At 40.7% G+C, this 72,089-nt stretch overlaps 1 protein-coding gene across 5 annotated transcripts; it reads left to right on the top strand.

Annotated features, from left to right (window-relative positions):
* Nucleotides 1-5,655: 5,655 nt before the first annotated feature.
* On the top strand, nucleotides 5,656-57,256 carry CHD1L (chromodomain helicase DNA binding protein 1 like). Of its 5 annotated transcripts, none has more exons than XM_065898226.1 (23): nucleotides 5,656-5,795; nucleotides 13,329-13,441; nucleotides 16,274-16,380; nucleotides 16,937-17,051; nucleotides 17,676-17,707; nucleotides 21,614-21,695; nucleotides 25,424-25,586; nucleotides 27,119-27,274; nucleotides 28,051-28,143; nucleotides 30,338-30,434; nucleotides 32,565-32,638; nucleotides 32,910-33,020; nucleotides 35,819-35,933; nucleotides 36,785-36,938; nucleotides 40,402-40,567; nucleotides 44,619-44,767; nucleotides 45,596-45,759; nucleotides 46,310-46,515; nucleotides 47,584-47,682; nucleotides 54,493-54,563; nucleotides 54,668-54,782; nucleotides 55,864-55,972; nucleotides 56,904-57,256. In XM_065898226.1, the coding sequence occupies exons 1-23, from the start codon at nucleotides 5,669-5,671 to the stop codon at nucleotides 56,980-56,982; spliced, it is 2,697 nt and encodes an 898-aa protein (XP_065754298.1). In that variant the 5' UTR covers nucleotides 5,656-5,668; the 3' UTR covers nucleotides 56,983-57,256. The 5 variants fall into 5 exon arrangements, with proteins under 5 accessions (XP_065754298.1, XP_065754297.1, XP_065754300.1 ...); XM_065898225.1 differs by having other exon boundaries at nucleotides 5,669-5,795; nucleotides 21,614-21,696; nucleotides 25,416-25,586; nucleotides 56,904-56,982; XM_065898227.1 differs by lacking the exons at nucleotides 5,656-5,795; nucleotides 16,274-16,380 and having other exon boundaries at nucleotides 13,395-13,441; nucleotides 56,904-56,982.
* The last annotated feature ends 14,833 nt before the right edge of the window (nucleotides 57,257-72,089 follow it).

The following is a 72,089-nucleotide window of genomic DNA, read 5'->3' on the forward strand; positions in this document are numbered from 1 at the left end:
ACTCTATTACGGGACACCATACTATAGACCTATATATATATATATATATATATATATATATATATATGTATTTTTTAAAAATTTATTTTGAATGAGGTGAATTTATTGTACTGACATGGAAAGATTAGCAAAGAGCTTAACCAGCACAGCCCCTGTTTGGTTTCTGTAGCTCTCTTGGCAAAGGGTAGGGACAATCTAAGCAAGCACAGTTAAAGCTTTAGCTCACATTGAGTACATCACATCCACTTGCATTCCACTGACCAAAGCAAATCATATGGACCCGGCCTATTAGGAGGCACTGAAGTCATATTAGTTAAGGGCTGGATGTACAATCATCTTACAGGGGAGAAAGTGAATAGTTGGGAACAGTAATACCATCTACCAAAACTGGCTATCCACAGCCCCATGACCCCACCATTGAGCAGACATCCCACACTCTATGTGTGAGTGTGTGTTTTCTATTTACCTTCAGAATCCGTATCTATGGGTCACACATATGAGAAAAACGCTATGGAACATTTGCCTGTGGATTCCCTGAGCAAATGAGGTTACAATGGGACCTCAACAATGAGAGATAATTCCTGATTTCTTGTGTCTCCACTGGAAAGATGTAGATACTTAGGTGATCACCAGGCTCATTCCCAACTTAACTGTTTTGTTCCTTCACAATACCCTGGACTTTCAAATTTTGTTTAGTTCGTTGTAAAAAATTATTTCATTTAATTTTAACAACACCATTATAGGGTAGCTATTTTATCCTCAGTATAAATTACTGTGTATCATAGGCCTTCCAGAAGCACTCTCTTATTGTTAAAACTCTTTGATTATGGGTATTAATTGTGCATGCCAATTCTGAGCAGTTTGGGGGGATGGAGTTGGGAGAACTCTTAAGATTGTAGCCTCTTTCATCCTAGTGCAGTGATTTTCTATCCTAGGACACTGACATAATCCTAACATGAGCCCAAAAGTCTAAGTCCATGTACTCAAGAAGAAGTCTGTACAAATTTTCACCCATGGTCACAACTTTTACTCAAGCTCCATATCTGACTCACTAGATGCTGCCAGCTAGTGTCCTGCTGTGACCCAACAGAGCAGGGACATAACAGACAGCAAACACAACTTGTCCACTAACCTGTGATCATGCATGTTTTGGTAGGGTTGGCATATGCCAAAGCCCATCACTGACATGGTTTGGATGCTATTAATCTTATCAGGTTGCCGTTGGCAGAGGGTGTACCTTCTCTGTGGTGTAATCAAAGAATTAATATGAACACCATGCTTATATAACCTGAGCAATGAATGAAACAGGACTTGGGGTTATACTTTATTCTGGAAGTTAACAGTGATTCACTGGAAAACATTGGACAAGTTGCCTAAACTCACTGCTCCTTCGTTTACCCATTTGTGAAATATCCTTTCTGTACTTCAAGGTTATCACAATCATAGGTCCTGGATTTTAGAATTGTTCTACAGATACCTCATTCAAACATTCAGCAATATTTATTATGTGCCAGGTAATCTTCTAGGTACAGTTGAATTTTCAACATATCTAAAAGTGAAATTATCTTCTCTTCCTCAACTCAGCTTTTATCTCCTATATTCTCTGTCTCAGTGGTGGCGTCAACATCCATCCAGTTGCCTGAGGCAGAAACCCCTGGGCGTCAGTCTCAGTGTTTCTCTTTCCCTCAGCCCTACATCGGTCCTCTCAAGTGTACCCTCACCATTTAAAAGAATCTATTACTCCCTTGCTAAGCCTGCCTCAGTGTTTTCACCCTTGTGGTCTCTCTGCCTTGAACACGCTCCTTCCTGATTTCACAGAGCTGGCTTCTTATCATTCAGATCTTAGCTCAAATGTCATTTTGTTAGTGACATGTTCTTCAACCCATCCAATACAGAGCTGCTCCCCAGTCCTGCTTTTAATCTATTACCTTTTTTTTTTTTTACCATCTTATTAGCACTAATACTACCTGATAACTCACTTGTACACCGCCTCCCCACCGCCACCACCATTTTGTCTGTCTCCAACACAGGATCTAAACGCTGTAAGAGCAAGGACATTTTCTGACTTGTTCACCTCCATTCCAGACACTGGGAATGTGGCTAGCATAACCACTATTTATTGTATTCATCCGGAAGAATCCAACCTGGTAGAATACAGTTCTCTAACTACTCCTCACTTGCACCCAGCACACACTAATGTGGACTGGTCTCGCAACCATAAACCTCAGTGTCCCTTGCTGCTGTTTGGCACTTTTCTCCAGTCAATTCACTCTCCCACTTCCCCAGACAATTATTTCACACCTTTCCCTCCTGAATCCTCTAACCCCACTCCCCCTCCTCAAGCTCTTACTTCACATAAACAACAAAAACAGAAGAGATCTCCCATGTGCTCTCCCCACCGCTTCTGTACATACACTGTGCCTCTGCGTGTTCCAATGCGTGGACTGTCCATGCTCCTATCTGGACCAACCCCTCCACTCGTGCATTGGGTCTCACCTCCTCTCACTCAAGGACATCACTCCTGCAGCATCAGTTTTTCTCTCGATTGTTTTTCCCTGAGCTTTCAACATGCTCTAATGTCACCCATCTGCAAAACAACCCTCCCCTTGACCCTATTTCCCCTTTCAGTTATTGCTCCCAGTTTTCTGCTCCCTTTTACAGCAAAACTCTTTGAAAGAGGCGTGAGACATTTTGTCTCCACTTTCTTTCCACCTATTCCATTTTTAAAACCCACTTCTGTATACAGAAATCATTCTTGTCACGGTCAACAATGACTACCATATTGCCCAATCCAGTGGTTATTTCTCTATCCTGCCTTTACTCCACCTCTTAGCTGCATTTGACACAATCACTCACTTCTTAAAGCGCCTCATGTGGCTCAGGAACACCGTGTTCTTAGTTCTCATACTATGTCACAGGCTGTTTGTTCTTCTTAGTCTCTTCTGCTGGTTCCGCCTCATCTTCTTGACTTCTAAATATTAGTTGTCCAAGGCTTAGTCTCTTTTATAGTTTCAGTCATCTCTTAGGGGGATCCATCTAGTATCAAGGCTTAAGGTCTATCTTAAAATGAGGACTTCCATATTTATACATTCAGTTCCAATCTCTCCCCTGAATTCCAGACTAATCTGATTATCTATTCAAAATCTATATTTGAATATCTAGTAACCATTTCATGCTACTCCGTCCAAAAATGAATTCTTCATGTTTCTCAAACCTCCTCATTCTCAGTCTTCTCCTCTCCATAAATGGAAACTCCATTCTACCATTTTCTTAGGCCAAATCCCTGAAATCACCCTTTATTCCTCTACTTCTCTCAGATACTTTGTCAGTGTCTTTTTTTTAAACTTAAAAAAATTTATTTATCTTTGGCTGCATTGGGTCTTTGTTGCTGCGTGCAGGCTTTCTCTAGTTGCGGTGAGTGGGGTCTACTCTTCCTTGCGGTGCGCGGGCTTCTCATTGTGGTGGCTTCTCTTGTTGCAGAGCACGGGCTCTAGGCACATGGGCTTCAGTAGTTGTGGCTCGCAGGCTCGGTAGTTGTGGCTCACGGGCTCTAGAGCACAGGCTCAGCAGCTGTGGCACGCAGGCTTAGCAGCTCCTTGGCATGTGGGATCTTCCTGGACCAGGGCTCGAACCTGTGTCCCCTGCACTGGCAGGGCGCCACCAGGGAAGTCCCTACTTTTTTTTTTTTTTTTTTTTTGTGGTATGCAGGCCTCTCACTGTTGTGGCCTTTCCCATTGCGGCGCACAGGCCCCGGATGCACACGCTCAGCGGCCATGGCTCACGGGCCCAGCCACTCCATGGCATGTGGGATCTTCCCGGACTGGGGCACGAACCTGTGTCCCCTGGGCAGGTGGACTCTCAACCACTGCGCCACCAGGGAAGCCCGGCTCTACCTTTTAAAAATATCTAGTATGTTACCACCTCTCACCACTCCACTACCACCACAGTGACCCAACAACTATCATCTCTTGCCCAGACACCTGCAACGGTCTCCTAACTGGTCTCCCTGCTTCCACTCTGCTCTCTTCTATAGAATTTTCATACAGCGTTCAGAGTAGACTTATTGGCATCATCTCAAGCTGACTTGGAGTCTCTCAGTTACCTTTATACAGTTACTTAGCTGTGCTTTAGATGCCAGACTAAATATACCAACAGAACACTTAGCTTATAGCTAGTATCCTACCTCTGGTATTATACAAAAACAAATGTACTTTAAGTTAAAAATAATGAACACCCTTTTGTTTGAACTGCAGGTGGTTGATATTGCTGCTTTAGTGGATAAGTCTACCCACAGAGCCTAGAGGGGAAGAAATAATTCAAACACAGAGACCAGGATGCAAACGCCACTCAGGAGCAGCCACATAGGACAGAGGCCCCTCCAGAGAAGCCAGCAAAGGGCACAAGTCTATGTTAAGGTTTTGAGAAAATACCCAGGTAGGAAATCAGTGTAGCCCCATTAAGTGACTTTCTCTTTCACCTTAAAGTTGATCACTACCTGATTTTATTTGCTTATTACTTGTCTCCTCCTTTTGAAATATAAGCTTAAACTATAAACTTAATATAAGTATAATTTACTTAAGTGTTCTACAGATGAGATCAGTGGCCTCTATCTCCAGTGCCAAAAGAGTGCTTGGCACATAGTAGATGTTCAATCAGCATTTACAGAATGACTCAAGACACAAAGCTAGCTTCACAAACAGTGCTTTGTTTGAGTTTTTATGAATAAACCAACCTGAAGACATCTCCTTTGTAGCTAAGTTCCCCCCTTTATTTAAAGGGGGTGAAGATGTGGGGAGTGCAACTTTAATCTGTGTTTACTGAAGGTGGAAGCACCAAGATTAACCTAAATGGTAATTCAGTATTCTTATGACATTACCCAGAGAATAACATGGTTCCTGTTCCAGCTTTGTCAATTACCATTCCAAGTCACAGTTTCTTCAACTGTGATGTAGGAACAATTATGGTACCTATTTATAGGATTATCGGGAGGATTAAATGAGACAGCAACTCTAACGCATCAATAAATGCAGGTATTTGGTTGTTATAATATTTGTATTAGTGGTACACAACTAATCATAAATCACTACATCTTAAATCCACTTAAAGTTTATGTTGAGTCATGGTGACTCACAATCTAACACATCGCGTCAATTTGCTCCCCATAATTCCCTTAAGAAACCCATTGTGGCAAAGACATCTTTCATGATTTTAATTTTCTACCATTCAGAAGTTCCAGCCTACAGACAACAGGGAGTAAGTAAGAGGATTTCAGGGCCCAAGCCAATTTATTACTCGTGTAAACTGAACTTTACAATCTTGCTGTGAATTGCTGAGGGGCAGAGACAATGTCTTATTGAATGCTATAACCCCAGAGCCCAGCAGAGCACCTGGCACATGACAGTCAATGTTGATTAAATAATAAGTGAGTGACAAGTGTTTCAGGTCATCAGTTGCCTAGAGAGGGCATAAACTGTGAGAATCGAGCGGCCCCACGCACACGCGGCTGCAAGCGCTCCTCAACAGCGGGTAGGATACCTTCCGGCTCTCTCCGCGCCCAGACCTCAGCGCCGGACGCGCCCTCTGGCGGCGGCGGCGCCCGGGGGTTAGGCCGCGAACGTCGGGAAGGAAGCGCGCGGGGCGGCGTAGGGCGGAGCTTCGCAGTGGCTGGATGGAGCGTGAGGGCGCTGCGACCCGCGAGGGCGGCATGCCCGGCTTTCTACAGACTCTTCAGAGCGAGAGCCGAGTCGAGGCGGCGCGGGTGCAGGAGCAGGACTTGCGGCAGTGGGGCCTGACAGGTCAGTGGCCACGGGGGAACTTCCGGCTACGCCGCCCGACTCTTCGGGACTCTCCTCTCCCGGCCCGGGACCCGGCGCCAGGAACGGTCCGGCGGCGCCGCGGGTGGACCGTCTTGTGGGTTTTTAACCTACGGACAACAGGGCCTTCCCTTCTCGCCCCTGCGGTGGGGCTGGGCGGAGAGGAACTCCGCCTGGGGCCAGGCGGGGGCCCGCGGACGCGGGAGGAATGTGTTTCCCGGCAGGGAAGCGAGGTCCGCCCGCGGCCCCCGCCACCCGGCACGCTGGCCCTGGGGAGGGGGAACTTCATGAGGCCCCTGTCCGGAAGGTAGGACTGTCCTCTCCGAAGAAGCGGAGGGCGTCCTGGCGCCCCAAGGGTGTGGGTTTAAAATTTCTGTTCCGGTGGGTTTGGAGGCCTGGCTTGGGAGGTTTAACTAGTTGCTTGTGTAAAACTATCAGAACTCTGATCCAAGCTTCACTTTTCTTCTTCGTTTACCGTGCGCGCGCATTTCTTTGATAATACTGCACTGGTTAATTCTCCCTCAAAGCTCTAATTTGAAGTATGCAGCTAAGCAAAGTTCATAAATTCATTACTGCATGTAGCTATTTTATTTATAGTAGCTTTTCCCTAGAAACTTTGAAGCGCGAAAACTTGAATCCCCCTCAGGTCTGCAGGCAGGGGGGCAGACCGCATCTCTGGATGGAGGTCATAGGATGGAGAGACCCAGGTCCTATTTCCCGGCCTGCTCTTGACTCACCACCTAACCTTTCCCATTTCGTTTTATTTTTAAAATGGGGAACGCAGTGCTGTGCCTTAACTGTTTTACTGTTGGATCAATAATAATGATATAGTCGTTAACTCATTGTTTATTGAGTGCTACTGAGAGCCACATGCTACAAGATGTTAGGTGCAGAGATGAGGATACAAATGTAGGCCCTGCTCTCCTAGAGTTTCTAGACTGGAGTCTGTGAGTGATTTCAAAAATATAAACAAGTATTTATTGAACTCATACTGTGTGCCAAATATGAAGGAAGTGTGAGGTTTTGTTATGAATGAAACAAAAGGGTCAGTTCTATGTCCAACTTAGAAGAGGGATGGGAAGAGATAAATGGATAGGATACAGACGTGGAAGAGAAAGAACTCTCCCTTCTTGAGGCTCTGAGTCTATGAAAATGGTATCTCTGTGTCTGTGAGGAGTATGTATCCAACTTAAATATGAATTTACAGACTGATGCTTTTAAGTTTGGTGTACAATTTATATGTTTATAGAGCCAAAGTTTATACGTGATTATTTGTGTGTTTGCCTATTTCCTTGCATGTGTTTTGGGTATGATACTATGTGTGAGAGAAGGCTAGTTCTAATGTGCACATTGATACTGGACTGTCCGTGATACACTTGGAGAAATATACACATGGACCAGTGCTGTTACTGTAGTGAAATTGAGAAGATAGATAAGAGGTTGCAAGTTTGCCTGGATGAATTAGAGTGAGTGAATGAAGAAGTAAATAGACAAATGTGGAAGCTTGGTGGTGGGCATGGATAAGTGGATAGTGGGGGGAAAGAAAAATTAGAAGATAGGTATACTCAGAGGAATAACCATTTAATCTTTTTTTTTTTTTTTTTGCGGTACGCGGGCCTCTCACTGTTGTGGCCTCTCCCGCTGCGGAGCACAGGCTCCGGACGTGCAGGCTCGGCAGCCATGGCTCATGGGCCCAGCCGCTCCGCGGCATGTGGGATCTTCCCGGACCGGGGCACGAACCCGTGTCCCCTGCACCGGCAGGCAGAACACTCAACCACTGCGCCACCAGGGAAGCCCCCATTTAATCTTATAACTTGAAATTCCTATTTCTATTTGCCAGAATAAATTAATATTCTTAGAAACTATTCTTTGTGAGTTGGTTAAACATGGTTACTGATTTTTTTTTTCCTTCTGATTGACAGAAGTAGTACATTTTCTCTGTAAATCATTTAGGGTAATATTTTATGCATAAAGAAAAAACAGTAATATACATAATCCTATTACTGTTAACATCTTATTATCTATCCTGCCAGTCCTTGGTCTGTGCATGCATATGTGTGTATGTAATTTTTTTTTCTTTCTTTTCCAGGGTGGAGCAGGGACTGAGGGAGAAGTGCAAAGATGGGGTTTCATGTACATACTTTTTGGAAACCATAATTTTTTTCCTTATTATCATTTAGTCTTCTTCAGTATCATATTTATTAGATACAGACTATTTCAGTGTATGGATGTGCTGTAATTTAGCCAGCCATTCTATTTAGGTATTTAGGTTCTTTTTTTGCTCTTTTAAATAATACTAAAAAATATCCTTGGAATCAAATATTTATTATTGCTATGAATTTTTTTTTAATTGGGGTATAGTAGTTTTCCAGTGTTGTGTTAGTTTCTACTGTACAGCGAAGTGGAATTCCCTGTGCTATACAGCAGGTTCTCATTAGTTATCTATTTTATACATATTAGTGTATATATGTTAATCCCAACCTCCCAATTCATCCAACCCCCGCTTTCCCTCCTTGGTGTCCATACGTTTGTTCCCTACATCTGTGTCTCTATTTCTGCCTTGCAAACCGGTTCATCTGTACCATTTTTCTAGATTCCACAAATATGCATTAATGTGCGGTATTTGTTTTTCTTTCTTACTTCACTCTGTATGACAGCGTCTAGGTCCATCCACATCTCTACAAATGAACCAGTTTCATTCCTTTTTATGACTAAATAATATTCCATTGTGTATATGTACCACATCTTCTTTATCCATTCATCTGTCGATGGGCATCTAGGTTGCTTCCATGACTTGTAAATAGTACTGCAATTAACATTGGGGTGCATGTGTCTTTTTGAATTATCGTTTTCTTAGGGTATATGCCCAGTAGTGGGATTGCTGGGTCATATGATAATTCTATTGTTAGTTTTTTAAGGAACCTCCATACTGTTCTCCACAGTGGCTGTATCAATTTACATTCCCACCAACAGTGCAAGAGGGTTCCCTTTTCTCCACACCCTCTCCAGCATTTATTGTTTGCAGATTTTCTGATGATGCCCATTCTAACCGGTGTAAGGTGATGCCTCGTTGTAGTTTTGATTTGCTTTTCTCTTATAATTAGTGATGTTGAGCATGTTTTCATGTACCTCTTGGCCATCTGTATGTCTTCTTTGCAGAAATGTCTATTCAGGTCTTCGGCTCATTCTTTCATTGGGTTATTTGTTTTTTTGATATTGAGCTGCATGAGCTGCTTGTATATATTGGAGATTAATACTTTGTTGATTCATTTGCAAATGTTTTCTCTTATTCTGAGGGTTATCATTTTTTGTTTATGGTTTCCTTTGCTATACAAAAGCTTTTAAATTTCATTAGGTCCCATTTGTTTATTTTTGTTTTTATTTCCATTACTATAGTAGGTGGGTCAAAAAAGATATTGCTGTGATTCATGTCCAAGAGTGTTCTTCCTATGTTTTCCTTTAAGAGTTTTGTAGTGTCCGGTCTTACATTTAGGTCTTTAATCCATTTGGAGTTTATTTTATTTTATTCATTCATTCATTCATTCATTCGTGGCTGTGCTGGGTCTCTGTTGCTGCGCATGGGCTTTCTCTAGTTGCGGCGAGCAGGGGCTACACCTCGTTGCAATGCACAGGCTTCTCGTTGCAGTGGCTTCTCTTGTTGCAGAGCACAGGCTCTAGGCGCACAGGCTTCAGTAGTTGTGGCATGTGGACTCAGTAGTTGTGGCTTGCAGGCTTTAGAGCGCAGGCTCAGTAGTTGTGGCGCACGTGCTTAGCTGCTCTGTGGCATATGGGATTTTCCCGGACCAGGGCTTGAACCTGTGTCCCCTGCATTGGCAGGCAGATTCTTGACCACTGCGCCACCAGGGAAGTCCCTCATCGAGTCTTTGTTGTGGCTTGTGGGCTTCTTCGTTGTGGCAGCCAGGCTCTTTAGTTGCGGCATGCATGTGGGATCTAGTGCCCTGACCAGGGATTGAACCTGGGTCCCCTGCAGTGTGAGCACAGGGGCATATCCACTGTGCCACCAGGGAAATCCCTCAAATTTATTTCTTCCCCAACCCCCAAGCATGCCTTACTGCCTCCTAGAGGTTAGAAAGAAAAAGACTACATTTCTGAGACTTGCCTGGAGTTGTGTTGTGCATGTGACTTGACTCCCACCTAGCAGATGACTGTGGAAGATTTGGAAGAGGAAAGTGAGGGAGAAAGGCTGCAGTTCCTGAGGGATTTTAATTTTCTACATTTCCCTTGGCCGTGACTCTTAACCTCAGTGGGGTTGGGTAGGGTACTGAGCATCCACTTTGCTGTTATGGATTGCAGCTGAGGCAGTAGGGTCCTGGAGCTGACAGTTGGGGTAATGGCCTCCTGGTTTTTCCCCTCTAGGTAACTTATGTCATTTTTCTCTGGCTGCTTTCAAGATATTTTCTTTGTCTTTAGTTTTTAAGAAGTTAATTATTATGTGTCTTGGTGTATATTTCTTTGGATTTATTCTTTTATTATGTTTGAAGTTCATTCACCTTGAATCTGTAGGTCTTTTGCCAAATATGGGAAGTTTTCACCCATTGTTGTGAGTACTCTTTTTTAGCCCTGTCCTGTTTCTCATCTCTTTCTAGGATGCCAATGAATGAATGTAGTTCTTTTGTTAGAGACTTGCAGTTCCCTGAAGCTCTGTTCATTTGTTTTCAGTCTGTTTTCTCTCCATTGTTCAGGTTGAGTAATTTCTATGGTTCTGTCTTACAGTTCACTGATTCTTTCTTCTCTCCATTCTTCTATCAAGAACGTTCTCTGAGCTCTTTACTTTGGTTATTGTATTTTTAAATATCTTCTTTTTCTTTGCTGAGACTTTCTATTTCTTTACTGAGGCTTTCTATTTTTTCAGTTGTTTTAAGCCTGTTCATGGTTGCTTGTTGAAGCATTTTTATCATTGCTGCTTTAAAATAAGTGTAACATCTGTGTCATCTGGATGTTGGCATCTGTGGATTATCTATTTTCATTCAGTTTGAAACCTTCCTGGTTCTTGGTATAATGTATGATCTTTTTTATTGAAACCTGGAAATTTTGTCTTATGTTTTGAGACTCAGGATCTTATTTAAACCTTCTGTTCAATTGTCTGTTTCATGCTGCTCTGACAGGGGAAGGGGGGTTGCTGCTTTGTTACTACCAGGTGGAAATAGAAGTCAGGCTCCCCCACCCCGAGCTTCTCTTGATACGTGGGGATAGGGAGGGGGTTCCTCCTTACTTCTGGGTGAGAATGAGAGTACTGGCTCCCAACTTGGTCCCCACTGACACTGGTAAGAGTGGTCTCATTACCTCTAGGCAGTGATAAAAGTCCTGAGTCTCCACTGGGCCTCCTTTGACACCATTTCTAGGGGTAGTTGGGGAGGGGGCTCATAAGATCTAGTAGGGGTAGAAGTCCAGGCTCACTGCGTGGTCTCCATTGACCTGCATGGGAGGGAGAAATGGAGTGGGGATGACCTCATTATTGGTGAGTGGGGATGAAAATCCTGGCTCCCTACCTAGCCCTCTCTGGTACCTTCCTTCTGGGGATGTTGGGGAACTTCATTACAGCCTCTTGAGGGTGGACGTCTAGGCTCCCACTTGGCCTTTGCTGATGTGGGTGGGCCACGTTTTTTTCCCTATGGTGTTTGGCTTAACTGGTGTGGTTATTGTCTAAAAGTGTACATTTTCTGTCTCTCTAGGCAGTCCCTTTCCTTTGGCTAGTGGGAGTAGGCTTTTGTGGGCTTTTTTTGTTTTTCTTTCTATGTCCATTGGCATTTCTGGGTGGCCAATTTCTTCACCTCTAAGTCTGGATTTATGAGGCCAAAAGAAACCCAGGGAACTCATCACTGTGTTGTTTGCTGGGTTTCGAGGTTACTAACCAGTCTGCCTTCTTCACCCCACCTTTTCAGAGTCATCATATTATGTTCATTTTCTTTGTAATATTCAGGATTTTTAGTTATATTAGCAAGAAGAATGGGGAAAAGAACATCTCCATCTTCCCCAAAGCAGAAGTCTCCAGATTTAACATTTTAATCTTCTTTGATTTTCTGAATTTTCTAACATACAGTATGTGGATAATACCTAGTGCATGGGATCATTATCAGCATTAAGTGGGGTAACTTATGTACAGTGTTTACTACTCACCGTGGTATTTAGTAAGTGCTTAATAAAAATAATTCATCAGTCTTTTTAATGTTCTACAATTATATATTGTTTAGTTTCTTTTTAAATGTCATGAGTTCAAACCAGAGTTGTACTTTTGTTAATAGTTTTTCTATAAAGTATGTTTGGGGTCTTCCGTCTCCCAAAGATATGACTGTTCTCTGAAATTGGATTTTTTTTATCGAGAGAGAGAGAGAGAGAGAGAGAGAGAGAGAGAGAGAGAGAAAGAGAGGCCCCAGAAGCTCTATGTGGATTTCAGACATTTTCTGTTGTCCCTGTGCACTGTTAAAACACCCTCTATGTAACATTGTTTCCATTCTTAACAGCACTGCTTCTTGATTGAAGCATGATTTAATCTAGTCCTGTCTTGATTTTTTTCCTTTAGCACCTGAGGGCAAATTTACATCGTTGCAATTAAGCAGGCAGACACATGTCCAGTCCATGTGTTGCTTGCTGTTACATCACATCAGTAAAACCTCATTTCCTAGAATGGACACAGGCATGAGACTCAGGCAGTCTAGAGGCCCAATCCCAGGCTGACTTTCTCAACTGTCAAGTTGATCCTGTAACACTGACAGGCTGTTTTAGGGCTTTGATTATAGTGGTGATTAAGTCTGCTCAAAAAGTAGTTAGAGGGCTTCCCTGGTGGCGCAGTGGTTGAGAGTCTGCCTACCAATGCAGGGGACACGGGTTCAAGCCCTGGTCTGGGAAGATCCCACGTGCCACGGAGCAGCTGGGCCCGTGAGCTACAAATACTGAGCTCTGCGCGTCTGGAGCCTGTGCTCTGCAGCAAGAGAGGCCGCGACGGTGAGAGGCCCGCGCACCGCGATGAAGAGGGGCCCCCGCTTGCCACAACTAGAGAAAGCCCTTGCACAGAAACGAAGACCCAACACAGCCAAAAATAAATAAATGAATAAATAAATTTATAAAAAAAAAAAAAAAGTAGTTAGGAAGTCAGCAAATATTTGCATATCTGTAACTTCTCAGCAAAGGATATGGCCAGTAAGGTTTGGGGTATGGGAATTTAGGCTGTGTTCTTTTTTTTTTTTTTTTTTTTTTTTTTTTTTTTTTTTTTTGCTGTACGCGGACCTCTCACCGCTGCGGCCTCTCCCATTGCGGAGCACAGGCTCCGGATGCGCAGGCTAAGCGGCCATGGCTCACGGGCCCAGCCGCTCCGCGGCATGTGGGATCCTCCCGGACCGGGGCACGAACCCGTGTCCCCTGCATCGGCAGGCGGACTCTCAACCACTGCACCACCAGGGAAGCCCTAGGCTGTGTTCTTTAGTCGAAGTCTTAAGCATAGCCTGTGTGTACGCTTAAATGTCTGCTCTTCGGACTTGCTGCTTTTTTTATTTCTAGGGATCCATCTACGCCCTTATCAGCTGGAGGGAGTCAACTGGCTAGCCCAACGCTTCCATTGTCAGAATGGCTGCATACTGGGAGATGAGATGGGCTTGGGTAAGACCTGCCAGGTATGTTACTGTGGAGTGAGTACTGTTCACCTCTACTGAAGTACCTCCTCACGACTCATTACTGTCTTTAGCTGCCAGCTGTTGGTATGTATTTTTATACTAAGAGGTAAAATGCCTGAACCTTTGTTAAGAGATCATGACCTTGGACTTGACTTTTCTCGTCATGGGGATGGTTTTGAACTGTGTCACTACCTTTATTTTATCTGTCCCTTGACATACAGAATTACAATTAATGGGCAGGGTTTTTCTTTATATAAAGCAAATATACCTGTCCCAGGAATCAAATTGACGCTGCCCTCCTTAGTAATATTTTATGTAGTTAAGATAACTGGATCATTTCTCATATTAGTCTCCCTTCTTCAGTGGGTGATGGGGCTAATTCCCATTTCTCTGCCATGCTACAGAAGTACAGAGGAAATACTCTGTGTTTTCCAAAATGCCTTGGCCATCTAATCGTAGGATATAGTCTAGATACCTGGAGAATTAGATGTGACTTCCTTGGGCATTGATTAGCAGGTTGCATGTTGACATTGATGCTTCCAGTAGGATGATCACCAATACAGCTCATGTTGACAGATGTCAGTGGTAGGCTTGGATTGATGAAAAGTCCAGACACAGATACTCCTTGGGTTCATCACACAAGGTTTATTCATCTATAAAGTGCCAAAGAAAGTCAGTGCAGTCAGGATACACAGCAGAGGCGACTTGAGCAGAAAGCATGGAACTGTAGGTTTCTTGATTCCAAAAAGGTTTCATCAGTGAACCCACAGAGTGAGTAAAGTTCTCGTTAATCCTTTTAGAAGCTTAACCTGCCCCCTCTAACCTCACATCCGTAAACATTCCAGCTGGAGCAGTTCTGCTCAGAGTCTGGGCTGACCATGTGTTGGAGACACCTTAATCTAATCCAGGTGTACCTCATCAATCTTGGGGTTATTCAGGATACAGTATGACCTCCCAGCATGGTAGCCCCAGGTACCTCATTTATTACCCTCAGGTGTCTCAGGCAATAATTCTGGTTCTAGTATATTCCTGAACTGAGAGCTATGGAACAAAGGTAAGTTTCCCAGTGTTTCTGGGAGGGGGGCTAACGGACTCCTGTACTCAGGTCCAGAGCCCTCTATGCAGTCTCCTGTGCCATGGACATTGGAATCGCCCAGACTTCATTCAGAGCCAGCAAATTCCACTTGTCCTTTGCCTTTCCCAGGGTGTTCATATAGCTCTACTTTAAGTGCCCTAAAAATCACACCTCCAAATTCATCTTATTAAAATTTTGTTTAGAATTTTTGCATCTGTGTAATTTTGCATTGAGTAATGTCTTTGTATGGTTTTGGTATTGGGGTAAATCTGGCTTCATAAAGTGAGTTGAGAAGTATCCCTTCCTTTTCAGATTTATGTAAGAGTTTGTGTAGAGTTGTTACTGTTTCTTCCTTGAATGTTTGGAAGAATCCAGTAGTGAATCCAAATTTGTTTTGTAGATAGCTGGTTTAAGATAATAAAAGATAAATTTTCTCTAAATAGTGTCTTCAGCAAAAACTAAACAGAATGGTTTTAATTCAGTAAATACTTACTGGGTGGTTGTCCGGGCACAATCCGGGCTGGGAAGCCATGGGTAGTTAAAAAAGAAAAATATTTCCATTATGAAATTAATGTATTATCAGTTAAAACCTGTAACCATAGCACTCTAGCCATAATCATGAATAGCAATATGTGTTTTACGTGGTTGAAATTATAGTGCACATATAGTTTGCATTTTATTAATCTAATAGTCATTGTTATTTTCCATTTTATATTCTTTATATTTTATATTCTTCACAGTGATTATTTTCTATTGGCTGCATAATGGTCCATCAAGAGAATTGATCGTAATTTACTTGAATGTTCTGCAGATGAGGAATGGAGAGTTCCCCTCTTTTGTGATATTTAAATTAACCTCTATGTGAACATTTTTGGGCTTGTATAGCTCTCTTAGGATTTTGGATTATATCCTTAGGATAGATTTTTCTAAGAAACAGTTCAGCCATTGGGGATGGTGGGCCCTCAAACTTTTTGTTTTATAAAAGAGTGCTATTTTCTCTATATATCACAGCAACCTTTTAAAGAAAATTTAAAAGTCAAAAGTGTGTATAGCCATATCCTAAAATAGGCTATTGGGCTTTACAAAGATTTTCAGTTTAGACCCTGACCTGAGTTTATGAGGCTATATTATTGTTTGTTTTCCTCACTGGAATGTGTGCCCCAGGAGAACTAGGAGTTTTGTTTGTTTTGTTCACTCTTATATACCAGAGCTCAGAATAGTGCCTAGTAAACAGAAGGTGCACCATCAATGCACATGGAGGGAGGAAGGAAAACATTGTCTCTTAGGAGATCCTGGCCAACAGCAAGAGGCCGCCACATGGTTGGGCCTCTTTGCAGTCAAGTCTTGATACTTCTTACCTTATGTTTTTAGAGCATTCCTGACCTTGTGCGTCATTTGCATTGTTTTCATTGATTTCTATTGTCTTTCCTGATGTTTTCCTTTGTATAAAAGGTTCAGTTACATAAATTTTGAGTACCATTGCTTGTTGACTGTTGATGTAATTGAGTACCATAAATTTCTTTGGCAGTCATATTGAGGCTTACCTGATTTCACTCTAGGAATGTGTGACTCTCCTAATGTGTGGAGGATTGTACATTATTTTTGTTTTTTGCAAAGCAAGTCTTCTACAACAATTTGTGTTTGTGTTTTATTATTTTTGATGCGATTGTAAGTGTTCTCTACAAGGTTGTGGGAACTTTATCGTTGTTTCTCATGTGGAAATGTGGTCAAAACCGTCTTCCTTTTCTGTGTTCCAGACTATTGCTCTCTTCATTTACTTGGCAGGAAGATTAAATGATGAAGGACCATTTCTGATTCTTTGTCCCTTGTCTGTTTTGAGCAACTGGAAAGAAGAGATTGAGAGGTACAAGAGAAGATGTGGCTGAAATTTTATTTTTCACATTTTTGTTTTCTAGGTGCTATGTGAAATATGATAAAACAACATATTGTCCTAAGCAATGAGTTTATTCCAGAAAACTCTGACATGAGGCAGTGTAGATAGAGACTGAGGATCTGATGGGGGAGGGTCCAATGGATGTTATTGTTACCTTTTGTCAATTTGAAGGTCAGTACTCATTTATAGTAAATTTTGCTGAACTAAGGAAGAAACCATCTTTTTCATAGCGATATAGTGACACTTCATAGAAAGTAACGAATGTGGAAAAATAATTTTCTTTTTACAGTTAACACAAGGCCCTTTTAGATGTTTATCTGACACGTCTCCCTCTTCACACGGGGACTTACCCTTAGGTTTACCCATTACTGTAGGTAAGATTTCAGGGTCCCAGGACTCATTCTGACTGCAGGGCATCCTGGGGTCTACACATCTGCAATCCTTCCATGAAAAGTAATTTTCCAGACGTGCACCCCTTTTCCACGGCTCTATCTTTGTGTTCATCTACCTTTTTTCTTGGATTCAGATTTGCTCCAGGTCTTTCCTGTGTAACATATTCAGGTGACAAGGAGGAGAGAGCCCACCTACAGCAAGACCTAAGGAAGGAGTCACATTTTCATGTGCTGCTAACTACCTATGAGGTATCTGTTTGTTTTTCTACAGCCAGAACTCTTAACCTGGGACCTTAGAAGTTGTAGAATCTACTGGAATTATATTTAATTTTTTTTTTGAGGGTTCATATTGTTCTGAGAAGAAGGTCTACTTTTATTAGATTCTCACAGAGAAGCTGTGAGCAAAGGAAGCGAAAGACCATTGTGCTCCAAGTTAGTTAGCTATTTCTCCCTCTCTGCCCTGGTGGATCAAAGGGGAAGGCTTCCCAGGTAGGTACTACTTGAGCTGCCTCTTGGCCGATGAGTAGAAGGAGGCAGGCAGGCAGGGGAAAGGGCTTTTTGGGCTGAGGCATCATCTCTTGTTACTGGAGGGTGGGAAAGGAGGACACTTAGTTCCAGTCCCTGTTTAAGTCCTTGTTCTTCAAGCTAAGACTGTCCAGGTCACTGTAAGCAAGACCTTCCACTCATTCATGCCTCCCTTTGTTTGTCTGTAAGATGGTGCTACTTAGAAGTTATGCTCAGAATTTCTTACGTAGTGAATGGATAAGACTTAGCTAAATCCTGTAGTTTAGGAGAGTTAATAAAAAGCTAGCTTATTAATACCAGAGTTATATCAATATCAGTCTTTGTAATGTGTCTTCCTTAATTTTACAGATTTGCTTGAAAGATGCATTGTTTCTAAAGTCGTGAGTATGTTGCACTACTTCAGAAATTGTCTTAAATGTATCGTGAAAGTCATTTCTTTACTTCACATTTTAGCACTTTGTGTTTTATCCTGATGTGTCATCCGTGAGTCTTATCTGGTGTGTGGCGTGGCAGGAGTCTTACAGTCTAACCCCCTACTCTTTAGGTGTAAATCTGTGGTTTCATTACTTAACCTCTGTGAACCTCAGCTTCTTTATCTGTAAAATGGGGATAATGAAATTTTTACCTTGGATGTTTGTTGTGAGGATTAAATAAGATAAGGTATACGTGGTGGGTGGTTAATAGATACTAATTCTTTACATCACAACTTGCACAGACACCTTTCAGGACTGCAGTGTGGAGATTTTACTGCAACATAGCAGGTGAATTATTTGAGCCTTTTCCTGGAAGTATCCTAAAAGAGCAGTGAGTACTATAAAATTAGCTTTTTAGAAAGGGATTTTTAAGTATACTTCTTTCCAGTGAATTGGCTTTCAGGCCTCTCCTCAGCTTGTGAAGTACAGGAAACGTAGATGTAACTCTTAGTACTACCTGGCAATAGGGATGAGGTGTTGCAGTATGTGGTTAAGACAACAGTCACCATGTAAATCAAACAAGAGCTAGTTTTAGGTGAATAAGAAGTTATGTTAACAGAGTTTCATTCATGTGTAGTTATGACATGGTTAGGTGGGGTTTGCGTCTTTAATATTTAGAAACTTTTCAATGTGCTTTATCAATATTTTGAGTGTTATTTCCTATCCAGGTTCTTCTGAGTTGGATTTTTATTTTCATCTTATTTTGAAACACTAAAGGCTCAGTCATAGATTTCATGACTTCCATCTAGTGTTTTGTTTCACTTAAGTTTCATTTAAGTAAGCATATTACCTTACTTAGGAAAAGGATATGCATTCCCTCTCACTTCTTTTTTATTATTAATATCCAACTTAATATTTATTGAAGATCTGTCCCCTGGAAAGACACTGTTCTGGGAGTTATCAGCAATACCAGGAAAGTAAACCATAGAGTGACGCTAAGAGGACATAAACTCCAGTAGAGGGGTAAGAAGGGTAGAGGTATCCATAATACAAGGCAATATATTGGAAGTCTCAAAAGACAAGAAGATTGGGAGATAGATGTTATTGGGTACTTTACATAAATTATCCTATTTAATCTTCATGAAAACCCTAAGGTGGGTATTATCATCTGTTTTTTTTTTTTTTTTTAAATTTTATTTATTTATGGCTGTGTTGGGTCTTCGTTTCTGTGCGAGGGCTTTCTCTAGTTGTGGCAAGTGTGGGCCACTCTTCATCACAGTGCACGGGCCTCTCACTATCGCGGCCTCTCTTGTTGCGGAGCACAGGCTCCAGACGTGCAGGCTCAGTAATTGTGGCTCACGGGCCTAGTCGCTCTGCGGCATGTGGGATCCTCCCAGACCAGGGCTCGAACCCGTGTCCCCTGCATTGGCAGGCAGATTCTCAACCACTGCGCCACCAGGGAAGCCCTCATCTGTTTTATAGATGAGAAAGGTAAGAGATTAGGTGACCCATCCCAGGGCACATTGCTAGTAAATGGCAAAGCAGACATCCAAACCCACCACTCAGTGCTGGGGAGCTTCTTTATAAGAGAGCTTTACAAAGTATCTAGGTACACTGGAGTTTCACATTTTCAGCAGAAATACAGTCTTTCTATATTAGATCATCTGCCTTCAATCCATTCCAGGTGAATTTAAGAACCTAAATAGTAAAGAGACATCTATAATGTTTACTTAGTATGAACTCTAAGAACACGGATTTGTTCTTTTTTTTTTAATAGATCTTTATGGGAGTGTAGTTGTTTCACAGTACTGTGTTAGGTTCTGTTGCACACCAAAGTGAATCAGCCGTATGCACACACATGTCCCCATATTCCCTCCCTCTTGAGCCTCCCTCCCTATCCCACCCCTCTAGGTCATCGCGAAGCACCAGGCTGATCTCCCTGTGCTATGCTGCTGCTTCCCACTAGCTAACTATTTTACATTCGGTAGTGTATATTATGTCAATGCTACTCTCACTTCGCCCCAGCTTCCCCCTCCCACCCCGTGTCCTCAAGTCCATTCTCTGTGTCTGCCTCTTTATTCCTGCCCTGCAACTAGGTTCATGTATTTGGCAAAGTTATACTTTGTATTACAGTACTGCACACTCTGAGAACAGCCAGGGAGTGTAATGTAATCTTTGCCCTAAAGAGGCTCGTCATAGAGAGCTGAGGCTGTGCGTGTAACAATATGAAAAATCAGAAAATTTTTTGACAGCAGACTTACAAAATCTTTGGATCAAGGGGACTAGAAGTTACTTTGTCCTACTTTCTGTTCAGTGCTGGAATTCCCTCTGCCTCATCCTCTCCAGGGAACATCCCTTGGCATGTCCTTTGATGAGTGACTTGACCTCCTTCTTTCACTGAGCCCAGATCCACCTCCCTGAAGTCTGTTTCATTGAATACACTTTTTATTGGATGCTTGCGGTGTGTAAAAACCTGAATATCTAGTTCTTAGTACCTTAATAATGGCATAATAATCTTAATAGGTTAATACCTAATTTATTTTGAATGCTAATTCAGACAGGAGCCAGGCACTGTACTGCAGCTGCTTTCACACCTTATCTCGTGACCAGTGTCCAACATCAGTTGCACTCTTATTCTTTGTTATCCTTCAGTGCAGCCCCTGGTCTTGCTACCCAGCAGGAATGATCCCAATTCCTGCTGGATTTTTACCCGTTTTTTGGATTTTCTTTGTGGCCTCAGGAAGAAGGCTTCCTCCTCGTAAGGCCAACCTCTGCTCAATATCTTCCTCTAATATTTGAGGGATTTTTATTTCCATACCTACTGTCTTCCCAATATTCTGCTTTACTTGTATATACATTTAGTTTTTTAAGTATAAAAATAATGTAATGGCAGTATAGAATGTTTACAAATGAAATAAAAAGTTAAAAACCTTATAACTTCCACTTTATTATCTTTTGCATGTTTTTCACATTTGTGAAAAAGATATATAATACCTTTTTTAGTTATAGAGGCCTGTATATTGTAACATAATCATATTTATCATTTAAAATGCTGTATTTCGTCACCCATTATTGGACCTATTATTATTATTTTCAATTTTTTTGCTGTTTTAAATAATGGAGCTTGGAACATATTCATACATACATATTTTTCCATATTTTGAATTTTTTTGGTGGGAAAAACAGCTTCCCAGGAGTATATGCAGAGGATGTGCTTTTATGACTACAGCCTCTTGAGAGTTTGTGGTCGTAACTGTTATGCTGCAGAAGTGCTCCGGCACGGCTACCAACGACTGCCACATTAACAGAGACAGTGATGTATCCTACTGTGTAACATTTGATCCTGTTCACCACGTCCCCATCTTAAAATCATACTCTTTTAGCTACTGTGACACCAGTGTCTCTTGGCTTTTCTTCTGGGTCTGAAGCTCAGTTCTGCCTCATACTAGCTTTATGACCTTGACCAAGTCATCTATCTTTCTGAGCTTTAGTCTGTGTTGGTAAAATGGGCGCAATAATGTCTGCTTACTTTATATTTTTGGTTTAAATAACATACCTCAAGCCCCAAGCTGAGTGTCTGGCACATAGTAGGTGGTCATAAGTGTTTTCTTTTGCTTTATGTCTCCAACTCCTTTCTTTCTGCCTTCAATGCACAGATCTTTCCCATAAATTTCCTTAATTTTACTACCTTATCCAGATTGTCTTATGTACATGGTTAGCTCTCAGATAAGAAGGCAATTTGGGTGTGTTTCTAATAGAATGGACTTGCTATTAGTCTTCCTAGCAATAGTCATGGTTTTGTAGTAAGACTTTTGGTTGTGAGGTATATGTTTGAGTTACATAAAACTGAAAGCTTGGATTTTTCCCTCACAGCTTCCCTTGGAGTGTTCTTGTTGTGGATGAAGCTCACAGGTTGAAAAACCAAAGCTCCTTGCTGCATAAGACACTTTCAGAGGTAAACTCCCAGGATACTCTTAGCTTTTATATAACTCCCTTTTAAAAAATATTAGTTTAGTCCTGTATAAAGCCAATTCAGTTGAAATATTTTTTTTCAGTGAGATTTCTGCAGGGCTCAGTGAACATTTATGGTGACAAGTAGTACTTAATATGGCTTAACTTCTTCCTCTTGTCTTTTACACAGGAGGTGATGTTTACTAAAATCTGGTTATCAAATGAGTAAGAGTCTACCCCAGGAAAATACATTGTATTTTTGGAAATGTTTCAACTTGTCTTTTTTTTTTTTTTTTTTTTTTGCGGTACGCGGGCCTCTCCCTGTTGTGGCCTCTCCTGTTGCGGAGCACGGGCTCTGGATGCGCAGGCTCAGCGGCCATGGCTCACGGGCCCAGCTGCTCTGCAGCATGTGGGATCTTCCCAGACCGGGGCATGAACCCATGTCCCCTGCATCGGCAGGCAGACTCTCAACCACTGCGCCACCAGGGAAGCCCTCAACTGTCTTTTTGATCTTCTTCAAAGAGGCAATTTCTTTAAAAATAATCTTACTGTAGTTTTTCTGTCTGCAGTAACAAACATATCTGACATATTGTACCCCTCCCCCATTTACCTGTTTAAAAAATTTGACAGTTTACGGAGTCGTGAAGAGACTGATTTCACACCGTTGAATAGTCCCTCCAATCTCTCCTGTCTTTGTCATACTTTTGAGTATGACACCCTTGATCTTATTTCATTCTCTTAATCTCTGGCACCATTCCGGCAAAATAGATGAGAAATGTCATTGTAGCCCTAGATATGCCCTCTATTCTGAGGAGCCAGTGGAACAGCTTGTGAGTATGAAGTGCCCTTCTCCTTGTTGACCTAGTAAAGGCTTATTCGTTCATGAGACCCCCACGTGTGAATGTCTGAGACTGTCACTGAATTTTGGTCCCTATCCTAAAATAGATCAATTAATAAATTTAGAGGTCTTCTGGAGAAAGTCTTAGGTTTTAATTCTATATTTATTGGCTAAAAGTTGCAGTTTTTCGTGTTAATGCAGATATGGCCACTGTCTATTATTAGCACAGTCTCAAAGATTGCTGTCCATTAGTGGGGGCCCCTCTGCTCTGTAGTGTCCTTTACGTTCTTTTTAGGGACTCATAACAGTATCTCTTTCCCAAGAGGTTGTCATATCCTGGCACCTAACCTTATAAGAGACTGCTTCATAAACTACCGTGCCAGTTTACTGATTTACTATGGGAGAAGAGAAGCAGGTGTAGTAAAAGGACCCTGAGCTTGGAGTGGGGGAAGCTAAAGTCTGTTGCCGGTTCCAGAGCCTCTTCTTCTTACTCATAAGGAAACTAAGGCTCAGAGGGGCTAAGTGAGGAAATTGTTCTGCATCATCTAAGTATTCCTTTTTAGGTGAGGTTTGAATTGCAGACAACTAGTTTGTCAGAAAAAAACACTCATTTTAATAATTTTAATTTTTTTTCTCTTCCGTTATGGTTTATTACAGGATATTGAATAGAGTTCCCTGTTTTATGCAGTAGGAACTTGTTGTTTATCGATTCTATGTGTAATAGTTTGTATCTGCTAATTCCAAACTCCCAATCTATCCCTCCCCCACCCCCCTTCCCCTTGGCAACCACAAGTCTGCTCTCTATATCTGATTACTCACATTTATTGATTGGTGGGGAGAAGGGTAGTGCCTTTTCCTCCTTCCTAATGGTGTTTTGAGCTTGTTTGTAAAAGTTGGAAGCAACCTAAACGTGAATATAAGGAATTGGTTATACAATTTATGCATATAGTACACTTACAAAGTAAGGCTGCCATGAAAAGTTATGCAGAAGAATATTTTAATAATGTAGAAAATATTTGCAAAATATTTTATACAAAAATGTTTACAAAATATTGTACACAAACAAATTGTCTCCGGACTTTTTTTTTTTTTATAAATTTATTTATTTATTTGTATTTGGCTGCGTTGGGTCTTCGTTGCTGTGCGCGGGCTTTCTCTAGTTGCTGCGAAGGGAGGGTTACTCTTTGTTGCATTGCACGGGCTTCTCATTGCAGTGGCTTCTCTTGTTGCGGAGCAAGGGCTCTAGGTGTGTGGGCTTCAGTAGTTGTGGCACGCGGGCTTAGTTGCTCTGAGGCATGTGGGATCTTCCTGGACCAGGGCTTGAACCCATGTCCCCTGCATTGGCAGGCAGATTCTTAACCACTGTGCCACCAGGGAAGCCCCATCTCTGGACTTCTTTTTTTTTTTTTTTCCCGAGTATAAGTTTTGATGCCAAGATGGACACTGCTTTGAATAAAAATGTTAACCCATGTGATAGTGTAAGTTGATTTTAGTGACTGACAACCTTGATTATCTTTGTTGACCTCATTATTTTAGTCACTTTAGTTCTTTGCTTGGTGAGCACATATTTTAAAAATGTGATTTGGTTATTGGAAACCTTTATTGTTGAACTACTATGAAAACACTGTCCTACAAGCAGAGCAGGCATGAATGGACATTGATTAGACAATTTAAAAAGAAACGAAAAAAGGGAGAGTGCCCCCCCAAAAAAGATTTTGAAATCAATTTTAATTGATTGTGTCGTTTCATTTATCACCTTTTCTTATTTCAAAAGCATTGTCTCCTTTTTTTAATTTAATTTAATTTTTAAAATTTTTGGCCGCACTGTGTGGCTTGTGGGATCTTAGTTCCCTGACCAGGGATTAAACCTGCACCCTTGGCAGTGAAAGCACGGAGTCCTAACCACTGGACTGCTGGGGAATTCCCCAAAGCAGTATCTTCTTATGACCCCCTCCCAAATCAAAATACAGAAACACAAGAAGAAAAGTGAATGCTACCAAAAATCCTACTCCACTGCATATGTTAACATTTGGTGTATATGCTGCCACATCCTTTGCAGTGCTGTGTATACCCAAACATAAATATGCATATATATTGTTTAAAAAATAAAAATATATTACTTTAAATATCAAAGTACAGTGTATATGTGTATCTATATAGATACATACACTCATACATAATGTATTTTGATGTTTAACATATATACATAGGATATGGCTTTCTCTTGGTGCTGTATTATTTAACTCAAGTGGTCTAAGTTCTTGTTAATGTTAGTTCAGAGGTTGTCCTTTGCTTTACCTAATATCTGTTGTTATTGTTTTTCCTAACCTTTTACTTCATTAGTCTATTATTCTTGGTGTTCCCATCTTTTGCTCAAAATTTAAAGAGTTTGTTTCCATTTTGGACTCTATATGGTCCAGAAATGTCCAGAAGTCTTGATGCCTTGCATTGGCTGCACCTGTAAAGTTTTACAAAAGGACATTCTTTTAAAAGAGATATTCTTGCTTCTTGCTTATAGTGGTGGGTCCTGCTGCTATTGCTTTGGGCTTCTCAGACTGCTTGGGTATATGCTGTGTGTTTGAATTCACACATAGATTGAATAACAGTACCCATATTCAATACTCATGCAGTACTTCAGCGTTCAAAATATGATTTTACTTACCTTATAATGGTATCTCCTTCACAGGATTATTACCCTTTCTTACAGTCGAAATTGAAGAGGTATTATTTCCTACATCAAACAGTTATATACATTTTGAACCTGAGCCTTCTGATTTCATGTCCCTTTAGTCATTTCATTAAATCATGCCTCTCTTTGTAAAGGCTGTGATGGGTAACTCAGTCTTGCTTTCCAGGGTTATGGATTTTTCACTTTCTTTATTTATATATTTGAGTTTTCAGTCGTCTTCAGTCTCCTGTTGACCGGAACTCCCATCCAGAACAGCCTTCGAGAGCTCTACTCTCTCCTCAGTTTTGTGGAGCCTGATCTCTTTTCCAAGGAGCAGGTGGAAGATTTCATTCAGCGTTACCAGGATATTGAGAAAGAGTCTGAGTCAGGTAAGTTCCCTTCTTACAAATCATGCCCAAGAGGTCTGGCCCAGAGACTTCCCTAGTGCATAAGGGTTATAGACAGAAAAGAAAGAGAATCGATAAACAGAGGACACCTTCTGGGGAGATACAGAGCCGCACAAAGGTAAGGTGATGTCAGAGCCCTCCTGCTGTTCCCAACTCCTGCTATTCATGACTCTCTTACTCGTTTGTTACATGATTCTATAGTCGCACTTATTTGGGTCATTTTCAGAAGAAATAATATCTGCTGATTTGCAGACCTTTTTTTTCCAACATGTAATTTCTATAAGGACATTGTTAACTTCTCACGCTACTCCCTGAGGCAGAAAAGTACATGGGTGCTATAGTCTGAAACTGTCATTCAGCTTTCCACAGCACTGGTGTTTCTTTTAACGCTGCACCAAAACCAAAAGTCTGGGATGGATGGTGGTGGAAGTACAGGGGGAAGCCTTCCTTGTTTGTACAGTCACCATTTGTAGTCTTCCTCTTGCACCTTTGCCCCCCTGCCTCATAGGATTGTCCTGTCTATCTCTGTGATATTATCCCAGGATGATTATTCAAAGCAAGTGGTAGGCATGCCAACTAGTGGGTATGTATCTACTAGGTGAGTGTGAGTTGGAAAGGCTCCTCACAGCAGAGATCCCCACACCACAGGCTGAAATTTACCTGGGGAACCTGCTCTGATTGTTCCCATGTTTAGGGTTGCTAGATAAAATATATGACACCCAGTCAAATATTACACAGAACATACTGATATTAAAAAAATTATTTGTTTATCAAATTCAAATTTAACTGGGCACTTGTATTTTTATTTGCCATATCTGGCAATCCTACATGCAGTGGAATTCCAATTTAGGCTAGTTTTCGAAGTTCACAACAGCTGGGGAAGGAACAAGGGCGTTGAAGTCAAAGAACTAAGTTTGAGTGCTAGCAACATTAGAGCCAGCTATGTGACTTTGGATAAGGGGTTTAATTCCTCTGAGCTTCACTTAACTTAGGTATACAGATAGAGACAATATTACCTATTGCCCTATATTTCTGAGCTGTTATGCTGATCAAATGCAAAAGTATCCTGGAAACAGACTAGCTCTATGCAAATGAAATTATTAGTAAGAATCAGAAGGAGCTGGAAAGAAGAACCCAATAAGGAAGAAACACTATGAAAAATTACCGTGCTGGCCTAGAACCCAGAATTGGCATGAAAATGAGAAACAAAAATAAACTGTTGTGAGCTTCCCTGGTGGCGCAGTGGTTGAGAGTCCACCTGCCGATGCAGGGGACACGGGTTCGTGCCCCGGACCGGGAAGATCCCACATGCCGCAGAGCGGCTGGGCCCGTGAGCCATGGCCGCTGAGCCTGTGCTCCGCAACGGGAGAGGCCACAACAGTGAGAGGTCTGCATACCGAAAAAAAAAAAAAAAAAAAAAAGGAAAACTGTTGTATGTTCTCTAGTAATTCATTGCCTTGGTCTTGCTTTTGTCCCACACTACTTGTGTGTGTGTGTGTGTTTCCCTCATACAGCAAGTGAACTATACAAACTCTTGCAGCCATTTCTGCTGAGGCGAGTGAAAGCTGAGGTAGCCACAGAGCTTCCCAAGAAGACGGAAGTAGTGATATACCATGGCATGTCAGCGCTGCAGAAAAAATACTACAAGGCCATTTTGATGAAAGACCTAGGTAATCAGAGGGCACTTGTCCATTTAGAAACTAAATGAGGATGTGATTTGCATGCAAGGAAATATTTTATAATCACACTCACTTTGTATAGCAAGACTATGGGATGGAATTTTGTATTCTGAATAATATTCGGGTCAGCTGCAGAGTATCTTTAATATAACTCAGACTTTATTGGTTGGTGCATTTGTGAAATTTCCTCCCCATCCCCCTGCTCCTGGTTTTCTTTATTGCCTTTAGTTAAGCAAACTCTTCTAGGTGTCCCAGTCATGCCTTTCATTTTCCTATCCTGACACATATTTAACACATTGCAAAACGTTTCGGTTAAATCATATTGGGTTGGCCAGAAAGTTCATTTGGGTTTTTCTGTAAGACGTTACCCGAAGGAACTTTTTGGCCAGCACAGTACTCTCTGGAAGGAATCGGGACTGGGAAGGGAGAGATAGGGATAGACAGATCTCTTAATTTGCACTGTTTTGTCCCTTGGCTCCAGAATAGCAGATGAAGAAGGAAATTTAGAATTCTGCAAAAGAGTAACAAAGTACCCCCGAGTTTGTTTTATAGTTAGGCTTCTTTCTTGAAACAAGGTGATGGTTAAGAAAACGTTATATCGATGTGCTATTAATTCTTAATGCGATCCAGTGAAATTTGGGAAGTTAATATAGGTTTGAAAGATATATTATTGAAATGAGTAAGGTTATGTATGGAAACTTAGAGGGTTTTTTCTGTTGTTTTCCAGTAGTCCATCTCTCTCTCTCTCTCTCTCTTTAAAATTTCAGACGCGTTTGAAAATGAGATGGCAAAGAAAGTTAAACTTCAGAATGTCTTGTCCCAGCTTCGAAAGTGTGTGGATCACCCATATTTATTTGATGGTGAGGCAGTGCCCTTTTTTCCCACATTACTTTTTGTTGTCATTTCTGTGGCCAACTTCACAGCAGAATTCTTCAAAAGATTTGCCTATACTTACTGTCTATTTTCCCCCATTTTCTCCTGTTAATGTTTCATGTTGATATTATCTTATGTATTGTTCATATTCAGATTTCTTCAGTTGTCTCCTAAACATCCCTTATGACTTTGTTTTCTTTTTTCTTTTCTTTTTTTAAAGTAATTTTATTTTTGTTTTAGATACAATGGGAAAACACAGGAGAATTTTAATCAGAGGAGTGACATTATCTGATTTACATTTTTTTATTGTTTTGAGCTACGGACACTTAAAAAAGAAACAACAGCAAAAATGAAACAAACAATCCAACCCCCAAAACAGCAGGTGCAGAAAGGATAACATATCCATCCCCCATCCCCTCCCACCATGAAGACCTCCTCCCTTTGTTGGGAGGAGAGTGACATCGTTATACTCAAAGGCAGAAATTGGAGAATGCTCTCATTCTCTGTACAAATTCTCTATTCTGTACAAATAGGCCTCGTTAAACACAATTCTCATTCTCCTTAGCCTTTCCCACATAGTGTGGTTCCTTTTTCACAATTGCCTCTCTTTGTTCAGCACAATAGAAAAGTGTTTAAATTTTGCCACTTTTCTGGGTCTTTCTTCATTTCCTTAGGAGAGCTCCCTGTGTCATGTAAAAACTTATGGGAGATAATGTGTATACTTCTCTCCTGTGAATCTGTCTCGTGTCTGTCTTTTTTTTAAATTCAAGATCTAGTCATAGATCAAGCATTGCATTTGTCTTTTTTTTTTTTTTGCGGTACTCGGGCCTCTCGCTGTTGTGGCCTCTCCCGTTGCGGAGCACAGGCTTCGGATGTGCGGGCTCAGCGGCCATGGCTCACGGGCCCAGCTGCTCCGCGGCATGTGGGATCTTCCCAGACTGGGGCACAAACCCATGTCCCCTGCATCGGCAGGCGGACTCTCAACCACTGTGCCACCAGGGAACCCCTTTTTGTCGTTTTTTAAAAATTTAATTCACTTATAGTTTTGAAGAATCAGGGCAGGTTGTTTTATGGGATGTCTCATAATCTGAATTTATCTGATCATTTCTTTTTTTTTAACATCTTTATCGGAGTATAATTGCTTTACAGCGTTGTGTTAGTTTCTGCTCTATAACAAAGTGAATCATTATCTGATCATTTCTTTATGATTGGATGCCCCTTGGTCTTGAACCCACTTGTTGAGCCTTTTATCACTACCATTCCTAGTTCACCAGTGGTCTCTGAGTGGCTCAACCAATAGTTGTCAGTTCACATTTTAATCAATCTCTCAAAACCTTGACGTAATTGATTGCGTCTTGAAACACCTTTATCCTTTGGCTTCTGGGACAATACTTTGTCTCGCTTTTCCACCTGCCTTACATCTGCTCCTTCTCAGCCTCCTTTGCTGCTTCCCTTTCATCTTATGGATGTCTGTAAATTTCCCTCTTAAGTGCTACTTTAGTTGCATTCTATACATTTTGATATGTAGTGTTTTCATGTTCATTCAAAAAAAATTTTTTTTTTAAATTCACTCTGATTGGTAGCCTTTGGGACCATTCCAGACTTTTTGTGGCTCTGAGGGCTCTGTTATTGATAGGATCAGTGTGGAGGGTTTGCCAAGTCATCTTAAGGAAGTCTTTGCCAAGTAGCAGTATGAATTGTTTTAAAATGTCACAGAATCTTAATTAGGTGCATATCAGAGCTTTTTTTTTTAAGAGATGGTGCATTGGGAACATGTAGATTTTGAAGGAAGCCCTCCAGGTTATTCTACTATCCCCACCTTGAGAATGACTCATTTATACATCTAAGCCTATTTCTTGATTTGTTTTCTAGAGTGAGAGCCTGAAGATTTCAATTTTGGGTCTCTTTGGTCTTTAGCATCAGCTTCCTAAAGAGTGGGTTTCTTCCTTGGGTAAACATTTCTTAGGCATATTGGGTGTGCCAGGCTCTGTGATTGATGTTAGGCAGTGCTGAGATCATCACGTAAAAAATAATTATGAAATGCCTCAAAGAGATATGAGACTTGGGCCCTTTATCAGTTAGAAGGAGCTTGGCCTCTCTGTAGCCTCGGCTATTGGCTTTTCTGTTCAGTCTGCCCTGACTGGGGATACATTTACGGGGAGTGCGTTCTTTCTTTTCCAGGTGTGGAACCAGAGCCTTTTGAAATTGGAGGTCACCTGATAGAGGCCAGTGGGAAACTTCACCTTCTGGATAAGCTGCTGGCATTCCTGTATTCCAAGTAGGTGGTAGTTTCATATTTTCTGCTCTGAGCTGGTGACTGTTAAAACCAGAATAAGGAACAACTCACTGGTTTCTTGAGACTAATCCCAATTCTCCTTTTTTCAAGACCCTGATTCAGGTTCCATCTTCTCTGCAACTACAACCGCCGCCCCCGCCATTCCATTCCATCCCATCCCACACCATCCCCTCCATAATCATCCTTTCCTTTCCTGATTTCATACAGCACTTAGGATCCTAATCCAGTGCTTGGCAATGTGCTGCCTTAATCTGCTGTCTGGTTAATTGCTGTATATTAACCATCTCACTCCAGCTATATTTAGTTCCACAGGGACAGAGATAACATCAAGCATTTCTTGTTTCATTTCCTGCTGGTACCTTGCATTGAATTGGCACATAATCAGTGCTTAGTAAATATTTACTTCTGTTAACTGTGGGGCTTGGTTTGAACCCAGGGAGAACTTGGGGACTCTTTCCCTGAGACATGGGTCGGGCATCGGATGACCAAGTCACTTCTGGAGCCTTTACAGGTTCTGCTAAGTGTTCAGTGGTCTGGTGTCCAGCCTGTATCTGATCTTTCTGATCCCCAGAGGGACAGAGGAGTCTAGAAAAATCCTAGTTTCCCAAGGATTTCAAAGTTATCCCTTAGGGACAACTGACCCAAGAAGGCCTGAACCAACCTAAAACCTCAGATTTGGCAAAACTGTCCAGCATTAGGAATGTGCAAGTCAAATAACTGCACATCTTACTATATTTTATTGGCTATGATGTATCTACTCTAAGTGTCTTAGTGTTGGAGAAGGACCTGTAAATATCTTCTCTCCAACCTTTTCCTTTCACAGGTGATGAAACAGGCCCAGAGAAGTTGTGTGGCTTGTCTGAGGCCACCACAGCTAGCAAATGACAGAGATGGGATTAGAACTGAGGTCCTCAATTTTAAGTTCAGTGCGATTTCTACCAATCCGGGGCTAGAGTCTTGAAGGAGTTGTTCATAATTGTTCATCTACACCCATTGCAAAATCAGATTAAATTAGCTTTCCTAATGAGAATGTTGTTTTGACAGTGCTGTGCTTCTTTGTTTACACAAACTTTTTTTCTTTTTCATTAGTTATCTACTTTATACATAGTATCAATAGTGTATATATGTCAATCCCAATCTTCCAATTCATCCCACCCCTCCCTTTCCCCCCTTGGTGTCCATATGTTTGTTCTCTACGTCTGTGTCTCTATTTCTGCTTTGCCAATGAGATCATCTATACCATTTTTCTAGATTCCACATATATTTGTTAATATGCGATACTTGTTTTTCTCGTCTTGACTCACTTCACTCTCTGTGATGGTCAGATAATGGCTGATAGCATGGGGCTCTAAGCTTGACTTTGTTTTTTTGTTTTGGTTGTACTGCGCAGCTTGTGGGATCTTAGCTCCTCAACCAGCAGTGAAAGCACAGAGTCCTAACCATTGGACCGCCAGGGAATTCCCTTGAATTTGTTCTTGACTTAATCCATTTTACCTCCTCCTTTCCTCTCTCCTCTCCCTACATAAATTTTCTCATGTATCACATGGGATATGAGATGCCACCTGCCCCTTGCTTCTCTAAAGTGATGTTTCTCAGAATTTTTAACCAATAATGCTATACATTGAAAGGATAGTAACTTTCACCCCCAAGTAGAGAAGAGCTATATAGATTGCCAACCACAAGCTCTTTAGGGTTATCAATTTTTGTTTTGTTTTTTGTACATTTGAATTTTGCATTTTTCTCTTCACAAATCTTTTTTATTTTGCTGTTAAAAGTGTATATTTCTTTCCATTTAGTATTTGACATCCTAGAAAGAGGTGTCTTGGTTATCCAGTCTTCCTACACCCTCTGGTGCATTGACACATGCTCCTGGGAATATCCCCACTCTAGTTTGAGAACTGCTCTAAGGATACAGCTACATGTGCAGTTAATATCCTTACATAAAGCATTTTGCATTACTGAAGAAGTCTCTGTAAATGATTATGACATTTATATTTCTGCTTCAGTATTTCATTTCTTTATAAACTTGCATTCTTTGGTAAGTGTCACCTGAGCGAAACCCACCTTAAATACTATCAGAATTGGCAGTTTTCCTTTTCTTTTTCTTGCCAGGGGCCATCGAGTTTTACTTTTCTCTCAAATGACCCAGATGTTGGATATTCTCCAAGACTACATGGATTATAGAGGTGACATCCCTTGACCACTACATTGCTCAAGACTTTTAGACTTTTAACAGTCCAGATAGGCCCCTGAAGAGTTACCTGGGGTGTGGGGCTGTTACAGAGGAAAGCAGTGTAAGAACAGTATTCAGAACCAAAGGAAGATTGCTTACAGTAGGGGCATGCCTGTATATGAGAAGGGACAAATTAGCATTTGGTTTTGAGCTGACAGTGTTTAATTCCACAGAGAATACTTGGAAATGGTTAATGTTTCTCTGTTTTCTCCCTCTGTGTGAAGGCTACAGCTATGAGCGTGTGGATGGCTCCGTGAGAGGAGAAGAGAGACACCTGGCCATCAAGAACTTTGGACAGCAGCCCATCTTTATTTTTCTCCTGAGTACCAGGGCAGGTAGGCCGCATAGACACTGACCAAAGCAGACAAATAAGGGGTGACACGGTACCTTTACGTCCTAACCATTAGTATGTTCTTCCTTAATTCTCTGAAAGGTGAGGTTATTACTGAGGAGTGTAAAAAAGGGGGAACTGAGGCAGATGACATCAGTTTATCCAGGTGCTGGACTTTTAGTGTGGTGTTCTTTTCTATCCAACTGATCTAAGCTTTCATCTCATCAAGGAAGTAAGGCTAAAACCTGGGGTCATTGGAAGGTAATTCTAATCTGCTTTGACTATTGACCTGGGATTATCCTGAAAGATTCCTATGATTTTCTGCAAAATTTTAGTCACATTTGATAGAGACAGCTTACCTTCCCAGCCATGAAATGAGATAGCAACCTGTCTACTAGTTGTCCTTCCTACAAGTAGCTCTTGAATAGTGTTGTAAAAGCTTAATAAAAATCTAGTGTTAAAAAATGTGATAATGGAATTGCCAGCTTGTTAGAATTATTTATAACATTGCCTGTATAAACTTGTTAAAAATATTATACATGACATTTATAGTGTTTTACCAGTTACAGAATGTTTTCATTTCTTTAAATAATACGTCAGCTCTTGGAGATGAAATTATTCTCATGTCATGGAACAAGCAGACCTTAAGTTAGTTTTAAACTCATAGAATCTTAAGTTTCATTATTTTATTTTTTGTGGACCTAAATCTTGATGGAATAGATGCAGGAGCTCTGAAGGGATATGTGTCCTCTATAAATAAAGGGAGATCAATATCTTTATGAGAAGAGAGTTCAGGCTTACTTAGTAAGCATTTATTAAGCACCTAGTACTATAGGGTATAAAAAAGAAGTGTTAGATATACTCCTTGACCACAAGGAGATTGTTCTGCCTGTGTACGTCTCACCTCTGTATTGTGAAGATCTGGTCAGATTCATTTGACCCCACTTGCTTCCAAGATCATCGACTGCACCCTGGATCTCAGCCATTTGTTCCTGTCATTAGTTGTCTCAGGAGTAGACTTAGGAGAGACCGAAAGGATCAGGGCAAACATCATCACTGTTGGGAAAACAGCCCTAGTTATGCTTTACTGATTTCATCATCTTCATATTCAGAGAGCAGCATTGTTTGAAACATCTAAAATTAGGAAGAAAGAGATCTCTGCTTTTCAGCTAATCTCCTTGGAGTACTCAGAATTAGTTGAGACACAGTGATCTTTTAGAAGCGAAAGCAGTTCTGGACATGAGTCTTTTCCAAACACTGTCCTGTTTGCTCTTGCTTTTTAGCTGTAGATTTGCATCATTATCATTTATTCAGCAGTTTCCCTCCAACTTTCAAATATTTCTGATTGATTCATATCGCCACCAGGTGGCAGTGATAGCTCATGAATATGTCCCAAAGAAGTCTGGCTACAACTTATTTATAAAATATCACCCCTTCATGAAGAAGAGTTGAACTTAGGCAACATTAACCCAAGAAGAAGAAGAAAATTTTTAGGGAGCACACTTTAATGAAACAAGTGCCTGGGAGGTATTATGGAATAGTGGGTAAAAAGCATAGGCTCTGGAGCCAGACCATGTGGCACCGAATCTGGTACTTTCTCTTTCCAGCTGTGCAACTTCCAGTAAATCCCTTAACCTCTCTGTGCTTCCATTTCAACATCTATAAAATGAGCATAATAACAGTAACTGCTCATAGGATTGTTGCGAGGATTAAAGGAGTTAATATATGTAAAGTGCTTATTGAAACAGTGCCTGGCAAGGAGTAAAGCACAGCACCCGGGTAGCCATCATTATTACTAAGTATAATTTAGCATCTCGCAGTAATCAGTCTTTATTATCTCTTTATTCCAACTTTAATTTTATATGAAGGGTTTAATTAGAATATTCCTGCCTGGCTTGTCTTGAGATCCAGCATAGAGACAGTAGCCTGTCTCAAAAGTTAGTCCTTAATTTTGGCTCTTGGAACAAGCCGTTTCAGGCTTGCTTGTTTCAGCAACGAGCTGTAACGACCCTGCAAAGAGGGAGTCAGTTTTGTACTTGTTTCCACATTAATCAAAGAGAAGGCTGTAATTTGCCTTCATGGTTCTCTTAATTAATTCCTGTAGTCCAAGGAGCCTCCGCAGCCCTTTTCTTACAGCGCTGAAGAAAGACCGGAAAGTTGTCCCAGGGAGTGTTCTTGTCCTTTGGTTGGTTTTGTTACCTTGTCTTTGATTAATGTGGAAACACATACAGAAGAGACTTAACTGAAGTTTTCTCCAGTCAGAGGGAGGTAGCTTCCCCTCTCCTCTTGGGAGTGTAATAAATGGCGTATCCCCTCTTCTCATTAACTTGTATCGGGGGTCTTACTGCTTAGTTGTACCTTGCAGTGGACGTTAAGAGCTCTTCTCTTAATGTTGCCCACAGCAGACCTCACTCATACTTAAAACTGGTTCTGAAAGAGCTTGTGGCCTTTTCTATAGACGATTCTAAACAAATTGCAATGAAGATTTTTAAACAGAAGAGATTTAAGATGGCTTCAGGGCATGAACTTAAGTACCCACTTTTGCTCCTTGCCCCTGCTGCCCTCATTCTGTTCCTTTCAGTCGTTAAACTTTCCCAAGTCAGGTGATAGGAGCCCAGGTAGGACTTTTAACCACTCCAAGGCTCTGTCTGGAGTTGGGGATGGGGGTGTCAGTTTGAAGGATGAAGCCAATTGTTTTGGCTGCTCTCGGTTTATCAATCTGGCCACTGTAGCCCTGCGTCTTTATTGTCTGGTCCCTAGCCCATGTGCTGCTGATAACATTCTTTTCTGCATTGTTTTCAGGTGGAGTTGGCATGAACTTAACGGCAGCAGATACCGTGATTTTTGTTGATAGTGATTTCAATCCGCAGAATGACTTGCAAGCAGCTGCCAGGGCTCACCGAATTGGCCAGAACAAGTGAGAGATTTAAGCATAGCACGGTCCCACTTCCTTGGCTCCTGAGCAGTTCTGGGTTGGGGAGGAAGGTGAAGAGTTTGGGCTGGTGACAGTCCTAGACTGGAGGGCGAGAGACTGCTAGGTTTTAGCCCAGCTCTGTTGCTCACTCACGAGTAGTACTGGGATGGGCATGTTATTATTCCATACTTGCTTTGTTAAAAAGAGCAAAGTCGGGCTTCCCTGGCGGCGCAGTGGTTGAGAGTCCGCCTGCCGATGCAGGGGACATGGGTTCGGGCTCCGGTCCGGGAGGATCCCACATGCCGCGGAGCGGCTGGGTCCGTGAGCCATGGCCGCTGAGCCTGCGCGTCCGGAGCCTGTGCTCCGCAACGGGAGAGGCCACAACAGTGAGAGGCCCGCGTACCACAAAAAAAAAAAAAAAAAAAAGTCAAATTGTGAAAGGACTAGAAGGAAGCTTTAGAAGTTATTTATCTCATCCTTCCTGAGTTAAGGTCTAATTCAGTTAAAAAATGAAGTTATGGCTTTATGGAGCTAAGCTAAAAAGATAAGTCTTACCCTTTGGCCTGAGGATGATTTAGATCTCCCAAAAGTTTTCCTCCACCACAGATAAGGAGCCCCAGTTATGGCCATCTCATCATCCCTCCCTTGACTTTTTTGGAAAGGTTCAGTGAGAATTAGAGGCCGGATCTGTCTAACAAATGCCCAGGTTCACATACAACCACTTCCCTTTAGTTGTACCCTGAACATGGCATTTTGGGTTTGTTTTCTTTTAGGTGTATTGACCTTGCATGCTTGTGCCCTTCTTTGCAGACCCTTCTATGTTAGCGCGTTCCTTTCCTTTGACTTCTGTCCAGGTCCGTTAAAGTCATTCGGCTGATTGGCCGAGACACTGTGGAAGAAATAGTCTGTAGGAAAGCAGCCTCCAAGCTGCAGCTCACCAACACCATCATAGAAGGGGGCCATTTTACTCTGGGAGCCCAGAAACCTGCTGCGCATGCTGACCTCCAGGTAAAACGTATTCTTCACTTTAGAATATGTCCTGGTGTTAGTCAGTGCTCCTGTGGATGAGAAAGTAAATGAATTAACCACCCACTCTCCCCAACCACACATTTGTTCTCTGGCCAAATTCCTACCGGCCATCGTATCTACTGTGTGCAAGCTGCTGTGGGAGCGAAAATGAATCTGATATATAAAGGCAGAAAAATACAGAATGAGGATGGGCTTTGGATCCCTCTGCTTGGATTCAAATCCAAGCCTTGCCACTTATTGGCTGAGTGGCTTTGAGCAGATCTCTTAACCTTTGTTTTTCTAAAAGTGAGGATACCACAAGTTACCTCAGGGGGCCTTCAGAGAATTAGATAAACAGCTCAGCATAATAAATAATGATTAATCTCATACCTCCATCTTAACCCCAAACCCTTTGATCAGCGCTCTACATCACCTTCTTCATACTCAGAGGAAGGTGGACAAGATCAGGAATTCAAAATTATGCCATAGGAAAAATAGACGAAAGAACTAGAGTTAATTGCTTGAAGAAGGGGACGCAGGATAGGAAGCAAGTGCTGGCCTGGAAGACTTTAGAAAAAGCTGTCTTCTGGAAGACGGCTTAGAGATATTCTGTAGCAGCCCTTGGGTTAAAATTAGAACCCATATTATGATATATCCCAGGTTCTCCCATTTTGACCCAGGGATAAGGGGCTGGAAGTGGAGAGACCAACTCCTAGGATACTGGAAAGATCCAGGTGTGAAGTGAGTAATAGACCTCTGATGGGGCAGTAGCAGTGGGAGGGTCTGGAGTGAGCAACATTACAAAAGAAGAAATGACAGGAGTCGGCTGCTTAGAGGTGGGAAGCTAGGGAGATGGAAAATTCAAAGATGTCTGTAAGGTCTTAACCCTGGATGATGAGGATAGAAATTAGGAAGAAAGAAGGTAGGCAGAGTTTTAGGAAGGGAAGATAATTTATGCTTTAGTCAACAGTTTGCAGTAAAAAATAAAATATAAACAAAACTATTATTAGAGGAAAACCCAGAGACAAAAATTTCATTTGCAAAAGTTTGTAAGAGAGTAGGTTTTAAAGGGACTAGTTTATCAAACAGAAAATATCAATACAACAAGTATTTAAAGGAAAAAAAAGTTAAACACTATTATAAGCAGAATTACCCAGTTTACAGTTAGTCTGGTTAAAAAAACATTTTCTCACATGGCTATCATATCCACAAAGACCAGTGCATATCTTTACACATCAGCTTTGCAAAAGACAGGGCTCACATTGGTTTTGTTAGTGAGTAGGTAACTTACAGGAAAGGCTCAAGGTTTCTTTTATTTTAGGTCTAGAACTAGAAAGTATCCCTGGGTTTTATGCATTTACTTGTTTGATTTTTGTTTATCTCAAGGTGCAAAGTGTGTTTTTTTTCTTTCTCTGTTCTTCCTTTGGTTCCCAATTGATGTGTGCACGCTTATCCATGCTGGTGGCAGGGCCGGCTGTACGTATTTTTTTCACATTATCCAAAAGGCAATTACAAATGTAAGATGAAAGCTTGAGCGAGAGGTAGGGACAGACTGCAGAGACTCTTAAATATAGTTCTTCATGCACGAGTTCTCCCATAGAACCTTGAGAGTGACAAGTTCAGCGTTGGGTCTGGTGGTGGGAATAGATGGCAGAGCCTTGGAGTGCCCACATTCTGGGTGTGGGAGGAGGAGGGGTTGTCAGTGAGAAGTTGGAACTCTCTCCCAGTGCAGGAGGGGCTCAGGGGATTCAGTCGGGGTGTCCTTGTGATGCGGGCTGCTGGGCATGTCCATGTGATTGAGTAGACATGCCTCTGTGCTGTGGGCCAAATACTAGTGGGAACATAGACCCCTGGCTATTTGAGAGGGGCTCTGTTGGAATCTTGCCCAGCTTGGAAGGTGGTTATCAGAAGGTTACGTTCTGGCTCTAATGTCTGATTTCTCTCTTCCCTGCCAAGACTCTGCAAGTTATCTCTTTGGTTGCCAAAAGCAAAGGTAACAACCCAATGCCCTTGTCTCAGAAGAAAGCAGGGTTTGTTTGTAGAATAAAAAGAATCCAATAGTAAAAGATGTAACTGTTTAGTAAATTTAAGAAGTATAGGATCCTGAAGTCCTCAAGGAAGGAAGGTTTGTTATCCTGCAGGAGGAACGTAATAGAAACAGAGAGAGGCAGATGCAGATGTAGTGAACATTTATTGAACACCTACTGTGTGCCAAGTATCATATGAAGTGCTTCTCTCCGATTGTTTCCGTAAATATGAATAACAAGAGAATGCGGTAGGCACTCTCTTTATTCCCATTTTAAATAATTTGCCCTGGGGCACTCATTTATTAGGACGCCAGTCCAAGTACTCTCTAACTTCCAAGCACATGCCGTTAATTACTGTAATATATTGCTTCTCTAAAAACACATGTAGTCCCTTGGTGACTGAGACACCTCACAAGTGAAAGCATAAATATAAGGTAGACTGAAGGGAGTGTCCCAGGACGGACCAGTCCTTTTCATAAATAGTTGGCTTTCTTCTATTTTTGGTGCCAGTCGCCTTGTTATATATATATATCCAGGTTAAAGATCAGTGTATCCAGGTTTGTTTGATGCTTAGGTGAGCTGCCTAAATTTTTTTCAAGCTGATACAGAATACATTAAGATTTCCAAGTTACTCACAAAATACACCATCTGGAGATAACTGACCCAGTCTAAAGAGACAAGATGCAAATGAGCCAAGATGTGAATGCGGCTTGGTTCAGGGTCTCAGAGTTATCACTTAGGGAAGTACAGAGTTGGAAGTAGGAAGCTAAAGCCAGGAAAGATGATCTGAACTTTTTAGGTGGTTCCTGCAGCCCTAGGGATAGGCTGAGGGTACATTAGAGAGAAGGAAAGAGAAGCAGGGTAGTGCAATGCTAGAGGAATGTCCAGCAACATTAGAATTGAGAAAGGGCTTTCAGGTCTAGTGGTTGGGAGTTGTTACTGGTCTTTGTGAAGGCGTTTTCCATAGAGCACTGTGGCAGGAACAAAATTGCCAAAGGAAAGAAGTCACTTAAGAAGTACCCCATGTAGCCCTCTCGTTCCAAGAAGTTTGGCAGTGGAAGGGATGGGAGAGTAGCTAACAGGGTCTGTGACTTCTCACGTGGCTGCTGGGATTGCCTGTGAAAAAGACTCCATGAGAAGTGCTAAGATAATGCAGGAAATGGCTGTTATTCAAAAAAAGAAAACTTGGAGGCTCAGATTTTTTGTTTATTGAGAATCGTTAAAGTCAGCATCTCTGACTATCATTTATCACTCTCTGCTTACCCATCATCCAACTACAAAACAGCCCCATTGGTGTCATCCGTCATGGGGAGAGAAAGAAGGCTGACCATCGGAGGAGGAGTGTGCCTGGTGTCGTTAAGCCACTTTGCAAATCACTGATATCCAATGTTTGTTTTCATGAGGGCCAACTGGACTTTTTGTTTTCTTCATTCAAGTTGAGTGAGATACTCAAATTCGGTTTGGATAAACTGCTGTCCTCTGAAGGGAGCACCATGGATGAAATAGACCTGGAGTCTATCCTGGGAGAAACAAAAGATGGCCAGTGGATCTCTGGTGCCCTGCCGACAGCAGAAGAAAGAAGCAGAGAACAAGAGGAAGGAAGTAAGTGGGGGGTGAGAGCAGAGCCAATGGCACGGCCACCCCAGGCTAGAACATGAGTGAGATGGGTCCCCAGGGAAAGTCCTGGATACTGCTCCTGGGACATCCTTTTCCTGTCCAGCCCTATTCTCATCCTGGGCACACTGTTTAAGACTTAACGTGGTTCAAGAACTCTTCCTAGGTTGATTGGAAATTGTCTGGCTGTTCCCTTGTATCTGAACTTTGAACCAAATTGATGATGCTAATGCTTATGGTAGTATCAATCTCAAGGGTTTTAATTTGTGTTTTTTCCTCCCTTGATGGCAAGCATCTTCTCCTTTGTTTATTAGTAAATCCTTCAGTCCTTAGTATGATGCTGCACGTAGTGATCCCTTTTCTGAATAGCAGAATGAGTTATTTTTTAAATTATAGTTAACACCAGTTGAGCATTAAGTGTGAACTTATGTGCCTTATACCATTTCACCGCTCTGTGAAGTGAGGTACCATTAATTTTAATTTTTTTAGTGAAGCAATATATATGATCATGAGATGATCTTGTCTTTTTCTTTCTGATTTGGGTCAACATTTGTCTTTTGTCCATTTCTATATCTATAGTATTTTAATTTCTTATTTGAAATGTTTTTTTTCACATAGTAGCTTTGTAAGGATGTTCCCTGTTGTCTTAGGGTTATTTTGAAATGACTTTATTTTCCCATACCAGTGGCAACAGAGATTCAGTGCAGACTGGGGTGAGAGGTCTGATAGTCTTACTAGGCTTCTTAATTCAAGAGTACCTTATTCCATTCATACAGAGAAGGGCAGTTTCTTTACCCGACGCTGCTTCCTTTTATTGGGTGGAGAGTGGGCTGGCATGACTTCCGGTTTTGTGATTCTCATTTGTTTCTGTAGGACCCTGAATTTCCATCACTTGCTTCCTTCTTTCCCTTTGCCACCAAACTGTCAAAGCACGTCTTCCCCTTCTAGGTTGTCTCTTTCCCCCAGAAGCAGTGCCTTCCCAAATTGTAAGCTGCAACTACTTTCTAGTTCCTTCCTTCCAATTCCTTAGTAGCCGCTGCTCTGATCTGCCAGGTCTCAGACCTTTCTTCATTATTTTCACATTTGGGGTGTGTCCTTCTCGAGTGGGATAAATTTGATCTGTGTCTGACGTTGGTAGAACCCCGCTGCCTCTTTGCGGTGTCTGCCTGACTCTACTCCAGCGTGGGCTTGGGAGCCAACTCAGCTGGTTTGAGATGTTCATTTCTCTACCTACCTGCAAATTGAAGTTTGTAGTACTCTCTGCCTCCTAGTTTTGTAGTTGGCGTGGGTTCAGGGTGGTTTTGGTATCATTGTTGTTCTGTATGGTTTTTATAGGATGTTTGGGGAGATTGGAACGTCAGCAGCTGGCGTGATTCTACAAGACAGTGCTCTTTGACTTTCCTCGTAGTTTAGCTTTTAAATTTTTTAATATTAGCATCCCATTTTTATTCTTCAAGAACTCTTTCTTATTCTCTGCTTGTTGTTTTAAATGTATCTTGTTCTCATTCTAGGGATATAACATCCTCTCTGAAGACATTTATTATAGCTTTTAAAAAGTATTCCAGGGAGAATATTTATTGTATCTTTTAACAAAGTATTCCTCTACTCGCTGTGTTGTCTCTCTTTTCTCCGATTGCTTCTCCTTCTTTTTAAAAAATTTGTCTTGTCCTTGTCGGTAGTTTTCCTGAAATACCTGGTGTGCTCTGGCTGTCTGTTCACGTGTGCTGGTGAAATGCCAAAGCTGATGGGCAGCTCCGGCCTGAGCAGGTATCTGGGCTCCCGGGGCTTATTCCAGCATCACTGGTTGGTGAGCTGTCTTTCACACTGAAGGGGACCTTCCCAGATGTCTGTGTTCGAAGTCTTTTCTCTGGGCAACTCCGTTTCTCCAGAGACAAATCCTTTAATATCTTTCTTGGAAGAGGTGGGTAAGGGTCGGAATAACCTGTTTGCTCAGATTGAGGAGACAACGTGAGTAAAGGGGTTCAGGGCACTCCTGTATTTGGTGTGCAGATTTTCTCTCAGTTCCCCCACCCCTCAGTTCCTCATCCATGGTAAGTTCTAAGCTTTTGGGGGATTGAAAGGGTCTGTGTTCTTATAATCACCCCCTGACTAGGCACCTGTGTTTTGCTTCCATTGTTCTTTTCACTCTGTTATCATCCCTCCAGCCACTTCTATTTTCTAAAGAGTTATTGACCTTTTCATCCACTGTCGTCTCATATATCTTTTTAAAATCCCTTTACTGCCATGTAGTTATTTTAGGTGGGAAAAGAAATAGATGTATGTGGTCCTATTTTTAAGTTGCATTTTGATTACATTAAGTACTGAAGCTTGCACCCATTTCTGCACTCATCTAGATTAATTTCAGCCTATTTTCCTAACGTTTAATAGAATAAAATAAAATTTCACTGTTTTCCAGAAAGATAATTACAATTTTTTGGCAGTTGGACTGAGAAATATATTTTTTTTTCAGGCAGTCCAGCTGCCAGAAAAGATTTCCCAGTTGTATTAAAATTTTGAATTTTGTCTTTGATCAGTGAGTATAGAGTTCACTCTGTGGTAGGTGATTCCATTGACAGGCTATAGATAAGTGTCTAAGCCTGTGGTCTCTATACTTCTCTGGGCTGCAGACTGAAGACAGCTAGCATGGTTAAAAGAATACAAATAAATATGGAAGACTAGTAATTACAGCATCCCCTATCAAAATTAAATAGAAAACAGGGTGGCTTTATCTTGAATGCCGGGCTTTTTTTTTTTTTTTAAATCACGTTCGTAAGTTGAGAATTGCATGAAGATACATATGTTGATATTTTACACTTCTCGACTCTTTATTTTTTTTTTCCACTTGTTGGTAGAGCACCTCATTGAAAGCCCCCCTGCTGATTTAATTAGCAAATGCCAATTAGAATTACAGCTGGTTGGATTTGGGTACAAGTGTGAAGCAGTTGATCTCTTGAGAATGAAAATGTTTTGCTTTCGAACTCTCTGGGAAAAGCATACCTACAGCTGATTTTATAATGCTGTGAAAATACATTTTTGGTAACATGTGCTATTAAATATGTTTCACTTTAGAATCATTGTCTCACCTCTCTCTGGTTGCTAGTCTTGGCTTGTTATGACTTCTCTTTATCATGTGATTCATGATCTTGGCACATCACCCAACCTCTTTGAGCCTTTGGGTCCTCCTCTGTAAAACGGTGCTATTAGTACCTGCTTTACTCTTTTACACAGTTGCAAAACACATAGCATAAAATGCTGTTCAAGTTTACACTGTCACCATTATTGTTGTTACTGTAATTGTTATCTGCTGGCCTGTTACCTTTCCATCCTTCTATAGAGAACAGTAATGTACTGAAAAGAGCACATTGGCCTTAGAGTCAGGAAATCCTGCCTTCTTCACTTATTAGCAATGAGAACTGGGGAGTCTCCTGATCACTGTCTGAGCCTCAGTTTTCCCTTTCTTAAGTGGGGTTAGTTATATCAGAACTGTGGTGAGGCTCATGAAGATGCTTCATGAGATCTACAAAGAATATTGTAAATCTAAGGGATTGTTTATGTGCTTCTTTATTCCCTCCTAGATTTTCTACTTGTTCCTTTTAATTTTACAGCAAAGGAGGGGAAAAGTTGAGTGTTAAAGGTGTGTTTAGAATTTAAAAAATATGCTCTTGGTTACCTTTATTAGATAATCTTAATGTCAGTGAGATTTATGCTGGGGAGTTGTGTGGAATGAACGAGTGATGAGTGTTCCGGAACTCAGCAGGGTGGAGGCATCCAGCAGAGACTCACAGACCATCTAGAGATGGACCAAAAGGGCTTTACCATGCTCTCTCCTTTGAAAAGTAAATACACGAGATCCCCATGTGGATCCCAACCCATCAGCATTAGTGAGACCAGAAATCCAGTACCTTCATCACAAGCTAGTCTTAGCCCATTTAGAACACGGGCTGCTCTTTTGTTCGCCCTGGTTATGCTTTGACTAGAATCAATGTGTTTTTCTTTAGTATCTAACTAACATTTTTCTCTTTGTGTTTTATGTTTTTAGAAAACCACATGTACTTATTTGAAGGTAAAGATTATTCTAAGGAGCCTAGTAAAGAAGACAGAAAATCATTTGAGCAACTGGTGAATCTTCACAAAACCCTTTTGGAGAAGACTAGTCAAGAGGGCCGGTTACTCCGACATAAAGGCAGTGTAAGAACTATTAATTTGTGTAAGGATAAATTCTTTCAGATGTTCATCCTAAGAGAACAAAAAATGATGCTGGGAGTGATTGGTTAAGAAATAAGTGTGTAAGTGTTTGTTGAAATACAAGTATCATTGATTGTACCCTAGTATAAAAACTATGTAAGAAGTTGGCATAAAAATAATAACAAGGAGTGTATATTTTACCGTTTAATGCAGGTGATAGCAGCCTTGTCTATCTAAGCCACCCCTGAAGGGATCACTGTATTAACACCAAAATACCATACCCTGCTGCTGACAATCATGACCCTATGTCATTAAGAGAGGATGGCAATCATAAGTGTTGTGTGTAATGTCCACCGTATTTGGCACTTAATCTGTGCTCATTAAATGCTAGTTGTCATTAAGATAATCATGATGTTGAAATATTCTGTTTAAGGCAGAATGATATAATACATTGAGGAAGATTTCCATTAAACATGGTTAAACCTAAAATAGCATCCTGCAGGGTATGCCTTCAATTTTTTAAAAAAGAAGTTATTTTCTGAAGTACCTTATTCCTAATGAAATTAATCAAAATGATGTATTGCTGTACTAACCATGGCAGTGCTTTGGCTGAGTTTAGAGCACAGTATCCTGGTTACCATGCCTATAAAATGTCTTAACTGAAGTGTCTTGCTACCACTTCCCACCACCCAAGGTGACGTGGAGATGCAATGTCTTGTGAAATATTAAGCACGTTGCTTCTGTTCAAAGTGTGTTTTAGGGATGAATGAAACTCGTGAAGGAACAGGTAGCCCCCAGCTTTCCTGGTTATGGAGCTTGTTCTTCCTACAGGTTCTCATCCCAGGCCTTGTGGAGGGGTCTACCAAAAGGAAGCGGATTCTGAGCCCAGAAGAGCTGGAGGACAGGAGGAAGAAAAGACAAGAAGCAGCAGCCAAGAGAAAGAAACTATTAGAGGAGAAGAAGAGGAGCAAGGAAGAAGCAGAACATAAGAAAAAGTATGTATGTGTTACTCGATTGTATTATTAATAAAGCTGAGGTTCCCAGTTGGTAAAGGAATCACTGTTGCATAGTGAGTCCACAGTTGAACATCACTTTACAATTGCAGAAAATGTCTGTAAAGCTGGTAGTTCCTGCTGGTACTAGAATACATTTTTAAAGGTTAAACGTTAACCTTAACAGTTAGTCTACTTAAGAGAACAGTCCTGAGTGCCTAAGGCAGAGAAGATGCATTCAGTTGAAGCTAGAAAATTTTAGCATTTTATTTCAGCTGCCTAAGGAGAGTAGTTTACTTGAACATTCCCTTTTACTCACATGTTCTTAAAAACAGTGACATCCGGTGGCTGCTCATTTTTGAAGTGTAGTCAGGAGGCAGTTAGGCTAATCAGTAAAGGCTTCTTGTTTATTTACAAATAGGCAGAAAACAGGGTGAGTTTCTATTTGCATCTCCACTTGGCACTTACTGTTTGTGAATAGCAGTACAAGCTGTGCTCCAAGGGAAACTGTGATAAGCCCAGTTAATTTCCTTTCCTCTCTGGCCTGTTGAAGGATGGCCTGGTGGGAGTCCAACGATTACCAGTCCTTCTGCCTGCCTTCCGACGAGAGCGAACCAGAGGACCTGGAGGACTGGGAAGATGAACGCTCTGCCCAACTGGATTGTGAGGACCCGGACTCGACCTCCATCAAGTATGTAAGCGGTGATGTCACCCACCCACAGGCTGGGGCAGAGGATGCTGTCATCGTGCACTGCGTAGGTAGGAGAAATGGGGCCTGAGTCTTTATGGTACCAAGGTCTGGGGAAGATGAGGCAGAACCCTGATTTAGGGGTGACTAATGGGCCCAGTGTAGTCTTGTGTGGTCAAAAAGAGTGAATTTTAGAACCAGGAGACTGGGATTTGACTCTTGTCCCTCTTGTTTATCCGGTTGAGCAGCCCAGCCTCTCTGGGCCCCAACTTCCTTATCTGTATAATGGTATAAGATCTGCCCTGTTCTCTGCACAAGGTTTTTAAGAGAGTACAAGGAGGTAACATGTATAAGACAAACGAATCCTTTCCAAACTCCAAGCATGTTCTTCCCTCATGACCTTTGTACTTTTTACTTCCTTTGTCTGGAGCCCTCTTTCCCCACTTCGCCACATCAAGCATTGTTCAACTGTTTGCATCTCAGAGAGGTCTCTATTGATTGCCCAGACCCCGTCCTCACCCCTCTATTCTTCTCTAGCCACTTTCTTACCTTATTTTACTTGATGGTACATCACCACCTGATGTATTGCCTGTGTATTTGCTTATTTGTTTCATTGAACTAGAAAATAGCTTCATGGGAGTAGGGATTTCTTTTTGTCCACTGCTGTAACCCTAGTGCCTAAAACAGTTCTTGATATGTAATACTAACAAATATTTATAGTATGATTGAATGAATGAATGACTGTAAATACCAGGTACTAACTAGCTGTGTTAGTACCAGCTTGAATAAGTCATTTAACCTTTCCATTTTCTTACGTGTAAAATGGGAGTTGTGTGCTGTTGTATTACATCTGCTCTGCATCTTTCCTCAGCCATCTCCCAGGAATTACAGAAGTACTGCAGGGATTCTGCTTTCAGAACACTAATTTTTTTGATGCTTTTCTGTTATGATGGCCAAGTATATTCCAGAAAACCTAAACATATTTGAGAAGTCCAGTGTATAATATGTGCAGGAGATTAGTTTCTTCTGCTCTTTGAAAAATCATTCTTCTACAGGTCTCTTCGGTGTACCTTTGTTTTTTTAAATTGTGGACTGGATTTTGCCTCCTATAGAAGAAAATTTTCTGTTTCTTCTATCAGATGACTCCGGCCGCTGGGGCAGAGGTGGTTTATTCACAGCTCTGGAAAAAAGATCTGCTGAGCCAAGAAAAATATATGAGCTGGCTGGGAAAATGAAAGGTAAGAAGCAAAGCAGAGAGAAGGGCTAGGGATGGGAGAAGAGGGGAGAGGATGCTTAGGACAAGTATTAGGTGCGTTAAAAAGCACTAGTGAGGAGCGGGACGAGCCAGTTGGGGCCGCATTCTGTCATCAGTCAGCTGGTTGATATGTGACTTTGAGGCAATCCCTTCCCCTCCCTATGTCTGTTTTCTTATTTGTAATTTGTGAATAATACTTATTCCACCCACCACATGGGACTATAATGAGGATAATGAATGAATGTGCAAGTACTTTGATAAATGTCAATCCCCGCAAGCATGTTAAAGTGTTGGCTTGAAGATCATTTCATTGTTTACCCAATTGACTCCATCTTCTTGAGGGAATATCTCCTGAAAGTGTCAGACTGCTGTGGGAGAGAACTGAGACATACCACTGAAGTGCTAACAAGACCTGGGTGCTGAAGGGAAGGAGGTTGTATTATGAAGTAACACTCCCTGGAGGCAGAAGTAGAGCTGTGCGGGGCAGGGGAGCTTGGAAGCTGAACACTCTTCCGCCTTGGCATAGGGAGGGGCCAGGGCACCTCCTGTTATGTGTGGAGATCACAAAGTGGCAAGAGGAGTAAAGTGATTATTGTGATTAGCCTCTCAAGTTCCGTAGGAAATAAAGGATCTCGTCCAGTGGAGGAGGGCTCTTCACATTTCTTAGAGATTGTTTTTTTCCTAATTCTTCTGCTCACTTCTCCAGGGTAGAAGGGGATGTAAGGACGTAGCATGAATCCTCTTCCTACTAAAACAGATTACATATTACAGGGCTTAATATGTGTGAAATAATTAACCCAGATCTAGATATTGATTGGGCAGCTGGAAAAGGAGAGAATTCAGGAGGAGGTCAGAGTTAGAGATGCCGGCTGAGAAGTTCCCATTTGAGTGAGGAATGGGAGGGCAGAGAATAGAGCATGGAAAACACCTCCACTTAGGAGCAGAGGCAAGAAGGGGAGAAAGAAGGAATTGTCAGAAAAATAAGAGAACCTTGAGAATGGAGTGTTTTGAGGTACAAGGGAAGAGAGATGTCAAGAAGTGGTCTGTAGTGTCAGACACTGAAGTGAGGATGAGCATTGGGAAAAGGCCATTGGATTTGCCCCAAGGGCAGTCACATGACCTTGGAGCACTTGGAGAGAGTGTGAAAAGTAAAACCTGGTTGCACAGAGTTAAGGCGTAAGTGGTCAGTAAGGAAACAGAGATGGGGGTGTGCACTGTTTTCTGAAGAAGGACTGAAATAAGGTAGAGCAGGGTAGATGAAAAGTGGGCTTGAGTTATCAGGGAGGCCTTCATGGAAAGTGGTGAAAGTTCTCTTAGGCCTAGAAGGGTAGGTTGGGTTGAATTTAAATAGGTGGAGAGAAAGGGCAGGAGAGTCCATAACCATGTCTCATTCTTTTTGGTATCCCTGTAACTCCACCGTTCCCAGTATGGGGTATTGAATGATCCCTGCAGCTACACAGTGAATGTTTTTGGGGAATGTTGTATAGGTCAGACGGGCTGGAATAGAGGGTTTAGGCTGAGGAATAGAGGAGAGTTAGATTTCAAAGAAGAGAGATTTGGGCCACATTATAGAAGACCGTACATGACTTGTCCAGGGAGAGGCCATTCTAGGCAGTACCTTATCCAATGGCTAGTGGCTAGATATGGGAGATTTGAGTAGAAGAATGGCATAGCAGAGCAAATATTTTAGAATGACCTGAACAATTGGGGTATGCAGGATGGATTGAGAGGACAAAAGGTTCAAACTGGAGTAGGCAAAAAAAAAAAAAAAAATTGGAGTATGCAAAGCCATAGAATTAAATTAGCTCATTTCTCTAGAGAATTTGGTTTGATTTGGGTGAGGTAGGAAAATATACAAATACAAATATGTAAGTATGGTAGAATACAATATTTGAATAGTTTAAGACAAACGTAAGACTCTTCTGAAGGAATTTTACGTTCATAGTGCCCCACCCCCTCCCAGCCTGGATGCCTCTGGGTTTTGCATTCACTCTCCAGTGCCTGCAGGAGTACTTTGTAGGCAGCGTTTGAGAGGCACTGAATTAGATCATAAAAATTCAGGCGTGAAGGGGGTGACATGGTTGCATAAGACATTCCTTCTTTAATCTCCCTTTTTAACCGACAGTTTAGACATCTAAACATGAACAAAGGTGCTTTGGTGGGTCTTTTGGGAGACCCAAGAGAAGACTCACCCACCACTGCAACTGGTAAGAGACAGACCCACCTCTGTATAGGCAAGGAACCAGTGGAGCCAGCAAAACTGCCTAGACCCCTCTCACTGCTGTAGGGCAAAAATCAGGTGAGTGCTGCCTTGGGCAGTTACTCACACACAGAACTTGCAGAAGTCCAGCCTTCCTGAAGGGAGACTCTGGCACACTGTTGGAGAAAAAGAAAAATACGAGTTTGCTTGCAGCTGAGGTGGTAAGAGATTTTTCTGGCAGAGGCACCCAGCTACCCTCACCAGGTGGAACACAGCTGGAAAAACCTGTTTCTCTCCGCCAGCATCTGGAGTACTAAGGTGGGAGCTCCACGACTGTGGGAAGGAAGGATATTGGGAAAGAGTCAGATAAGAATTTCAAATGGTGTCAAAGACGTGCTCAGTAGGAAGTTCACTCAAGGACCCCTGGGGGGTACCGTGCTGGGGATCTCCCTACCAGGTGTGTGGGCACTCCCAATGCACCAAGTGTTAAACCCACACCTCCCCCCAACTCTGCTGCTGGCTCCCTGTGCTTGCTCCGCAGTGTGTCCATGAGAGCGAGCTCTGCTAGACCAGGAGCCCACTCAAAACAGGTCCTGTTGATGGGCAGGGAAGAAACCGCAAACTTGGTTTCCACCTTCTGGGGAAAAAAGGTGTGCAGCCAACCTGGTGAATTGTAAGAATCAGAGAAGACACAAAAGCTTAAAAATTTGGCCACAAGACAGAGCAAGAAGAGTGGAGCACAAACACATAGGAAAAACCGAGCTAATATCAAAACCATAGAACATAATACCCCATCTGCTGACGGTAATGAGCACAGAGTTTAGGACGTATCCACTACTTCAGATTCAAAAGCACCAGCATGTACCAGGAATATGGAAAATCAAGGAAATATGGCATCACAAAAAGAAAATGACAGTTCTCTAGCAACTGTGCTCAGAGGCACAGAATATTATGATCTGACTGACAAAGAATTCTGAATAGCAGTTATAAAGAAACTCAATGAATTTTACAAGAAGACTCGGGCAACTCAGTAAAATCAGGAATAAAATATGTTCACATAATGACGTCTTTTCAAAGAGATTGAAATTTTAAAAAACAAAACAAATCGTAGAGCTGAAGAAGTCAGTGGATGAGATGAAGAATGCAACAGAGAGCAGCTATAGCAGGGGAGACCATATGGAAGAAAGAATAAGTGACTTCGGGAGATAGGAATTTTGAAATAACACAGAAGAGATGAAAGAACAGAAATTTTAAAAGAGCAAAGCAAGCTTATGTGAGTTATGAGATTGAAACAAGAAAACACAAATATCAGAATAATTGGGCTTCTAGAAGGAGAAGGGGACAAAGAGTTTAAGAAATAATAGCTGAGAACTTTCCAAACCCAGGGAAAGTCTTGGACATACATGTCCATGAAGCTAATAGATCACCCTATAATCTCAAGGCAAAAAGACGTTCTCCAAGACACATTATAATGAAACTGTCAAAAATCAATGATAAAGGATCTTAAAAGCAGCCAGGGAAAACAAGAATGCAACCTACAAAGGAACCCCTATTAGGCTATCAGCAGATTTCCTAGCAGAAACTCTACAGGTCGTGAGAGTGGAATGACATATTCAAAGTGTTGAAAGATCAAAATTTCCAGCCGAGAATACTTTACCAGCAAAGTTATCTATTGGGTATGAAGGAGAAATAAAGGCTTTCCTAGGCAAACAAAAGCTGAGGGAATTCACCACCACTAGACCTGCCTTGCAAGAAATGCTGAAAGGAGTTCTTCAAGACAAAATGAAAAGACACTAATCAGTGACATGAACACATATGAAAGTACACAACACACTGGTAAAGGTAAAATATATAGAGTCAGATTTAGAAAACTAACTCACTGTTAGGATGGTGTGTTAACCACTCAACTGTAATGTAAAGGTTAAAGGAAAAGAGTAGTAAAAATAACTATAGCTACTATAAATTGCTAATGAATAATATAAAAAGAGGTAAATTGTTACATGTATAATATAAAAGGGAGGAGTAAAAGGGTGGAGCTTTTATAGGCAATTGAACACTGTTCTGTCTATAAGATGTTTCATGTAAGTGCCATAGTAACCACAAAGCAAAAACCCAGAGCAGATCCACAAAAGACAGAGAAAGGGGAACCAGAGTATACCACAAAAATAACCAATTTACAAAGGTAGGCAGAAAACAGAGGGAAAGAGAAACAATGGAAATACAAAACCACTGGAAAGCACAAGATGACATTAGTAAGTCCTTACATACAATTACTTTAAATGTAAATGGATTGGGGACTTCCCTGGTGGCACAGTGGTTAAGAATCCACCTGCCAATTCAGGGGACACGGGTTTGAGCCCTGGTCTGGGAAGATCCCACATGCTGCAGAGCAACTAAGCCCCTGTGCCACAACTACTGAGCCTGCGTACCTAGAGCCTGTGCTTCACAATAAGAGAAGCCACCGCAATGAGAAGCCCATGCACCACAGTGAAGAGTAGCCCCCACTAGCCACAACTAGAGAAAGCCCACGTGCAGCAATGAAGACCCAGCACAGCCAAAAATAAATAAATAAAATGTAAATGGATTGAATTCATCAATCAAAAGGCACAGAGTGGCTAGATGGATAAAAATAACAAGACCCAACTATATACTGCCTATAAGAGACCCACTTGGGCCTTAAAGACACATGTAGACTCAAAGCGAAGAGATGGAAAAATATATTCCATGCAAGTGGAAACTAAAAGAAAGTGGAAGTAGCTATATTTATATCATACGAAATAGACTCTAAGCCAAAAATGGTAATAAGAAACAAAAGGGTCATTATATAATGATACAGGGATCAATTCATCAAGAAGATATAACAGTTGTAAACATATATGCACATAACATCTGTGTACCTAAATACATTAAGCAAATATTAATAGATACGAAGGGAGAAATAGACTACAATACAATAGTAATAGGGGACTTCAATACTCCACTGTCAGTGATACGTAAATCATCCAGACAAAATCAACAAGGAAATGATGGGCTTGAACCAAACATTTGACCCAGTGGACCTAACAGGCATCTATAGAACATTCCATCCAACAGCAGCAGAATACACGTTCTTAAGTGCACGTGGAACATTTTCAAGGAGACATCGTATGATAGAGCAAAAAACAAGTCTTAGCAAAATAAGACAATTGAAATCATACCAAGTATCTTTTGTGTTCACAGTGGTATGAAACTAGAAATAAAATGAGGAAAGCTGGAAAATCTGCAAGTGTGTGCAAACTAAACAACGCACTCCTGAACAACCAATGGGTCAAAGAAAAAACCAACAGGAAAATCAAAGAGTATTTCAAAAAAGTGAAAATAGAAATGCAACATGCCAAAACCTATGGGGCGCTGCAAAAACAGTTCTGAGAGGGAAGCTTATAGTAATAAATGCAAATGTTAAGAAATTAGAAAGATCACAAATAGTCAACCTAACTTTACCCTTCAAGGAATTAGAAAAGAGGAGTAAATTAAGCCCAAAGTTAGCAGAATAAAGGACATAAAATTCAGAGCAGAAATAAATGAAATAGAGACCAGAAAAACAAAAGGTCAATGAAACTAAGAGCTAGTTTTTCAAAAAGATAAACAAAATTGATCAACCTTTAGCAAGACTAAGAAAAAGAGGAAAGACTCAAATAAAACCAGAAAAGAAATTATAACTGACCCTACAGAAATACATAGAATCATAAGAGACTACCATGAATAATTGTACACCAACAAATTAGATAACCTAGAAGAAATGGATAAGTTCATAGAATCTACAACCTACCAAGACTGAGCCAGTAAGAACTAGAAAGTCTGAGCAAATCAATGATGAGTAAAGAGATTGACTCAGTAATTAAAAACCTCCCAACACAGGAAACTCCAGGACCAGATGGCTTCACTGGCAAATTCTACCAAACATTCAAAGGAGAATTAACATCAGTCCTTCTCAAACTCTTCCAGAAAATTGAAGAGGAGGGAACACTTCCAAACTCATTCTGTGAGGCCAGTATTACCAATATCAAAGCCAGATAAGGACACTGAAAACAACACTATAGACCAATATCTCTGGTAAACATTGATGCAAAAATTCTCAGGGAAATATTAGCAAACCTAATTCAGGAACTCATTAAAAGGATTACATTCCATGACCTAGTAGGAATTTTCCCTGGGATGTAGGGATGGTTCACATACACAAATCAATAAATGTTATACACCATGTTAACAGAATGAAAGATAAAAGTGATCATCTCAATAGATGCAGAGAAATCATTTGAGAAAATACAACATCCTTTCGATAACATACCCTCTGCAGATTGGGTATAGAAGGAACATACTTCAGTATAATATAAAAGGCCGTATACAGCAAACCCACAGCTAACATTACATTCCACAAGAATTGAAAGCTTTTCCTCTAATATCAGGAACAAGACGGGGTGCCACTCTTACCCATACCTGAGTGGATTTGGAAAAGGCAAGACATAAGGAGGATTCAGAGTGGTCCTTCCTCAGGGATCTCATTCTGTAGTGAACTTTGTGTTCTTTCTGTTGCTCCCTTTTGTTTTACCTCAGATTTGAGTTTGGGAGGTGTCCTTTTATTTCCTATTGATGATAAAGAGTCAAGAAGCAAAGGGCAAGATTTGGTAAGTAAACAACCACATCAGTTTATCAGAGCTGAACTTTGACTCCCATCACCTCCCCTTGAAAGTACTCCTGCTCCCACCCAGCTAATGATCATTCCTCCTAGTTGGCCTTGATTGTGGCCCAGCACCGTGATCGTGCCAATGTCCTGTCTGGCATTAAGATGGCAGCCCTAGACGAGGGCCTGAAGAAGATATTTTTAGCAGCAAAGAAAAAGAAAGGTAAGCTCTTCCACTTGTGCTCAGGGATAGATGAATTTCTGCTCCCAAGCATATGATGTGATTTTTAAAGGGAGGTAAGAAATGTCAAGACCCCATTCAGCATACATGGTAAAGGTAAGCCCCAGTATGAGAGATCACAGAAGTAACAACCTCCGCATCTTGTATTTGCAAAGCACTTTTCCTTTCTACATCACTTTTGTATCCATTATCTCTGTGGACCGCCTGCATCCACTTGGGTATTTGTATTATTTTACAGATGAGGAAGTAAAGGACCAGAGATGAAGTAAACTGGTCATAATGCAGTTGTGAAACGCCTCTTGGAGAGTCCCAGTCCGCATTAGCAGACAGTTCTCTGCCAAAAACCCGAGTTCAGTTTTGTTTCTAAGCCCAGTGTGCTGTCTCACAGTTTCTTGAACTGATTGACTTTTTAAAAATAAATTTATTTTATTATTTTTGGCTGCATTGGGTTTTCATTGCTGTGCACGGGCTTTCTCTAGTTGCAGCGAGTGGGGGCTACGCCGTCGTTGCGGTGCACGGGCGTCTCATTGCAGCGGCTTCTCGTTGCGGAGCACAGGCTCTAGGCGCGGGGGCTCAGTAGTTGTGGCTCGAGGGCTCTAGAACGCAGCCTCAGTAGTTGTGGCACACAGGCTTAGTTGCTCCGCACCATGTGGGATCTTCCCAAACCAGGTATCAAACCCACGTCCCCTGCACTGGCAGGCGGATTCTTAACCACTGCGCCACCAGGGAAGTCCCCTTGACTTGTTAAAGAATCTTTCCTTATTTTAATTACATCTTGATCATTGATCGTATTTTATTTCCATAGTACCTACTTATTTCCAGAGCCTGTAGGTCCTTGTGTTCAATAGAATTAATTTAATTTTCCCCTATTACAACCCCTCCCCAGAATATTTTTGACATTATAATCATATGCTTTGAGTGGGACACACCAAGATTATATACATTTTGTTCATTGGAAACCACAAAGTGACTCAGAATATGTTATTATCTCCTATGTATATTTTATACACATTAATCAATTTGATGAATGAAGACATCATGATTCTTTTTTTTTTTTTAACAGCAAGTGTCCATCTTCCACGCATTGGACATGCCACGGAAGGTTTTAACTGGTATGGTACTGAGCGACTTATTCGGAAACACTTGGCCTCAAGAGGCATCCCAACTTACATGTATCCTTTTGTTATCCTGATGGTGTGCACTTCCAGCTCAGAAGGGGAAAATGTCTTGCATTTTTCTGGTGTCATTATTTAATCCAAGGCCAAGTCTTCTTCTGCCATGTTTTTCAGTCTTCCCCTCTTCAATGAGAAAAAACTAAGGAGCATTTTCTAACTTGTATATATCCAAGGAGGTAAATATACCCAAGCGTTTCTGGGTGCCAACAGCTAAATTAAAAGATATACGAAGAGGGGAATTAATTGAAGAATTGCCATTTGCTAACATACTGAATCTTTTTCACATCAGTTCTCTGTAGATCCTTCAGGCCCATAGACCAAGGCCTGATTCTAAGAACTTCACTCTGTTCACTAAAATAAACAAACAAGCAAACAAACAAGTGAACTGTTTTATTTCTGAACCCATTCAATGTATTCTTAAGGAGCAGGGTGAAATTCATTTTGACCATGAGGATATAATGTAGATTTGCTGGACTAGTATTTTCTTCTAATGACCTGCTTGCTGTATAAGTTAGCATTGTTTGAACTGTACTGAGTCCAGAATTACTAGAAGAAGCTGAATTGGCCCCCAAGTGCTATAATTATACAGAAATTTCATCTTTTTACTTAGATACTTACTGAAATGAATTCACTCAGTGGTGGTTTATTTAAACCAATGTAAAAACTTAGAGAAGTTATGTTTTATACACTTGCACAATTCAAGCAGTATCAAAAGAGTTTTAGTATATCAGATAATAATTCTACAGTAATAAGTACGAACAATATTGGAAAGATTTATGATACGGTAAAAAGAAACTAAGGCATGCTACTTCTGGGGTGGTTATTTCAATAATTACTAAAGAACTAGTAGTTTTAGTAAAGTTGATTTTAAAAAGTTTTAAAGTTTTTTAAAGTGATGAAATATATATTCCTTGACTATCCTTATCAGCTACTACTTTCCTAGAAGCAAGGCTGCCATCCTTCATCCACAGGCCTCATCTTCCTCCTTAGGACAGCCGGTGCCTTAACAATTGGCTCAGCATCAGATCCAGCCTTCAGCAACCAGCTAAGATGTTTGCTCAAAGCTACTGTAATAGAATATTTCAAAAAGGAATCAGGATCTGGTGGGCCTCTGAGGTACTCTGTTTTCTGAATTCGAATTTTGTTCTCTTGGATGTGGTACTGATGTGGTGCGTGTAATACAGGGATGCACGAGATATTTGGGAAAATCCTTTGGCAGCTTGCCAGGGCCCCAGTTTGCACAGCTATTTGCATAATAATAAATACATTTTCTATCTCTAATGGTTTCTTTGCTTTCTTTCCCCTCAGTCTAGTTTTCGTCCCCTCCATCAGACTGATTTCTTTATAGTGAGAAAGGTGAGTGGATTAAGGAGAAAGGAAAGGTAATAGGAGAACAGGGTGGCTCTAGGGGAAGGAAGCACCTTCAGCCAGTTCGTGCTTTGGAAAGATAGGTCTCCGAGGGGAAAGGCTGAGAAATGAGATTCCTGATCCAGACGTGTGGAGCCCCTCCTGCCCTTCTCTCCATCCTGCTCAGCATTCAGAGCTAGAAGAACACATGTTGGCCCAGAGGCCTGTCAAATGTGACTTCAGAGAAACCAGAAGATCACTCCCCCTCCCACCGAATCAGTTCAGCTGCAAGAAATAAGGGAATTGTGGAAATGGCACAAAGCTGACAGGGAATGTCAGACTGGGGAGGGCAGGGGGCAGAGAACCACAGGAGAAGGAGTCTTAGGAGGAGACACCCGTGTAAGCTATGGCTTTTCACACTTGGTACATGAAGTCTCAGTCTTGGCTGACTATCCTCAGCCAGCCTGATTTCTGCTGCTTTGAGGCTGTAAGTCTCAGAGCTGGGACCATGACCTTCTAAGGAGAGTAGTGCTGTTGGCACCTGGCTTGTACTGTTCTATTTGACTCCCTCTGGGCGCCTTCACCCTTCAACAATTTAGCATCTGTTTTGAAGACCTATTAGACCCTAAATTCACGATTCCTTAATTTGTTTTTCCTAAAATTTCCTTTTTACTTTCATTTTTATTGCCTCCTATCTATTACTCTTAACCACCAGCGCTTGACACATGGGTGATTATAATAACTTTAACCTCTTGTCTGGCATCTTAAGTCTTAGAAGCAGAATTGGAACTCCGAAAAGGGAGAATGTAGAGAAATCTAAGCCAATGCATAAGTAAGCTGCCGGCCCTTCAAAAGCAGCCAGAGTCCAAACAGGCGAGGTATAAGCAGATGCAAGGAAAACTTGATTGCCCACAAGCTGTCTACCCTTCTGAAAAGCTGTACTTCTTTGGATATCAGAGTGCATAGGGCTAGCTGTAGATGTTTCTGAACATCTGAGAGGGGCATCAGAAGGGGTAACTCACCCCCAGAGGGAGCATAACTGACATTTTTAGGGGCACAGGTATTTTTTTGAAAAGAAGGGGGCTCCTTTTCACCCTATTCTGTCCCACTTGCTCCAACCATATGGGCCTTTTCTCTGGATGAAGGCCCTAGGCCATGACTGTCTGCCCCCTGGTAAACTGGGCAAAACAACACAGAAAGAGATCAGAAAACTCATGTAGCACTTTCTCCCTTAAACATGAGGTCACCTGTTAGTGGCAGCCCCCTGCTTTCCTTTCTGACCTCTCCTAGCTCATCAGTCAAAAATGCTGCCCTGCTTTATCTCCGTATGTCTTTCCTGTCTCATAACCCCTTCACTCTTCCCATCAAAGGGTGTCACTGTCTGAGAAGGAAGAATGAGAGAAGCTACCTACTTTGTTTATCCCAAGGGTTCTGTCCCCTTTCTTCCACAGCATCTTTGATGCCATCTGGCCCTCCCCTCTGAGGAGACCAAGATAGGGCCAAGAGGACAATATAAGATTTTGTTCACGGATGAGCTTTTGTGAAGTTTGTACCATAAACATCAATTTTAAAAAGCCCTGCTTATTGAGACAGTGAGGAACTTAACTTAAACTTGAAATTTTCATTATGTACAATCTTACATATTTTCTTGACTTTTAATAAACTTTCCTTCACTTTGTAACATGCCTGTTGTTTAATTTTTTGTCCCATCAATCTAAACTACATTCTAAGTTAATTAATCCTCTTCAAGTATAGCTTGAATCACCCATTTTAGAGCCCTGAACCATCTCTAGGCCAATGTGTTTTCTTTTGCTGTCTGCTAAGTGAAGAATAAACTCACTCGAGCATTACTTGTCTTCCACCATAATTTAACCTAATTTCCCCAAGACATCCTACAGTTTCTTGCTTGAGGCTTTGCTCATTCTGGTCCCTCCCTGGACACCCTGCACCCTCTAAATCCCCTCTCGTATCTCCAACCCACTATTGTCCCCTATCAAATCTGATTCTTTAAGAATCCAGAAAAATCTAACCTCTCTGTGGTTGAACTACAAATGATAATTGGGTTTATGGCACTTAATTTGTTGACATATTATACTCATTGGTATATTTATTTAATTACTGCCTAAATACTAAGGCCTTTGAGAAAGGTGATTTCTCATTTATTTTCCCTATCACACAAATCAATTAATAGGTACTCAAATACTGAATTTAAAATGGTATGTGGATAACTGGCTAGCAAGTTGGGAAAAGTATTAGACTTCCTGAATATATCATAAATGCCAGATGGCATAAGTACTTAAATGTAAAACTTGAGAATATACAAACTTGTCATTTTTATGGTGTCTTGACTAGCAACTGGCCTTTGAAGCTTCTCCCAACTTCTCACTCAAATACCAGTGGCATTAAGGTGAAGACTCACAACCACACTGAAAATAAGACAACCAACCAACTAAATGCCAGAACATGAGAGGAAATGACACTAGTTATAAGGCAAAGTTGAACTGAGATTTCATTTTAGGAAGCAAAGATTGCTTAAAAACCTAGGACCTTCACCAGCCAGAAAATGAACAACAATCCTTCTATCCTTTTCTTCTCTTATGTTAACAAAAAGGTCAACTGCCCCCTTCCCCCATGTCTGCTGTGAACTCTGTCCCCTCTAGCCTTCTCAAGAATGTTATTCTACCAATTACTTTCTCTTATATATTCAGTTTGTTCTTTAAATTAGAATCTTTCCATTGACTTATAAACAAGGTCAAGTCACTCTCATTAAAAAGAACTCCCTAGGGACTTCCCTAGTGGTCCAGTGGTTAAGAATCCGTTTTGCAATGCAGGGAACGCTGGTTCAATCCCTGGTGGGGGAACTAAGACCCCACATGCCACAGGGCAACTAAGCTCACAGGCCACAACAACTGATCCCACGCGCTCTGGAGCCCGCGCACCACAGCTAGAGAGAAGTCTGCACGCCACAGCTAGAGAGAAGCCCGCACACCGCAACAAAAGATCCCATGTGCCACAACTCAGACCTGACGCAGCCAAAAATTTTTTTACATAATAAAAAAAAATTTTTTTTAAAGAACTCCCTAAATCCTCATTCCCTCCCCCGTCACAGCCCAACCTCCAAAGAGTTGTCCCATCTACACTGCTTTTGTTTCTTCACCTCCCACTGACTCTAACCCACACCATTCTGACTTTCTGCACTTTCACTCCACCAAGAGAGTCTGTGTTAAGAATACCAATGACCTCCAAGTCGCTAAATCCAAAGAACATTTTTCAGTTCTCATCTTGACCTCTGAGTAGAGTTCAACACTGTCCACTGCTTCCCTCTTTTTGAAACACTACTGCCTTGGCTTCTGCGACAAGATACTCTTCTGTGACACAATAATCCAGGAACTTATCTTTTATCATCTTTGCACAGTTTTCTCCCATGGTCTCCTTTTTACCTAGTGTATTAGTTTGTTAAGGCTGCCATTACAAAATACCACAGACTGGGTGACAACAATAAATGTATTTTCTCACAGTTCAGGAAGCTTGAAGTCCAAAATCAAGATGTCAGAAGGGTTGGCTTTTTCTGAGACCCCTCCCCTTGGCTTGCAGATGGCCACCCTCTTGTTGTATCCTCACAAGTTGTTTCCTCTGTGCGTGCATACCCTGGTATCTGTATTTCCAAATTTCCTCTTACAAGGACACCAGTCAGATTGAATTAGGCCCCATCCTAATGGCCTGACTTTAACTTAATGCCTCTCAAAAGGCACTATCTACAAATATAGTCACATTCAGAGGTACTGGGGATTAAGGCTTCAACACATGAATTTTGGAAGACACAATTCAGCCCCAAACACCCAGCCATTAAATGTTAGAGTTCCTCACCATAAACGACACTGAATTGTGAAAACAATCCTGAAGAAAAAGAACAAAGCAGGAGGCATAACCCTCCAAGACTTCAAACTATACTACAAACTGACAGTAATCAAAACAGTATGGTTTGGGCACAGAAACAGACATATGGATGAATGGAACAGCATAGAGAGCCCAGAAATAAACCCACACACCTATGGACAATTAATCTTTGACAAAGGAGGCAAGAATATACAATGGCAAAAAGACAGTCTCTTCAGCAAGTAGTGTTGGGAAAGTTGGACAGCCACATGTAAATCAATGAAGTTAGAACACTCCCTCTCACCATACACGAAAATAAACTCAAAATGACTTAAAGACATAACTGTAAGACATGACATCATAAAACTCCTAGAAGAACATAGGCAAAACATTCTCTGACGTAAATTGTATCAATATTTTCTTAGCTCAGTCTCCCAAGGCAATAGAAATAAAAACAAAAATAAACAAATGGGGGCTTCCCTGGTGGCGCAGTGGTTGGGAGTCCGCCTGCCGATGCAGGGGACATGGGTTCGTGCCCCGGTCTGGGAAGATCCCACATGCCGCGGAGCAGCTAGGCCCGTGAGCCATGGCCGCTGAGCCTGCGCATCCGGAGCCTGTGCTCCGCAACAGAAGAGGCCACAACAGTGAGAGGCCCGTGTACCGCAAAATAAATAAATAAATAAAAATAAGCAAATGGGACCTAATCAAACTTATAAGCCTTTGCACATCAAAGGAAACCACAATCAAAACAAAAGGCAAACTACAGAATGGGAGAAAATATTCGCAAATGATGCAACCAACAAGGGCTTAATCTCCAAAATATACAGTTTATACAACTCAACAACAATAAAAACAAAAAACCCAATCGAAAAATGGGCAGAAGACCTAAAAAGACATTTCTCCAAAGAAGAAATACAGATGGCCAATAGGCACATGAAAAGATGCTCAACATCACTAATTAGCAGAGAAATACAAATCAAAACTAAAATGAGGTACCACCTCACACTGGTCAGAATGACCATTATTAAAAAGTCTACAAATAACAAATGCTGGAGAAGGTGTGGAGAAAAGGGAACCCTCCTACACTTTTGGTGGGAATGAAAACTGGTGCAGCCACTATGGAAAACAGTATGGAGGTTCCTCAGAAAACTAAAAATAGAAATTACCATATGATCCAGCAATCCAACTCCTAGGCATATACCCAGACAAAACTATAATTTAAAAAGACACATGCACCACTATGTTCATAGGAGCACTATTCACAATAACCAAGACATGGAAACAACCTAAATGTCCATCAACAGATGAATGGATAAAGAAGATGTGGCACATATATACAATGGAATATTACTCAGCCATAAAAAGAAACGAAATTGAGCTATTTGTAATGAGGTGGATAGACCTAGAGTCTGTCATGCAGAGTGAAGTAAGTCAGAAAGAGAAAAATACCGTATGCTAACACATATATTTGGAATTTAAGAAAACAAAAATGTCATGAAGAACCTGGGGGTAAGATAGGAATAAAGACACAGACCTACTGGAGAACGGACTTGAGGATATGGGGAGGGGGAAGGGTGAGCTGTGACAAAGCGAGAGAGAGGCATGGACATATATACACTACCAAACGTAAGGTAGATAGCTAGTGGGAAGCAGCCGCATAGCACAGGGAGATCAGCTCGGTGCTTTGTGACCGCCTGGAGGGGTGGGATAGGGAGGGTGGGAGGGAGGGAGACGCAAGAGGGAAGAGATATGGGAACATATGTATATGTACAACTGATTCACTTTGTTATAAAGCAGAAACTAACACACCATTGTAAAGCAATTATACCCCAATAAAGATGTTTTAAAAAATAGTAGATTAATATCTTCAAATTGCTGAAACTTCGTTTCAGCGAAGTAAATAATAACCTAGAATTATTTACTTGGTTAAAATATCATTTAAGAATTAAAGCAAAATAGATATTTTCAGGCAAATGAATATTGCAACACCAGGCCCAAAATACTTTACAGAAAAGTTCTACTAAATAACCCAGAAGGTCATTCCCTTTTTGTATATACTTCCTTTTGTATAGAAGATAGATAAAGAGGTGGTATCCCTGATTCATTTCATGTGGCCAGTATAATCTTAATAAAACAAAGCCAATAAAAGCAAGGAAAATGATAGGCTATTCTTACTTATGAACATAAGTACAAAAATTCTAAATAACATAAAAACAAATCCAATCTAGCAACGTGTATGAACTAATTTGGTTAAACTGACTTTGTATTTAACAGATTAGTATTAAAAATCTATTCTCATAACTTAGCAAGTAAAAGAACTTAAGACTTACCTGCCAACTGAGTGCATTGTCCTACATATTTTAAAATGATTTTTTCCTCAACCTTTTACAATTATCTTGTCCAAATGTAATTTGACATCAATTTTTTGGTGACTCATCTTTAGTAAATCTTTCCAAAGACACCAAATTTTTCTACACATTTTATCAGTTTATCTGACATTTCTGGCATATAACAGGTGGGAGCAAAGGTGCTGATTCTCAGCTAATATTCAAGGTACAAGAGCACTACTGGTTAACACTGAAAAACTTCCACGCCAGTTAGTAAAGAGAAACTCTCTACTTATTTAGATTATAAGTTGGAAAGGGACATCAGCATGTGGCAGCATAAGATATTCCTCCTTTTTAATCCCCCTCATTAATCAACAAATTGTACATCCATAATGAACAAGGTCGCCTCTATGAGGGTTTCCAGATCTTGTACCTTTCCCCAAGGGATCCAAGGAGAATCCTGCCCACCAGTTCAGCCAGTAGCAGACAGACATACCTCCATACAAACTGTGGAACCAGCAGAGCCAGTGAGACTTCCTGGATGCCTCTTGCTACTGTTGAGCAAGAATTAGGTGAGTGCTGAAGTGGCCATGAGAGAGAACTTGCAGAGTCCAGCCCTCCTGAAAGGAAAATATAATACACCACTGGAGGAAAAGGAATAAAATACAATTGGCCTTTGAACAACGTGGGGGTTAGGGGCACCCACCCTCTGTGCAGTCGAAAACCCATGTAGAACTTATAGTTAGCCCTCCATACACTTGTGGTTCCTCTGTATCTGCAGTTCCACATCCATGGATTCCACAGATCTCAGATCATGTAGTACTGTTGTATTTACTATTTGAAAAATCCACATATAAGTAAGTGCACCCACATAGTTGAAACTTGTGTTTGAGTCAGCTGTGTATGAGTGTGGTTACACAGGAAGCAGGAAGAGAAACTTTCCCAGTGCTACCCACCCACCCCCCGCAGAAGGCCCTGACTGGGGCTGATTTATCAGGCAAAGGGGACACCTCTCGATTACCTGGGTCTTGTGGCAGTGGGTCTTAAATTCAGGGGTCCCACAGAACTGTAACAAATGGAGAAAGAGTTCTTAACCAGCTGCCAGTAAGATGAACCCACAGCCTTCCTGTGAAAGGAGCCAATTAGCTTATCTTCACAGCTGTGGCCTTAGGGGTAATCTTCTAATTAAACACATTAGTGGAAAGAAGGAACTAAAGACTAGAGTGGAAATAGATAAAATAGAGACTAAAAAGAAAATTAAAAAGATGAATGAAACTAAGAGCTTAAAAAAAAAAAAACCACAAAAACCCAAAACCAAAGAAACAAACCTTTAGTTAGATACACCAAGAAAGAGAACTCAAGTGAAATTACAAAGAAAGAAGATATATTACAACTGATAATCACATAAATACAAAGGATAAGAGAATACTATGAAAAATATGTCAAAAAATTGGACAACTTAGAAAAAATGGTAAATTCCTAGAAGTGTATAACCTACCAAGACTGAATCATGAGGAAACAGAAAATCTGAACAGACCAATTGTTAGTATGAAGATTAAACAGTAATTAAAAACCTCCTAACAAAGAAAAGTCCAGGACCTGATAGCTTCACTGGCAAATTCTACCAAACATATAAAGAAGAATTAACATCAATCATTCTCAAACTCTTCCAAAAATAGAAGATGAGGGAACACTTTCAAACTCATTTTATGAGGCCAGTACTATCTTGATACAAAAACCAGACAAGGACACCACAAGGAAAGAAAATTACAGGTCAATATCCCTGATTAACATAGATGCAAAAATCCTCAATAAAATATTAGCAAAACAAATTCAAAAATACATTAAAAGAATCTTACACAATGATGAAGTGAGATTTATTCCAGGGAATGCAAGAACAATTGAATGGTAGATGTTGAATCAATGCGATACACCATATTAACAAAATGAAGGGTAAAAACTGTATGATCATCTCAACAAATGCAGAAAAAAACATTTGCCAACATTCAAATCTATTCATGATAAAAACTCTCAGGGACTTCCCTGATGGTCCAATGGTTAAGACTTCATCTTCCAGTGCAGAGGGTGCAGGTTCGATCCCTGGTTGGGGAGCTAAGATCCCACATGCCTCAGGGCCAAAAAACCAAAACATAAAACAGAAGCAATACTGTAACAAATTCAATAAAGACTTAAAAAAAAAAACTCTCAACAAAGTGGGTATGGGGGAACATACCTCAGCATAAAAAGTCACATATCTCGTAGTTTTGATTTGCATTTCTCCAATAATTATTTAATAATTATTTCTCTATTAGAGAAATGCAAATCAAAACTACAGTGAGATATCACCTCACACCAGTCAAAATGGCTATCATCAAAAAATCCACAAACAGTAAATGCTGAGAACCCTCCTACACTGGTAAGAATGTAAATTGGTACAGCCACTATAGAGAACAGTATTGAGGTTCCTTAAAAAACTAAAAACAGAACTATGATATGATCCTGCAATCCTGCTCCTGGGCATATATCTGGAGAAGAACATGGTCTGAAAGGATACATGCACACCAATGTTCATTGCAGCACTATTTATAATAGCCAAGAGATGGAAGTAACCTAAATGTCCATCGACAGAGGAATGGATAAAGAAGATGTGGTACATATATACAATGGAATATTACTCAGCCATTGAATAGAATGAAAGAATGCCATTTGCAGCAACATGGATGGACCGAGAGACTGTCATACTGAGTGAGGTAAGCCAGGCAGAGAAAGAAATATCGTATGATATCGCTTATATGTGGAATCTAAAAAGAAATGATACAAATGAACTTATTTACAAAACAGAAACAGACTCACAGACTTAGAGAAGGAACTTATGGTTACCGGGGGGAAGGGTGGGGGAAAGGGATAGTTAGAGAGTTTGGGATTGATATGTACACACTGCTATATTTTAAATGGACCTACTGTATAGCATAAGGAGCTCTGCTCAATATTATGTAACAACCTAAATGGGAAAAGAGTTTGAAAAAGAATATATACATGTATATGTATAACTGAATCACTTTGCTGTACACCTGAAACTAACACAACATTGTTAATCAACTATACGTCAATATAAAATAAAAAGTTAAAAATAGCCACACATGATAAGCCCACAGCTAACATCAATCTCAATGTTTAAAAGCTGAAAGCTTTTCCATTAAGATAAGGAGCTGGACAAGGATGCCCAATTTGCCACTTTTATTCAACATAGTATTGGAAGCCTTTGCCAGAGTGTGTAAGCAAGAAAAAGAAATAAAAGCCATCCAAATTGGAAAATAAAAAGTAAAACTGTCTCTATTTGCAGATGACATGATCTTATATGCACAAAACCCTAAAAACTCCACCAAAACACAGAACTAATAAACAAATTCAGTAAAGTTGCAGGATACAAAATCAATATACAAAAATCTATTGCATTCCTATACACTGATAAACCCTCAGAAAGAGAAATAAAGAAAACACATCCATTTACAATTGCATCAAAAAGAGTAAAATACCTGGGAATAAATTTAACCAAGGAGGTGAAAGACCTTTACACTGAAAACTATAAGACATTGATGAAAGAAATTGAAGAAGACACAAATAAATGGGAAGATATTCTGTTCTCATGGGTTGGAAAGGTTAACATTATTACAATGATTATATAGCCCAAAGCAATTTACAGTTTTGATGCAATCTGTGTGAAAATTCCAATGACATTTTTTCACAGAAATAGAAAAATAATCCTTAAATTTGCATGGAACCACAAATAACTAAATAAGTGAATAACTAAAGCAATCTTAAGAAGAACAAAGCTGGAAGCATCACACTTCGTGATTTCAAACTATATTACAAATCTATAGTAATCAAAAGAGTATGATATTGACATGAAAACAGATGCATGGACGATGGAACAGAATAGAGACTGTTGGCACCAAAAACAAAGGCAACAAAAGCAAAAGTAAATAAATGGGACTACATCAAACTAAAAAGCTTCTGTACAGGAAATCATCAATAAAATGATAAAGGAGCCCAGAGAGTAGCGGAAAGTTTTTGCAAATCATATATCCGATGAGGGGTTAATATCCAAAAAATATTTTTAAAATTCATACAACTCAATACAAAAATGCACAAACAATAAAATTAAAAAGTAGGCAGTGAAACTGAATAGACAGTTTTCCAAAGAATACATACAAATGGCTAAGTGGTTGATGCAAAAGTGATCAACATCACTAACCATCAGGGAAACACAAATCAAAACCACAGTGAGATATCACCTACATCTGTTAGAATGGCTACCATCAAGAAGACAAGAAATAACAAGTGTTGGAGAGTGTGGAGAACAGGGAATCCTTGTGCACTGTTGGTGGGAATGTAAACTGGTACAGCTACTGTGGAAAACAATATGGAGGTTCCTCAAAAAATTAAAAATAAAATTACCATATGGCCTAGTGATCCATTTCTGATTATATTTTTAAGTACAAAATATCAAAGAGGAAAATAGGGAATCTTGACATTTGCAACAACATGGATGGACTGTGAGGGCATTATGGTAAGTGAAATAAGCCTGACAGAGAAAAACTAATACTGCGTGTATTACTTATATGTGGAATGTTAAAAGAAAAAAACCCTCAAATTCAGAGAGTAGAAAAATGGATTCCAGGGATGGAGGCTGGGAGAAATAGGGAGAGGTTGGTAAATGGGTACAAACTTTCAGCTACAAGATGAATAAGGTCTAAAGATCTAATGTAAACATGGTGACTGTGGTTGATAACACTATTATATAATCAAAATTTGCTAAGAGAGTAGAACTTAAATGTCTCACCAAAAGGAAAAAAAAAGATAAATATGTGAGGTATTGGTTGTGTTAATTAACTAGTTGGAGGAAATCCTTTCATAATGTATGCATATATCAAATCACCACAATATACACTTAAAATATCTTACAGTATTATGTATCAATTATACCTCAATAAAGCCAAAATTTAAAAGAATAAAAAAAGGATAAACGTTATTCACCTGGAATAAGATTAAATATATTAGCTGTCTCAATAGATGGGTGATGGGGAGTTAAATAGAATATACAATTTATTTTTATAGTCCTATATAGAGATACGTAAATGTAACAAAGTAAAAAAAATCCCTGACAAAAAAAAATAGAAACAAAAGTAGATGGTAAATGTAGTAGGTTAAATTACTGGTGTCAATATTTACCCTTCACAGTATCCACATCCTCACCCTTGGACTTTGGGTTGGCTATATTACCTGCTTCGATAAATGGAATGTGGGTAGAGGTGACAGTCTGCCATTCTGAGCCTCAGTCTTGAGACCTCAGTTCTTTCTAGTTGCCTTCTTTCCCTGTACTATCACCATGTGATCTTCCAATGAGTAGCTGTAATCCTGTTAGCCTATACCTTAGTGGAACACATGTGAAGCAAAGCTATACCTGGCTGACCTGCAGAACTTAGTGAGAAGCAGGGCTCCCTCAGCTAAAGCAGAGGACTTGCAGATCCATGAATGAAACAAATGCTTATTGCTGTAGACCACTTAGAGTTTGTGGTTATTTGTTATACATCAAAAATTAACTAATACAGGACTTCCCTGGTGGCACAGTGGTTAAAAATCCACCTGCCACTGGACACGGGTTTGATCCCTGGTCTGGGAAGATCCCACATGCTGTGGAGCAACTAAGCCTGTGTGGCACAACTACTGAGCCTGCACTCTAGAGCCCCGCAAGCCACAACTACTGAGCCCGTGCACCACAACTACTGAAGCCCACGTGCCTAGAGCCCGTGCTCCACAACAAGAGAAGCCACTACAATGAGAAGCCTGTGCACCACAGTGAAGAGTAGACCCCGCTCCCTGCAACTAGAGAAAGCCTGCACGCAACAACGAAGACCCAACACAACGAAAATAAATTAATTAATTAAATTAATTTAAAAAAATTAACTAATACAAACAATGAGAAAACAGCCATTTCATTTTAACAATTGAGATAGTAGGTATGATGAAAATGAAACATCTAGCTAGCTCATAAATTTGATCCCAGAATCATAATATGGTTTGTACATACTTGGAAATAAGTCAATTAACATTTGGGTTGTCACCCAGCAAGAATTGCACAGGTGCTGAACAACACTGTATTAAATGGCAAACTACTTCCCTTATTATAATAAAATAATAATATATGGAAAATACATGCCAAAGAAATACTAACAGCAAGAATTAGGATTAGAAAATGTTAATTTTAAACAAAATAGAATTCAAGAGAAAGCATCAAAGAAAATTACCTCACAGTGATAAAAGGTATAAGACAAATATAACTGTCATTAACTGTTTTGTACTTACACTACAGTTTTAAATTGTTTCTCTTGCTATACCTATCTAAATATATATCATAGTTTTATATGTCAATTATGCTTCATTTAAGCCAAACTTAAAAAAAAAGAGAAACTTAAGTCACATGAAATAAGATTCACTATACCAAATTACATATATATGGCATAAATTGAGGTAATCTTCTCTGTATTAACATATCAAAAGGGGAAAAAAGCATAAGATTATCACCATAGATTCCACAAATGTCTTTAAAAACTTCACTAATCATTTTTATTTTTTAAAATTAAAAAAAAATATTTATTTATTATTATTTTTGGCTTCATTGGGTCTCAGCTGTGGCTCACAGGCTTCTCTCTAGCTGTGGTGTGCAGGTTTTTTCTCTCTCTAGTTGTGACGCACGGGCTCAGTTGCCTCGCAGCATGTGGGATCTTAGTTCCCCAACCAGGGATCGAGCCTGCGTCCCCTGCACTGGAAGGCAGACTCTCCACCACTGGACCACCAGGGAAGTCCTCATTTTTATTTTTTAAAATACTCAAATTAGGAATTGATGGATACAGCCTAAACATGATAAAATATATACACCTTACTCCTACAGCCAATATTTTACTAAATGGGAAAACACTAAAGCCATTTCTACTAAGGTCAAGAACCAAGAAGATACCTATTATCTCCTCTACTATTTAACATTGTCCTGGAGGTTTTAGCCAATGTAACTAGAAAGAGAAAACAGTTAGAGACATAAGAATTGGAAAGGTGATGTTAGACTATCTATGTTAAAAGGTGATATGAGAGTTTAACAAAATAATCAATTATAAACTCAGGCAATTAAAAAGTAAAAACCCTCAGTAAAGTAGCAATATATAAAATTTTAACATACAAATTCAATAGTCTTCATATATACAAATGATATATGATTAGAAATCATCAAGGAAGAAGAACACATTTAAAATTCTAACAAAAAATACCTGTACACTGGAAAGTATAAAACATTGATAAAGGAAAGAGAATATCACTCAAAGAAATGGAAAGATATCCCATGCTCTTAGATTGGAAGAATTAATATCATTAAAATGGCCATACTACCCAAAGCAGTCTACAGATTTAATGTGATCCTTATCAAAATACTGATGACATTTTTCACAGAGCTAGAACAAATAATCCTAAATTTTATATGGAATGATAAAAGACCCAGAATTGCCAAAGCAATTGTGAAGGAAAAAAAAAAAAAAAAAAAGCTGGAGGCATAACCTTCCAGGCTTCAGACAATACTACAAAGATACAGTTATCAAAACAGTGTGGTTTTGGCACAAAAACTGACATATAGATCAATGGGATAGAATAGAGAGGCCAGAAATAAATCCACACACTTACAGTCAAGTAATCTTTGACAAAGGAGGCAAGAATATACAATGGGGAAATGACAATCTCTTTAGAAAGTGGTGTTGGGAAAGCTGGACTGCCACATGTAAATCAATGAAGTTAGAACACCCTCACACCATACAGAAAAATAAACTCAAAATGGCTTAAAGACTTATATATAGACATGATACCATAACACTCCTAGAAGAGGACATAGGCAAAGCATTCTAGGACATAAATTGCACCAAAGTTTTCTTAGGTCAGTCTACCAAAGCAATAGAAATAAAAGTAAATAGAAATAAATGGGGGCTTCCCTGGTGGCACAGTGGTTGAGAGTCCGCCTGCCGATGCAGGGGACATGGGTTCGTGCCCCGGCCTGGGAAGATTCCACATGCCACGGAGCGGCTGGGCCCGTGAGCCATGGCCGCTGAGCCTGCGCTTCCGGAGCCTGTGCTCCGCAATGGGAGAGACCACAACAGCGAGAGGCCCGCGTACCTCAAAAAAAAAAAAAAAAAAAAAAGAAATAAATGGGACCTAATCAAACTTAAAAGCTTTGACACAGCAAAGGAAACCATAAACAAAATGAAAAGACAGGCTATGGACTGGGAGAAAATATTTGCAAACGATGCAACCAACAAGGGCTTAATTTCCAAAATATACAAACAGCTCATACAACTCAGTATCAAAAAATAAACGACTCAATCAAAAAATGAGCAGAAGACCTAAATAGATATTTCTCCAAAGAAGCCATATGGATGGCCAACAGGCACATGAAAAATGCTCAACATCACTAATTATTAGAGAAATGCAAATCAAACCACAGTGAGGTATCTCCTCACACCACTCAG

The sequence above is a fragment of the Phocoena phocoena genome, chromosome 1 (assembly GCF_963924675.1).
Source record: "Phocoena phocoena chromosome 1, mPhoPho1.1, whole genome shotgun sequence".
Taxonomy (NCBI): domain Eukaryota; kingdom Metazoa; phylum Chordata; class Mammalia; order Artiodactyla; family Phocoenidae; genus Phocoena; species Phocoena phocoena.

Coding starts and splice junctions, on each gene's coding strand:
- CHD1L (XM_065898225.1), top strand. CDS start 5,669: ATGGAGCGTGAGGGCGCTGCGACCCGCGAGGGCGGCATGCCCGGCTTT. Junction 17,708..21,613: donor GATGCATTGTTTCTAAAGTC/GTGAGTATGTTG, acceptor TTTCCCTCACAG/CTTCCCTTGGAGTGTTCTTG. Junction 44,768..45,595: donor TACTCCGACATAAAGGCAGT/GTAAGAACTATT, acceptor TTCTTCCTACAG/GTTCTCATCCCAGGCCTTGT.